At 39.0% G+C, this 72089-nt stretch overlaps 5 protein-coding genes across 5 annotated transcripts; 1 reads left to right on the top strand and 4 right to left on the bottom strand.

The window, feature by feature from the left end:
* Window positions 1-3131: 3131 nt before the first annotated feature.
* On the top strand, window positions 3132-6035 carry LOC125177232 (olfactory receptor 56A4-like). Its single transcript, XM_047879358.1, has 2 exons — window positions 3132-3438; window positions 5340-6035. The coding sequence occupies exons 1-2, from the start codon at window positions 3190-3192 to the stop codon at window positions 6033-6035; spliced, it is 945 nt and encodes a 314-aa protein (XP_047735314.1). The 5' UTR covers window positions 3132-3189.
* Window positions 6036-12239: 6204 nt separating this feature from the next.
* On the bottom strand, window positions 12240-13187 carry LOC125177233 (olfactory receptor 56A3). Its single transcript, XM_047879359.1, has one exon. It carries the CDS (start codon window positions 13179-13181, stop codon window positions 12240-12242), a length of 942 nt encoding a protein of 313 aa, XP_047735315.1. The 5' UTR covers window positions 13182-13187.
* A 28636-nt stretch (window positions 13188-41823) lies between these two features.
* Window positions 41824-42771, bottom strand: LOC125177229 (olfactory receptor 56A3-like). The gene has a single exon (XM_047879355.1). The coding sequence runs from the start codon at window positions 42769-42771 to the stop codon at window positions 41824-41826; it is 948 nt and encodes a 315-aa protein (XP_047735311.1).
* Window positions 42772-53519: 10748 nt separating this feature from the next.
* Window positions 53520-54479, bottom strand: LOC125177228 (olfactory receptor 56A3-like). Its single transcript, XM_047879354.1, has one exon. The coding sequence runs from the start codon at window positions 54477-54479 to the stop codon at window positions 53520-53522; it is 960 nt and encodes a 319-aa protein (XP_047735310.1).
* A 15487-nt stretch (window positions 54480-69966) lies between these two features.
* Window positions 69967-70914, bottom strand: LOC125177231 (olfactory receptor 56A3-like). Its single transcript, XM_047879357.1, has one exon. The coding sequence runs from the start codon at window positions 70912-70914 to the stop codon at window positions 69967-69969; it is 948 nt and encodes a 315-aa protein (XP_047735313.1).
* Window positions 70915-72089: the final 1175 nt, after the last annotated feature.

The following is a 72089-nucleotide window of genomic DNA, read 5'->3' as shown; positions in this document are numbered from 1 at the left end:
AGTCTACTTGGGATTCTCTCTCTCTCTCTCTCTCTCTCTCTCTTTCTCTCTCCCTCTCTCTCCCTCCCTCCCTCTCTCTGCTCCTATCCCACATGTGCTTTCTCTGTCTCCCTCAAAATAAATGAATAAACATTTAAAAAAGTAAAATGCATCTTTTGTAAGTATTATGGATATATTTAATCTGATAGTCTTAGTCTTGTACTTAGAATACGTGCTCTATCTACATAAATGCAATTGCTGATTGCTTTATAGCTACCATCTTATTATTTGTATATAACCTCAAATATATTAATTTCCTTCTACTTTCTTGTCTTATTTTGGATTAGTGAAATTTTATGCAATCTTTTTTAGTATTATTTTGGTGACGATCCCAGCATAAAATCAGTCAAGATGATATTCTTGACTTACTAGTCTATTTAAGTATGCTGTTTGAAGTACTCAGGATTCCATATAGTTGTTTTCCTTTCAGTGACATATTTTCCCTGTGTGAAAAACTTAATATAAATTAATGATAAAATAAATCATCATAAAGTACTCATTTTAAAAACAATTTTTTCTAGAGTGCAGCTAATATATAAGATGAAGTCATTTCATAAGTCTGATGTCATTTGTCTTTCTCAAGGGTCTTTTAGTTACATCCTCTGAGTCCCTGATTGATATTTCTTTCTATTACAAGTAATACATCTCAGTTCATGTAACTTGCAGATAACTCAAAAGAAACTATGAGCCAATCACTGCTCTTTCACTTCATCTGAGTATAAATTCAGAAATCTCTTTTTACATTAGAAATGTGTGTGTGCATCTGCACAGAGGCAGGAGCCCATGGGAGCAGGATGCCCAAACAAACTCTTCATGTTTCCAGTCACAGGAGAGTGGCTGTTATAGAGACATCTTTATAAAGTCGTCCAGGGGCCAAAGCCACAATACTTTGGTTTCTCTTCATATCACATAAATATCTCCTGTTTTACCAGAGTCATATGCAGTGGGCTAGTGAGAGGTTGAGAAGTCACACTTTGGCTGATAGCAGCTGGATGATCAAACTGCCATTTGGGGCAGACTTTCTCTGTAGGTATTTTGGAAACAGTATGTTGGAAAGCCAAGCATAAGTGACACTTTTGAGTTTGCACTTCAGTTTAATTCACTGATCATATAGAAGAATGTCATTGTATCCTCAGATGTTGGTATGTGAAGACCTGAAGATCAACCAATGTGTGAGCATGAACACATTAGGTTGTGGGTCAGCTGAGCTCACAGAAGGTCAGCTCAGCTTTGTCTCTGATTTGATTTTTTGAGGCATATTTTAAGTGTCTGGATTTGTGCCAACTGCCACAAAGAAAAATGATGCGTACCTTTTTCTTGACTTTAATGAGCTTTGGTCCTCCTAGGAAAGGTGCCTAAGAACTTTAGATCCAGGCAGAGGGATAAAACCATGAAACAGGAACCTATAGAATTCCCAGGGTGTCCCTGGGAGGAAGATAACTTTAAAATTGGGAGATCAGAGATTGGCCAGAATTGTGGTCAAATTTAAGTAAAGATAATGGGAGAAGCAGTCAATGTGATGTCTGAAGCTGAGTAGAGCTGAGGCTAGGGCTGGCTGAACTGAGGTGGCGGTCTTGGATTAGGGTTAACCTAAATCAGTGGTTAGGCCAGCTAATGACAGTTGGATGTAGCTTTATCATTCTCAAACTATTGTCCCTGGAAAAGCAGCATAGGCATTACCTGGGAACTTGTTAGAAAGGTGAATTCTTGGCTTTTCTCCCCAAACTACAAAATAGGTAACTCTGGAGATTGGTATCAGCAATCTGTGTTTCAACGAGCTCTCCAGGTGTTTCTCATACACACCCACATTTGACAACCACTGGTCTAGATAAAAGAAAAGCCTGATAAGAAGCCCGCACTATATATTGAAGAAAAAAAAAATGGAGAGCTCTAAATATCGATTTGGAGGGGTGTGTGTGTGTGTGTGTGTGTGTGTGTGTGTGTGTGTGTGTGTGTATTCAGGGGCACCCAAACAACATGCGCCAAAATTCATCTGTAAGGGATGGTGGGATGGTTTTTCCTCTGCCTCAGAGGAGAACAACAGCAGAACCTGGCAACTTCTTCCTATCAGGGTCCAGGATGGTTAAGAAGATCCTTGAAGAGAACTGAAGCTCCAGTTTGTGCAGCATCCTGTCCTTGGGCATGTTTATTCCTTTAGTTCTTGTTCTTGAAGCCTCATTTCCTTATTTTTTCTCCTTTACCCAGGAAATATAATGGTTTTTATTTTATTATTTTTAAGCAGCTACTTACCGAATACAGATGCAAATAAGATAATGCACAGGTAACTTTTGTATTTATTGTTTCCACCTCTAGGTTTCACCACTAATTGTTTTTTTTTTTCCTTTCCCATTCTGCTTTGTTCTGCTTTTTAGTGAGTATTAAGCAAGACTGCCAGTCGTTCACAGTACATCAAGATATGGAGATGCTAAATTAAAAGAGTCAAGGGTATTATGATGCTTTCAACAATCTGTCAGTTTCATATATCTGACTTGTACTTACTGAGTGCCTTTTATGTCAGCAGGTGCAGGGCGCTTTTCTCTGTGCTATTATAAAAAGATAAGATTTCATTGCTGACAAATGGAGCACAGACTTTTTGGCAGACAAATAGGACATACCATTTGTATAGGAGAGTGTTATTAATGCTTTAATAGCAGCATGCTCAGGAAGTTAAAGGATCATAGGGAAACAATGGAAAGGGGAGGCATCTAACCATGGATGCAGAAAGAGTAACAAGAAAAACCATTCCTAAGAGCTATAACTCTTGTTCCAGATAGAATGCAACAAGAAGAAGTTAGTTATTTGAGGGCAAGAGAGTTGATTCTACGAGAAGGAGATGACATGTAAAAACACAGAGTTGAGACAAAGAGCAAAGCATGTTCTGTCAGTGGCTGGGTTTATGTGTGGAGTTGGAATATACTCGTGAAGGGAGTTATTTTTTATTCATAAGGTTATGAATGCTAAGGACATTGTTTTAACAAAGAGTCACTTGTACAATTTAAATTGTAGACATATTTCATGTCAACAGAATTGTGGAGAAACATGACAGCCTAGAAAAAAAGCAGATACATCAATTAGGAGATTGTTAATGAAACAGTCAAACCCTGAATTCATGTCTTTCCTTTCAGCCAGTTGCAGGCCCACCTGCCAGTCATGGTACTATTTCTCAACAACACAGGCACCCAGGTGACTGAATTCCTGATGATTTGCTTCCCAGGAATGCAAGAAACACAGCACTGGCTATCTGTAGTCCTTGCTCCCCTCCTGGTTTTGGCTTTGGGGGCCAACTTTGTGTTATTACTCACCATTCGGCAAGAGACATCTCTGCACGAACCCATGTACTACCTGCTTGCCATCCTCTCCGTGCTGGATATCATCCTCTGCCTCACTGTCATCCCCAAGGTCAGACCCCTTCTGGATTGACTTCCAAGCATTCAGTTATTTTTCTTTAAATAGTAGTTTGTTTTGCTGCTATAAATCCTACTACCCCTGAAGGACAATCCTCAGTGAGTGGTCCATACCATCACACAGGGTCTGTCACAGCTCCCAGATATGTCCCCTCTCATTCTCAGTGTCCATTTTTTAAATTTTTTAATTATTTAAAAAAATATTTTATTGTCAAATTGGTTTCCAATAACACCCAGTGCGCATCCCAACAGGTGCCCTCCTCAATTCCCACCACCCACTTTCCCCTCCCTCCCACCCCCCATCAACCCTCAGTTTATTCTCAGTTTGCATCCTTCCCTCTCTGTAACTTTTTTCCCCCTTCCCCTCCCCCATGGTCTTCTGTTAAGTTTCTCAGGATCCACATAACAGTGAAAATATATGGTATCTGTCTTTCTCTGTATGACTTATTTCACTTAGCATAACACTCTCCAGTTCCATCCATGTTGCTACAAAAGGCCATATTTCATTCTTTCTCATTGCCAAGTAGTATTCAATTGTATATATAACCACAACTTCTTTATCCATTCATCAATTGATGCACATTTAGGCTCTTTCCATAATTTAGCTACTGTTGAAAGTGCTGCTATAAACATTGGGGTACAAGTGCCCCTATGCATCTGCACTCCTGTATCCCTTGGGTAATTTCTTAGCAGTGCTATTGCTGGGTCATAGGGTAGGTCTATTTTTAATTTTTTGGGAAATCTCCACACTGTTTTCCAGAGTTGCTTCACCAGTTTGCATTCCCACCAATAGTGCAAGAGGGTTCCCGTTTCTCCACATCCTCTCCAGCATCTATAGTCTCCTGATTTGTTCATTTTGGCCGCTCTGATTGGCATGAGGTGATATCTCAGTGTGGTTTTGATTTGTATTTCCCTGATGAGGAGCGACGTTGAGCATCTTTTCATGTGCCTGTTGGCCATCTGGATGTCTTCTTTAGAGAAGTGTCTATTCATGTTTTCTGCCCATTTCTTCACTGGGTTATTTGTTTTTCGGGTGTGGAGTTTGGTGAGTTCTGTATAGATTTTGGATACTAGCCCTTTGTCTGATATGTTATTTGCAAATATCTTTTCCCATTCCATCAGTTGCCTTTTAGTTTTGTTGATTGTTTCTTTTGCAGTGCAGAAGCTTTTTATCTTCATGAGGTCCCAATAGTTCATTTTTGCTTTTAATTCCCTTGCCTTTGGAGATATGTCAAGTAAGAAATTGCTGCAGCTGAGGTCAGAGAGGTTTGTTCCTGCTTTCTCCTCTAGGGTTCTGATGGTTTCCTGTAGTGTCCATTTTTTAAAGATTTAATTCTTTCCCAACTGACAGGCCCTCTCTCAATGTCTGAGTCAATGATATTCCAAGTTTTTACATTCTTTTTACTTCCAGGGAGATTTTCCTTGACTCAGGATGATCCCACCTTTACATCCAAGAGCTGTAGAATTTACTTTCTAAAGTGTAACTGGATGTATGTTTATGTCATATACTGAGATAGGAAGCAGAATTGAAAGAGATTTATTTTATGTCTAGAGAAGGTGGAGAGTATCCAAATGTAAATATTGAACTTACTGAGTTTGGTGTTCTTGTGATGCATTCAACTGGAGTTTGGGTAAGAACTCTGGGGATCAAGAGAAGACAGGCTAGAAGTAAACATTAAACAAGAGGCATGGTCTATAGATGGGGAGAAAAGGGTACAAATAAGGCTCTACCTGGGATGCACATAGAAGGTATTTGAAATTAAGATACTGTCCCAGCTGGGATTATAGGGCTGTGGTTTGGGGATACAGATGGTTGAAGCCATTGAAAGTTTCCCCCAAGGTTAGGTATCGTAGGGTGGGAATGAATGCAGTTTTTGAGAATAATGATTCTGGCAGGTCCTGCTCATCTTCTGGTTCAACATGAAGACCATCAGCCTTGCAGGCTGCTTTCTGCAGATGTTTATCATGAATACATTCCTTCCTATGGAGTCTTCCACCTTCCTGGTCATGGCCTATGACCGCTATGTGGCCATTTGCCATCCTCTGCACTACCCGTCCATTATCACTGAAAAATTTGTCATTTATGCAGCCATCTTCATTGTCTTCCGCAATTTTCTGGCCACACTACCCACACCAGTTCTGGCTGCCAGGCTCAACTACTGTGCCAGCAATGTGGTGGAGAACTGTATCTGTGCCAACATTTCTGTAGCAAAGCTCTCCTGTGGGGATATTCACCCAAATAAGCTCTACCAATTTGTGAGTGTTTGGTGTCTACTGGGTTCTGACCTAGTGCTCATCTTACTATCCTACTGCTTCATCCTGAGGGCTGTTAAACGTCTGCAGTCAGGAGGTGCAGCAACCAAAGCCTGGAGTACTTGTGGTTCCCATCTCATTCTTATACTTTTCTTCTATACATTGCTGCTTGTCTTCATCTTCACAAACAAGGAAGAAAAGAAGGTGCCCTCAGAGGTACCCATTCTTCTCAATGTCTTGCACCACCTCATTCCACCAGCCCTGAACCCCATCGTTTATGGAGTACGAACCCAGGAAATCAAGCAAGGGATTTTCAAACTATTCAAGTACCAGTTTTGAGAGATATGAGTCAAAGATCCAGGATTATGAAAGTCTGTTTTAGTGATAGATTCATCTAAATGCCCCGAGGAACACATATGACATCCATGCTGCTACCCTCATCTTGAACTTAAACCTTCTGCAGACACTGTCATAATATTTACCCTCATTATCGCCTCCTCAAATCCTCACTGAACACATGTTTAGGCAACAATTACCTTTTTATTCTAACCCGTTGCCATCATGATCCTTCAATACCCATTCATTAAATAATTATTTAATACCTTCCACATACTTCTTAGTCTTTACATTCTGAGTAACTGTCACATTTAATTCCTAGGGCAAGGATGAGACAGCACTTTAAATATAACATGGGGGATGTGGGTAGGAACAGGGGAACCAATGAAGACAATATTTTCTTAAAAGTTTTATTTATTTTTGAGAGAGAGTGTGTGTGAGCAAGGAAGGGGCAGAGAGAGAGGGAAAGAAGATCCAAAGCAGGCTCTACACTGAAAGCAGTGAGCCTGATGTGGGTCTCGAACTCATGAACCTGTGAGATTATGACCTGAGCCAAAGTCAGACACTCAATTTACTGAGCCACCCAGGCACCCCACTCAACCCACTGAGCCTCCCAGAGACCCCAAGACTTAATTTAAGTAATCCAGGTGAAATGTAATAATGGCTTGGATTAAGGTGATGAGTAAAAATTGAAGTTATGGGTCAAAGATTTGCTGAGAGTCCATAAGTAGGATATAAAAGATGGAGAGGAGTAAAGGATGACTCCAAGCCTTTTTTTCTTAAGTTTTTATGTAAATTCCAGGTAGTTAACATTCAGTGTAATATTAGTTTCAGGTGTACAATATAGTGATTCAACACTTCCATACAACACCCCAGTGCTCATCACAAGTGCACTCCTTAATCGCCATTACCTATTTCACCCATCTGCCCTCCCCCACCTCCCCTCTGGTAATCATCAGTTTGTTCTCTATAATGAAGAGTCTGCTTCTTCAAGGCTGTTTGCAAAACAGTTGGAAAGGCAGAATTGCCATTAACTGAGGAGCCAGTTTTATATGTGATATCAGAAATTTGGCTTTGGACATCTAACTCTATTTCCATACCAAACTCCTTCAAATGACTGTACTTTTAAAATGACTGTTAAATATCCAAATAGAGAAGTAAAAGTAAGCAACTGTACATATGGCACTATTCAGGGACCAGATTTAAGCTAGCGACAGAAGTTTGAGTCATCGGCGTATATAGGTAGGATTTAAATCCTATTTAGATGAGTGATATGAATTATGTTGATGAATTATCCACTTATTTCTATACCTTTCTTCAAGAAATTTATTGATGTGTTGGGTATCCTGGATCCATACTTGTTTGCCACTCCCAAAAGAATACAATCTCATTAAAATCAGAAGCTCTTTAATTCTTCTTTGTATCTGGCATTTTGTATGGCACATAGTAGGTGCTTTTTCAGTGAACAATTTTGACTGTCTCAAAACTTTTGATCACATTATGTGGCATCTGGATTATGGAATATTGATCTAAAAATAGTACTATTTTGGGTGCCTGGGTGGCTCAGTCAGTTGAACATCTGACTCCTGATTTTGGCTCAGGTCATGATTCCAGGGTTGTGGGATCAAGCCCATGCTCATCATACAGCCTGCTTAGGATTCTCTTTCTCTCTCTCTGTCTCTCTCTTCCTTATTCCCTTCTCCCCCACTCAGGCATGCTCTATCTCTCTCTCTATCTCAAATAAAAAAAAACCAAAAAGCACAACCCACCCCCCAAATAGTACTATTTGTTGATGAAATTTCATATGCTGGTTTCAGCAAACATTAAAAGTTATGTCATTTTTGTTAGAATAAAAGCATTCATTAACATAATTTAGCAGAGTAATGGACTTCTTATATTCAAAATAGAGGATACAACTTTGTATTTTATTTTTTAAATGTTTATTTTGAGAGAGAGACAGTGTGAGCAGGGGAGAGGGGCAGAGATGGAGAGAGAATCCCAAACAGGCTCTGCACTTATAGTGTGGAGCCCAATGTGGGGCTCAAGCTCATGAACCATGAGATCATGATCTGAGATGAAACCAAGAGTCACTTAACTGACTGAGCTACCCAGGCACCCCAGAGGATACAACTCTAACATTTAAAGAGTTGCAAAAACGTAAGCAGTAAGTTCCTTGACATCAGTCTTGGCAATGGTTTTTTGGATCTGATACCAAAAGCAAAGGCAACAAAAGCAAAAATAAACTATTGGGACTACATCAAACTAAAAAGCTTCTGCACAACAAAGGAAATCATTGACAAAATGAAAAGGCAACCTATTAAATAGGAGGAAATATTTGCAAATCATATATCTGATAAGGGGATTAATATTCAAAATATATAACAAACTCATACAACTCAAAAGCAAAACAAAACAAAACAAAGCAATAACATCTGATTAAATAATGGACAGAGGATCTAATAGACATTTTTCCAAAGAAGACATACAGATGGCCAACATGTACGTCAAATGGTGCTCAACATCACTAATTATCAAGGAAATGCAAATCGAAACCACAATGAGATACCACCTCACACCTGTTAGAATAAATATTGTCAAAAAGGTAAGATTTGTAAGTGATGAATCACTGGGTTCCATTCCTGAAACCGATGCTACACTGTATGTTAATTAATTTGAATTTAAATAAATAAATTTAAAATAAAAAAGATAAGAAATAACAAGTGTTAACAAGGATGTGGAGAAAAGGAACTCTTATGTACTGTTGGTGAGAATGCAAATTGGTGCAGCCACTGTGGAAAACAATATGGAGGTTCCTCAAAAACTTAAAAATAGAACTACCCATGGGGCACCCTGTTGGGTTAGTTGGTTAAGTATTGACTCCTGATTTTGGTTCAAGTCATGATCTCATGGTTCGTGAGTTTGAGCCCCATATTGGGCTCTGTGCTGGAAGTGTGGAACATGCTTGGGATTCTCTCTCTCCCTCTCTTTCTCTACCCTTCCCTCCCCCCAAATAAATAAATTAAAAAAAAATAGAACCACTCAATGATCCCTCGATTCCACTGCTGAGCATTTATCTGAGGAAAATGAAAACACTAACTGGAAAAGATACATGCACTGCCATGTTCATTGCAGAATTATTTATAATAGCCAAGAGATAGAAACAACCTAAATGCACATTGGCAGATAAATGGATAAAGAAAATGTGATACATATACACACACACAATGGAATATTATTCAGCCAAAAAAATGCAATCTTGCCACCTGTGACAACATGGATGGGCCTTGAGGGGATTATGCTAAGTGAGATATGTCGGATAGGGAAAGACAAATACCATATGATCTTACTTACATGTGAAATCTAAACAAACAGCAAACAACTCCTCCCCTTCCTGAGCTTATAGAAACAGAGAACAGATTGATAGTTGCCAGAGGTGGGGGGAATGGGTGAAATGGGTGAAAGGGGTCAAAAGGTACAAACTTTCAGTTATAAAGCAAGTAAGTCATGGGCATGTATGGTTAATAAAACTATATTGTATATTTGAAAGTTGCTGTGAGTGAAGATCTTAAAAGTTCTCATCATAAAAAAAAATGTAACTATGTATGGTGATAGATGTTAGGTAGACTTGCCATAGTGATCATTTCGCAATATATACAATATAAAATCATTATATTGTACACCTAAAATTAATATACTGTTATGTAAATTGTACGTCACTAAAAATATAAATTAAATAAAGACATTAATACAGCAAGATGTTATTAAATATGTAGTCAATAGAAAACTTGAAACCACTCGGTAGCCAGGCTGAATGTGCCGCTGTCCCTGCCACCCCATCTGAGATCCTAGAATACCTGGTAAGGTGTATGGGAAAAGGTAATTGTTTTAGGTCTCCTTTATTTACAGCTACCCTAGCCAGATTTAATAATGTTCTCTTCAGCTCAGATCTGCCTCCACTGGCATCCAGCTAGGAGTAATGAGGATGAAATTATGCAATCAATCAATATTAAAAGAAGATGCTTAATGTTGAGCACCATTCCAATTAAATTTTCCCAAGATATAATGTTCTATGTGCTGTAGCATTCCATCTATAGTACCATTATAATAATAGGTCCAGAATTTGAACTCCAGCCTCTTCTCCTGTATGTCTCTGGTTTGTAGGATTGTGTCCCTGCTGTGGTTCTGATGTGAGTTCCCATTTACTAGCTCTACATTGATCTCTAGTCCTTTGCCAGGTCTTGACTGATAGCCACCTGTTTTCTTTCTAAATTTTATTTTTTAACTGTTTAAAGTTTATTTATTTGTGTCTTTTGAGAGAGGGAGAGAGAGGGAGCAGCTGGGGGAGGGGCAGGGAGAGAAGCACCGGCAGTGCAGAACCCCAATGCGGGGCTTGAACACATGAACCACGAGATCGTAACCTGAGCGAGTGGAATTCTTAACTGACTGAGCCACCCAGGCATCCTGATAGTCACCTTTTAATAGCCATTTGTTCTTTGTCACAGACCCTGCTGCTTGCAGATCTCCCCTGTGGCCACTGCCCTGGGCTTCTGCCCCACCCTCTCTATGGCTGTATTCCACCTACCTGTTAGGGGAGGAGGCAAGGTGTCGGAAAAGCATGGAAGTTTCTTTGCATCTCTTGTCTCTGAAATGCAGCCAGATCAACACTAAACCATCTTGCACACCTAGAAAACTGATTTGATGATTAACCGAGCCAGGTACGCGGCTCAGAGAGGTGAACAGGGGAAGAGAGAAGCCGTGGAGGGCAGGGAGCTGTTTTTGCTTGTGGATAGAGGATGGAGACAGGTGGGTGTGGGGAGAGTATGGGAAAAGCACCCCTCCCCACCTCCCCATCCCCCCAAAAAGCAGCTGGAGAGACAGTGGAAAAGTGGAAACAGCCACAGGGACTTAACAAAAAAAGGGAGAAAGGAGAAAGGAGAGGGTTTGCCTATCTAAAGGCAAAACATGGTTTCATAGACTCTTAGAACAAGCAATACGTTTTAAAATAACTAGTTCACTGTCTTCATGTAACAGATGAAGATGCTGAAACTCAGTGAGGCTACTGATTTGTTTCCAGTCACAATCTTGTATGTGGTTGTGCAAGTACTAGAGTTCAGAACTTCTAACTCACCATCTCAGGAATTTTCTCTTTTGTAAGTTGCTTACTGTGCTTATTTATACCTCATTTCTTTCCACCTTCTTCTATGTAGAAGAAAATATTTCTTCAATTTTATAGGGCCTAGATTGCTTTATATTCTGTCTAAAAAATAGCATATGCATTCCTCAATGATTGCATATTTGTTCTGTGCATCTTTGTGCCCTCAAACTCTAACAAAGTTTCTATACCAGAGCAGTTGCCTAGGAAATCTTTGCTTAATTAATAGTAGGCCCTAATAGCTTAAAGTTTCATTGCTGGGACATCTTCTGATGCTGTGACATGTTAGTACACCAAAGCAGAAACCTATACGCACATTGCAGAGTGAGTCTTCGAATTCTGAAGATGAAGCTTCAAGCACAGACACTGGTGTGAGGACACCAAAGAAGAGGCTTTGTGTGATAACTTCTCTGAAACCCAGTAAATCTCATTTCTCCACATGTGAGCAATTCTTGCAAGAGCTCTAGCCCTCTGAGGGTTGCACCAGAAAAGGCACATTCTTTGCTTGGGCAAAGATGGGAAGAGAAGAAAATTACTGGCTTAGTTGGAGGTAATGGAAAGAGATTTACTTATGGACTCTAGCTATTATTCATCACTCAGAGCTGACATTTAAATACTGTGGTCTTTTTCAACTGCATTATGCAACTAGGTTAAAAACAGTAATAAATTAATAACAATGTTACAACCAAGGGCATTAATACCCACAGTTTTATATTTAAAAAATTACTTGTATAGAAATAGTAAATACAGTATTAACTGGGATTTATTTCTCAACTATAGAGTTCATCCTCCTGAGTTCTCATATTTCAGACAGAATAGAACTCCAAATATTGGGAAAAATTTTTAAAAAGTCACAGAAATGAGAGATTTTTCTTGGGGGAGCATTAGAATTTGAAGCAGAGGGACAGAGTCAAGAAATTGTTTCAGATTTAAATTTACTTCTTTCCTTGAACTTACTATCTCAATTTATTTGAGCTATGAGTTTCAACCCAATTTTCCATTAACTGATTTATAAGTCATCATGTATTAGAAATGCAGAGATCCTGTTGTCCTTATTACCACCCTTTATTCAGTAATCTCTGGATTCCTTGCTTGATCTCCTGGGTTCGCACTCCATAAACTATAGGGTTGAGGGCTGCAGGGATGACATGGTGGAGGACGTTGAGCAGGACTGGCACATTGGGTGAGACCTTCTTCTTCACCACATGAGTGAGCACGAAGACCAGAAGGATGGTGCTGAAGAAGAGGATAAGGATGAAGTGGGAGCCACATGTGCTCAGGGCCTTGGCCACAGCACCCTCTGCCTTGAGTCTCAGCACCGCTCGCAGTATGAGGGTATAGGAGAGGAAGATGAGGATGAGGTCGGATCCTAGCAGTGTCCAGCCTCCAGCAAACTGGAGGAGGCGATTGATGGTGACATCATCACAGGAGAGCCTGGAGACAGACATATTGGCACAGATGCAATTCTCAATGACATTTCTCCCACAGTAATGGAGCCGGGCAGAGAGGATGGGAATGGACACAGTAAGAAGTGCATTCCTGGCCAAAATAAAGACAGCAGCCTTGACTACAAATTGGTCAGTGATGATGGATGGGTACCTCAGTGGGTGGCAGATGGCTACATAGCGGTCATAGGCCATGACCATGAATGTGCAGGACTCCATGGCAAAGAAGCAATTCATGATGTACATCTGGAGGAAGCAGGCATAGAAACTGATGGACTTGAGGTCAAACCAGAAGATGGCCAGGACTTTGGGGATGACAGTGAGGCAGACAACAATGTCCAGCAGGGAGACAATACTGAGCAGGTAGTACATGGGCTGGTGTAGAGAGACCTCCAGCCGGATGGTGATTAGGAGAATAACGTTAGCCCCCATGGCCAGGAGGAATAGGAGGCTGAGGGGCAGGGACAGCCAGAGCTGCCAGCTGGGGGACCTGACAAAACAATTCAGGAGAAAGTCTGAAACGCTAGTGGAGTCATTTCCATGAGTTGTCATCTTGTGGATTCTGTTTCTACAGATTTTCTTTGATGATCTAAAAAATTAGGATCAAAATTAACCTCTGACTGTGGTTAAAATGAAAGAAAAAAATTCGACTTCATTGGATGTAACTTATGGCTCCAGCAGGTTATTTTGCCTTAACTGGGGATTTTGCATGTTACATACAGAAAAAGAAATTCATTTAAATCTTCAGCAAATTTTGTTTCTCCTCATTTCCTGAATATTTCTAATTTCTTAATGAAACAATCTTATAAAATCGAATTAGTAATTTCAGTTAGCTAGGAGCAGCATCTTTACTTTTGAACATTGTGATAAAATAGACCCCCTGATTTCAGCAATGTGAAGGTGGTGAGATTGGTCTTCAGTAATTCCCCTCTCAATTCCTCTACCCAGTTGCCTAAATAATGTCCCCAATTTCCACAGCAGGTACTGCTCAGTGTTGTCACTCCTTTCTTTCTGTGTGCTTTTTATTTACCCTTTATATACAGGAGACACAAAGATTATCTTTGTTCTCAAGGAAATGACAATACACTGGGGGTGATAAGGTTAGATAAATATAAAGACAATGATAAGAATCATGACAGAGCAGTATGCAGAATATTTTGGGAGGGGGTAGGTGAAGATGAACTTCATTCACATGAAAGTGAAGTGATCCCAGGACTCCTCTCCTGCTGACTTTTAAAAGCAAGTCCAAAGAAAGCCATGAAAAAGAGTTGCCTGTTGCAGTGAGAGATGCCTGCAACATGTTTGAGATCAGCATATCTGGAGTCTTAAAAATCATGCTGTGTAGGGTCCCTAGATGTGTCCACCTGGTACTGGTGTTCTGTTCAGATGTCATCCCATGTGTGGAAATTACTCTGGTTCCTCAGTATTTAAACTTAACTGTTTTGCATTTGTTTAGCTAGCAAGAAAATAAAAATGTCTGCAGTGTATTCAATGGATTTTCAATACTTACTAGGCACTGTGTTAATATATATTTGGAGCATTATCTCACTTGAGATTAAAACAACTATGTGAGGTATGTCTTTCCTGACTTTACAAATGAGGTGAAGAAAGGTTGAGAAAATCCCAAGATCACTTACAATAATACTCAGTCTAGATGCAAAGTTCTATTTCATTTAAAACCCAATTTTTAGCCATCTATACTGTACTACTTCTAATCAGCAAAGGAACATTGGTTAGATAGTCTGTCAGAATTCCTGAGCCGTATAATGCCATGATATTGTGTTTGGTTCTTCAATCTCTGTAAAAAGAAACCTATCCCCCTAGGGTAACAACAATTTTTGAAAGTTGATTACCATAGTAGAGAGGCATTTTTGGAATGGAGGCTGAGTTGATAAGAAAGGATTTTTAATAGAAGTATGAACCAAGAACTGAAACTAGTTTTCAATGATCAGAAGCCATTGGATGTAGCTGTTAAAATGACACATTTGTTTTCATCTGTGTATATCCTTGCTCCCACACTTCCCATCCTGATCACTTTGTTTTTTGTTAGACCTCAACCCTTCTTACCAATGGCCCTGAAAATTGCTGGGTCAGAGAAAGGTAGTAGGAATTACCCTCGGCTTCCCCAACTCCTCTTCATTCCTTTTGATGTTCTGCTTCAAAACTAAGGGAGTGCTGTCCTATTAGTGTCTGCCAGGAACTGTGTGTCTGTCTTGGGAAGCAAAAGTAATTTCAAAACAAGCTCCCACTCCTTTTCCTGTTTTTAAGGACAGCATATGTTAACAATGCCTTGGTAAATTTCAGAGTGGTTTGAAAGTTGTCTCATCTGTGTCAGTGAGACACTATATACAAGGCAGACTTGCTGTTATACCAGCTAATTTTATCCCAGCACATGCAAATTTCAGTGTCAAATTCTGACACTACTTCCTCCTGTCAGGATTTGTCTTTTGCACTTAATTTTTTGTTCCAGCTTCTCCTCTGCTTACATCTTATGTAGTAACATTATAGCACTATAATTCTTAGCTTGGCCTCAAATCTCACCGTAGTTAAACTGGATGTAGGATCCCTGCTTGATTTCTAGAGGATCCAGCCACATGGAAGCACCTCTGCTGCAGGAAAAGAGGATCCATAAGGAAACCTAGAAGAAGCAGATTTTTTTTTCCTGAGCAGTCTTGGAAAGCTTATTTCCAGCGCTAAGATAGAATTCCTGGAGAGCACAAAGGAATAATTTTCCATCTTATTTTTAAGTCTTTTTTTTTTCTATTTTTCTCCTTTCTCTTTTTTTTCAACCAATAATTTATTCAACAAGCAATGAGTATCTACTCAGCTCTAGGGCTAAAGTACTTGGATATACATATATATTTTTCTTTTCCTTTTTCAATCTTCCTCTGCAATGAGAGACTCTCTGTGGCAACAGTAAGACTGAGGCCCCAAAGCTAGTTACTTCTTGCTTCCATCAGGGAAGCCAGTTGAAGCTGGAGACCAGTGCAGGGAATTAACTCAGGCTCTTTCCCCAGTCTCCAGGATGGAACTATGTTATGACACCCTGGAAACACAGACTTGGAGTTTTGGAGGGGATGAAAAGGATTGCCTAGCCTCATGGTATTTGGATAAATTTGTGAAATATTCCCACCAGTCTATCTTTCAAATTTAGACTGGATCCAGAGACAGAAAGAAAAGCATCCCCCTGCTCCCCGCCCCGGAAGCTTTTTCTAGTATTAGCATTTCAGCTTTTAGAATATATTGAATTAAGTTATTCTCCCTCTCTTCACTCTTATATGCATCTTTGTTTTCTGATCTTTGTCATGACATAGGGTGAGTTTATTTCTCCTCCTGATGAATCAAGTATATATACACAGGTTTTCTCTTGTGTGGCCTCTAGATTTCCAGACTTCAGACTGAAAAATCAATTCATTTTTTGGGGTGCCTGGGTGGCTTATTCTGTTGACAGTCCGACTTCGGCCCAGGTCATGATCTCACAGCTTGTGAGTTCGAGCCCCATGTCGGGCTCTGTGCTGACAGCTCAGAGCCTGGAGCCTGCTTCTGCTTCTGTGTCTCCCTCTCTCTCTGCCCCTAACCCACTCTCATTCTGTCTCTGTCTCTCTCAAAAATAAATAAACATTAAAAAAATAAAAAAAAATCTATTCATTTTACAGCTATCCTAAGACATTGATTAATTTTCCATAGATAAGCGTCAGTTGAACTATATCCCTGGTACATGCAACCCCCAGATGTGGTGAAGGCAATTAAGAAGGATCCTTTTGTCACACAGGACACAGGCTCTACTACCTCTGTTTAGACCACTCAAGCACCCTTGACTCAGGAAACAACAGGGATACACATCTGGACTGAAGAAATAAGGCTCCTGCCTTCTGGCAAATCTTGGTGTCTTTGCCCTGCATGTCCCTCTCTGGGATTTCCCTCACAGACTCACTTTCAGAGGATGCTACAGCATGGGTTCTGGCTCCATTGGTATTGGAAATCTGAACAGTAAAGCTGAGACTCTTATAACCTCAGAGGCCTTAGGGATGCTGCCTTGGGGGAACCTGTCCATTCCTGTTCCCTTGAGAGGGAGATGGAAATCAAGAATATCAATCTCATGAGGCCCTTCTAGAACAGATAGGCATATAGTTAAGGAAGAGGATGGTTATCTCTACCTGAGAAAAAGAGCCTTTGGGAGCCCAGCCCTATGAGGCACTATATTGTTTATATGCCTGAGGTGGGTTATTTCTCTGCATGTCAAAGACTTACATATACACCTGTGCATTCATTCGTGTACATATATGCTATCATCTCCCTCCAAGGATGCACTAACTTTGTCTACACATTCTTGTGGATTCCAGGCACATGCTCAGTGAAGGACTGGTATTGCCTGTCCATGTTGTTGAATGGTTAGATAATCACTTATGGTGACTTTAGCCATGACATTATAATGATAAAAGCGAAATGAACAATAATTTTACCTATTGAGAAATGAAACGCATTTTCCAGAGAGGATACCCATGTGAAAGTATTTTTGTTACAATGAAACCTTACAAAATGTAATTTGATTTTAACTTAATAATTGTTGTGAAACATGAAGTCTTCCTTTATTTTCCTTTGGGGACTTTGGTGCCCTGAATTGAGATAGCCACACTTTTCACATTATTATATACTAATATCATGCCCTTCATATAGCTTTATGCTAATGCTTTTATTTATTAATATTAATAATAAAATCATGTATTATCAATGTGCTTGAACTTGTGAATTGTGAGATCATGACCTGCGCTGAAATCAAGAGTCGGATGATTAACTGACTGAGCCACCCAGGCTCCCTGCTTAGTGTTTTTTAAATAAAGTTTTTAGTCATTCTGGTTTTCCTTTCTCTGAATTATCTACTTATACTTTTTACTCATTTTTGCTCTTCTTTTTTCTTGATAATGTACATAATTTTATATTAAAAATTTTAAGTTTTAGAACATTTAATTCTTGTTTTAGACATTGCTAACATCCTCTCCTAATCTGTCACACATTTGTCTATTTTTGAACATGATGTACTTTTTTATTTCAATTTTTATTTAAGTTCTAGTTAGTTAATATATATGGTAAAATTGATTTTAGGTGTAGAATTTAGTGATTCATCACTTACATATAACACCCAGGGCTCATCACAACAAATGCCTTCCTTAATACCCATTGTCCATCTCCCATCCACCTTTGCCCATCAACCCCAATGTATAGAGAACATTGTCCTTTGTTTTCTGTAGTGAAGAGTTGCTTATGGTTTGCATCCTTCTTTTTCTCTTTTTTTTCCATTTCTCTATGTTCCTCTGCTTTGTTTCTTAAATTCCACACATGAGCAAAATCATATGTTTGTCTTTCTCTGACTTATTTCCTAGCTCCATCCATGTCATTGCAAATGGCAAGATTTCATTCTTATTTTTTATTTTAATATTTATTTATTTATTTTGAGAGAGAGAGGGAAAGAGAGTGGGGAGGGGTAAAGAGAGAGGGGCGGATAGAGAATCCCAAGCAGGCTCCATGCTTACAGCATGGAGCCCAATGTGGCGTTCAGTCTCATGAACCATGAGATCATGACCTGAACTAAAATCAAGAGCCATACACTTAACTGACTGAGCCACCCAGGTGCCCCAAGGTTTCATTCTTTTTTGATGGCTGAGTAATATTCCATTGTATATACCTATGTCTATATCATCTATATCGCCTATATCTATATCTGTATCTCTATAATCTCTATCTATCTATCTATCTATCTATCTATCTATCTATCGTCATCATCATCTATCGACATGTATCTATCTATACCACATATTTTTCCATTTATCAGTCAATGGACATTTGGGCTCTTTCTATAATTTGGCTGTTGCTGATAATGCTGCTGTAAACATCAAGGTGCATGTGCCCCTTCAAATCAGTATTTTTGTGTCATTTGAGTAAATACCTAGTAGTGCAATTGCTGGGTCATAGGGTAGTTCTATCTTTAACTTTCTGAGGAATCTTCACACTGTTTTTCAGAGTGGCTGCACCAGTTTGCATTCCCACCAATAGTGTAAGAGGGTTCCCCTTTCTCCACATCCTCACCAACATCTGTTGTTTCCTGTGATGTTAATTTTAGTCATTCTGACAAGTGTGAGGCAGTATCTCATCATGGTCTTGATTTGTATTTCCCTGATGATGAGTGATGTTGAGCATCTTTTTATATGTCTTTTGGCCATCTGTATGTCTTTGGAAAAATGTCTGTTCATATCTTCTGCTCATTTCTTAACTGGATTATTTGTTTTTTAGATGTTGAGTTTGATAAGTTCTTTCTTTTAATTTAAAAAAATGTTTATTTAAAAAAAATTTTAATGTTTATTTTTGAGAGAAAGAGACATGGTGTGAGCGAGAGAGGGGCAGAGAGAGAGGGAGACACAGAATCAGAAGCAGGCTCCAGGCTTTGAGCTGTCATCACAGAGCCCAACGAGGAGCTACAACTCATGAGTGGTGAAATCATGACCTCAGCTGAAGTCAGATGCCTAACTGACTGAGCCACCCAGACACCCCATTAAGCTCTTTGTAGATTTTGGATACTAACCCTTTTTCAGATATGTCATTTGTGAATATCTTCTCCCATTTTGTAGGTGGTCTTTTAGTTTTGTTGACTGTTTCCTTCACTGTGTGGAAGGCTTTTACCAAGAGTTCATTTTTGCTTTTGTTTCCCTTGCCTCTGAAGACATGTTTAGTAAGATGGTTCTACGGCTGAGGTAAAAGATGTCACTGCCTGTGTTTTTCTTTAGGATTTTGATGGTTTCCTGTCTCACATTTACATATTTCACCCATTTTGAGTTTATTTTTGGTATGGTATAAGAAAGTGGTCCAATTTCATTCTTCTGCATGTCGCTGTCCAGCGTTCACAACACCGTTTGTTGAAGAGATTTTTTTCCATTGGATATTCTTTCCTACTTTGTTGAAGGATTGTGGGTCTATTTTTGGGTTTTCTCTTCTGTTCCATTGTTCTATGTGTCTGTTTTTGTGCTAGTACCATACTGTTTTGATGACTGCCACTTTAATAGAAATCTTTAATTTTGCTATAGGCAACCCTGTCTAGATCTCTCCTGATACTTCCTACTGTTGACCTTGTTTAGGAACTCTTTCCCCATCTCAAGGTCCCAAAGTTGTTACTTTATATTTTCTATAAGCTCTTAAGTCTTATCTTTATTTTTATGTATTTATGGTTTGTGCTGTCTATCATGGGGCTGATATCAAGTTGTTTACTCTGGTATAGTCATTTTTGTCATTAACCCCACCCCTCCCATATGTTTCCCTTTTAGAATTACTTTCATTGTGTTCCAAAGTTTTGGGACATGTTTTTTGATTTTCATTTGTCTCTATGTATTTTTTTTATTTCTACTTGGATTTTTTTGTTAACCCATTCGTTTTTTAGTAGTATGTTTACCCTTCTTGTGTGTGTTTGTGTGTTTTCTTGTAATTGATTTCTAGTTTCATACCATTGTGGTTGGAAAAGATGCATGATATGATTTGAGTCTTCTTAAATTTACTGAGAATTTTGTGGCCTAACATGTGATCTATCCTGGAGCATGTTGTATGTGTGCTTGAGAAGAATGTGTATTCAGTTGTTTTTGGATGGAATGTTCTGCGTATATCTATTATGTCCATCCGATCTAATGTATCATTCAAAAACATTGTTTCCTTATTTATTTTCTGAGTGATCTATCCACTGATGTAACTGGTATATTAAAATCCTATTCTGGGGAGCCTGGGAGGCTCAGTTGGTTAAGTGTCTGACTCTTGATTTTGCTTCATGTCATGATCTCATGGTTCATGAGATTGAACCTCGTGTTGGGCTCTGTGCTGACAGTGCAAAGCCTGCTGAGGATTCTCTCTCTTCTCTCTCTCTGTGCCCCCTGCTCTCTCTCTTTATCTCTCAAAATAAATAAATAAACATTAAATAAATTCCATTCTATTATTGTATTACCATCAATTTCTCTCTGTATGTCCATAATATTTGCTTTATGTTTTTAGGTGCTTCAGTGTTTGGTACATAGATATTTACAATTGTTATATCTTCCTGGGTGGTTACCTTTATTATTATGTAATGCCCTTCTTTGTCTATTATTACAGTTTTTGCATTATTATTATTATTATTATTATTTTATTTGTTTTGAGGCACTTGGAAACTTGCTCACCCAAGAGCAATGTTCACCAACAATGGTAAGAAAGATAGGACAAGAATTAAATTAATATTCATAATTTTAAGCCTCTTCCACTGGCTTTTACTAGGATGAATTTTTCTTTTCTTTTCTTTTTATTATTTTTTCTAAATATAATTTATTGTCAAATTAGCTAAAATACAGTGTATACAGTATGTTCTTGGTTTCAGGAGTAGATTCCCATGATTCATTGCTTACATACAACATCAAGTGTTCATTCCAGGAAGTGCCCTCCTCAATGCCCATCACTCATTTTCCCCTCCCTCTCATCTCCTATTAACCCTCAGTTTGTTCTCTGTATTTAAGAGTATCTTATGGTTTTCCTCCCTCTCTGTTTGAAACTATTTTTCCCCCTTCCCTTCCCCCATGGTCTTCTGTTAAGTTTCTCAAATTCCACATATGATATCTGTCTTTCTCTGACTGACTTATTTCACTTAGCGTAATACCCTCCAGTTCTATCCACATTGTTGCAAATGGCAAGATTTCATTCTTTCTCATTGCCAAGTAGTATTCCATTGTGTATAGAAACCACATCTCCTTTATCCATTCATCAGTTGATGGACATTTAAGCCTTTTCCATAATTTAGCTATTGTTGATAGCACTGCTATAAACATTGGGGTACATGTGCTCCTATGAATCTGCACTCCTGTATCCTTTGGATAAATTCCTAGTAGTGCTATTGCTGGGTCATAGAATTAAAAATTCTATTTTTAACTTTTTGAGAAACCTACACACTGTTTTCCAGAGCAGCTGCCCCAGTTTGCATTCTCACCAACAGTGCAAGAGGGTTCCCATTTCTCCACATCCTTGGCAATATCTGTTGTTTCCTGAGTTGTTAATTTTAGCCACTCTGACTGGTGTGAGGTGGCATCTCAATGTGGTTTTGATCAGGTTTCCCTGATGGTGAGAGATGTTGAGCATCTTTTCATGTGTCTGTTGGCCATGTGGATGTCTTTTTTGGAAAAGTGTCTATTCCTGTCTTCTGCCCATTTCTTCACCAAATTAATTGTTTTTCAGGTGTTAAATTTGGTAAGTTCTTTATAGATTTTGAATAGTAACCTTTTATCAGATATGTCATGTGCAAATATCTTCTCCCATTCTGTCGGTTGCCTTTTAATTTTGTTGATTGTTTCCTTAGCTGTGCAGAAGCTTTTTATCTTGATGAGGTCCCAATAATTCATTTTTGTTTTTGTTTCCCCTGCCTTCAGAGATATGTGGAGTAAGAAGTTGCTGTAGCTGAGGTCAAAGAGGTGGTTGCCTGTTTTCTCCTCTAGGGTTTTGATGGTTTCCTGTCTCACATTTAGATCTTTCATTCATTTTGAGTTTATTTTTGTGTAAGGTGTAAGAAAGTCGTCTGGTTTCATTCTTCTGCATGTTGCTGTCTTATTCTCCCAGCACCATTTGCTAAAGAGACTGTCTTTTTTTTCCATTAGATACTCTTTACTGCTTTGTCAAAGATTAGTTGGCCATGCATTTGTGGGTCCATTTCTGGGTTCTCTATTCTATCCCATTGGTCTATATGTCTGTTTTTGTGCCAATACCATATTGTCTTGATGATTACAGGTTTGTAGTAGAGGTTAAAGTCTGGGATTGTGATGCCTCCAGCTGTGGTGTTCTTTTTCAACATTACTTTGGCTATTTGGGGTCTTTTGAGGTTCCATGGAAATTTTAGGATTGTTTGTTCTAGTTCTGAGAAGAATGCTGGTGCAATTTTGATTGGCATTGCATTGCATGTGTAGATTGCTTTGGGTAGTATAGACATTTTAACAATATTTGTTCTTCCAATCCATGAGCATGGAATTTTTTTTCCATTCTTTTGTGTCTTCTTTAATTTATTTCATAAGTTTTCTATAGTTTTTGGCATACAGATCCTTTATATCTTTGGTTAGGTTTATTCCTAAGTATTTTATGGTTCTTGGTGCAATTGTAAATGGGATCAATTTCTTGATTTCTCTTTCTGTTGCTTCATTATTGGTGTATAGAAATGCAACTGAATTCTGTACATTGATTTTACATCCTGCAACTTTGCTGAATTCATATATCTAGCAGCTTTTTGGTGGAGTCTTTCTAGTTTTTCACATAGGTATCATGTCATCTGTGAAAAGTGAAAGTTTGATATCTTGTTTGCCAGTTTGGATGCCTTTTGTTTCATTTTGTTGTCTGATTGCTGAGGCTTGGACTTCCAACTCTATGTTAAACAACAGTGTTGAGAGTGGATATCCTTGTCGTGTTCCTGATCTCAGGGGGAAAGCTCTCAGTTTTTCCCCATTGAAGATATTAGTTGTGGCCCTTTCATATATGGTGTTTATGATACTAAAGTGTGCCTTCTATCCTGACTTTCTTGAGAGTTTTTATTAAGAAATGATGCTGTATTTTGTCAAATGCTTTTTTTGCATATATTGACAATCTTTGTTTTAAAGCCTATTTCTATGATATAAGTATTGTTACCCTGGCTTTTTGTTGTTGTTGCTGTTCCATTTGTATAGTAAATGTTTTTCAAGCCCTTTACTTTCAGTCTATATGTGTCTTTAGGTCTGAAATGAGTCTCTTATTGGTGGCATATAGATAGGTCTTGTTTTTGTTTCTTTGTTTTAATTCTGTTCTTCCACCTTTTGTCTTTTGATTGGAGCATTTAGAACATTCACATTTAAAATAATTATTGATAAGTTTGTACTAATTGCCATTTTATTAATTTTTTTCTGGTTGTTTTTGTAGTTCTCTGTTTATTTTTCTCTTCTCTTGCTCTCTTCTTTTGTTACTGATGACTTTGTGTAGTGTTATGTTTAGCTTTCTTTCTCTTCATATTTTTGTGTATTTATTACAGGTTTTTAGTTTTGGGTTACCATGAGGTTTATATATAACATCCTAAGGATATATAAGTCTATATTAAGTTGATGGTCATTTAAGTTCAAACACACACATTCTAAAAAAAAGACCTTTTTCTTATTCTCTTCGCCAGTGTTTATGTATATGTTGTCATATTTTATATTTTATTTATAGTCTCATTACTTGTAATTATGGTCATTTCTTTTCCATTTAAAGACATCCTTTTAACATTTTTTTGTGAGGCTGATTTAGGGGTGGTAAACTCCTTTAACTTTTATTTGTGTCTCCTTCAATTCTGAATGATAACCTTGCTGATTAGAATATTCTTGGTTGCAAGTTTTTTCCTTTCAGCACATTAACTATATCATGCTACTTTCTGCAGATCTACAAAGCTTCTGCTGAAAAATCAGCTAGTAGCCTTGAGGGAGTTCCCCTGTATGTAATCTTGCTTCTCTCTTGCTGCTTTTAAAATTCTCTTTATCGGTTGCGGCAAGATGGCGGCTTAGGAGGACGCTGGGCTCACCGCACGTCCTACTGATCACTTAGATTCCATCTACACCTGCCTAAATAACCCAGAAAACCGCCAGGAGATTAGCAGAACAGAGTCGCCGGAGTCAAACGCAGACGAGAGGCCCACGGAAGAGGGTAGGAAGGGCGGCGAGGCGGTGCGCGCTCCACGGACTGGCGGGAGGGAGCCGGGGCGGAGGGGCAGCTCGCCGGCCAAGCAGAGCCCCCGAGTCTGGCTTGCAAAAGCGGAGGGGCCTGACGGACTGTGTTCCCACAACAAGCGCGACTTAGTGTTGGGGAGGTCATAAGTTAACAGCTCTGCTCGGAAAGCGGGAAGGCTGGAGGACAAAGGGAGGGAGAGCTGCTGAGCCCCCGGACAACAGAGCTCAGTTTGGTGGGGAACAAAGGCGCTCGCCAGCGCCATCTCCCCCGCCCATCCCCCAGCCGAAATCCCAAAGGGAACCGGTTCCTGCCAGGGAACTTGCTCGCTCCGCGCAAACACCCAACTCTGCGCTTCTGCGGAGCCAAACCTCCTGCAGCGGATCTGACTCCCTCCCGCTGCCACAGGGCCCCTCCTGAAGTGGATCACCTAAGGAGAAGCGATCTAAGCCTGCCCCTCCTGCCCCCGAGCACCTTGCCTACCCACCCCAGCTAATACACCAGATCCCCAGCATCACAAGCCTGGCAGTGTGCAAGTAGCCCAGATGAGCCACACCACCCCACAGTGAATCCCACCCCTAGGAGAGGGGAAGAGAAGGCACACACCAGTCTGACTGTGGCCCCAGCGGTGGGCTGGGGGCAGACATCAGGTCCGATTGCGGCCCCACCCACCAACTCCAGTTATACACCACAGCACAGGGGAAGTGCCCTGCAGGTCTTCACCACGCCAGGGACTATCCAAAATGACCAAGCGGAAGAATTCCCCTCAGAAGAATCTCCAGGAAATAACAACAGCTAATGAGCTGATCAAAAAGGACTTAAATAACATAACAGAAAGTGAATTTAGAATAATAGTCATACAATTAATCGCTGGGCTTGAAAACAGTATACAGGACAGCAGAGAATCTCTTGCTACAGAGATCAAGGGACTAAGGAACAGTCACGAGGAGCTGAAAAACGCTTTAAACGAAATGCATAAAAAAATGGAAACCACCACAGCTCGGCTTGAAGAGGCAGAGGAGAGAATAGGTGAACTAGAAGATAAAGTTATGGAAAAAGAGGAAGCTGAGAAAAAGAGAGATAAAAAAATCCAGGAGTATGAGGGGAAAATTAGAGAACTAAGTGATACACTAAAAAGAAATAATATACGCATAATTGGTATCCCAGAGGAGGAAGAGAGAGGGAAAGGGGCTGAAGGGGTACTTGAAGAAATAATAGCTGAGAACTTCCCTGAACTGGGGAAGGAAAAAGGCATTGAAATCCAAGAGGCACAGAGAACTCCCTTCAGACGTAACTTGAATCGATCTTCTGCACGACATATCATAGTGAAACTGGCAAAATACAAGGATAAAGAGAAAATTCTGAAAGCAGCAAGGGGTAAACGTGCCCTCACATATAAAGGGAGACCTATAAGACTCGTGACTGATCTCTCTTTTGAAACTTGGCAGGCCAGAAAGAATTGGCACGAGATTTTCAGGGTGCTAGACAGAAAAAATATGCAGCCAAGAATCCTTTATCCAGCAAGTCTGTCATTTAGAATAGAAGGAGAGATAAAGGTCTTCCCAAACAAACAAAAACTGAAGGAATTTGTCACCACTAAACCAGCCCTACAAGAGATCCTAAGGGGGACCCTGTGAGACAAAGTCCCAGAGACATCACTACAAGCATAAAACATACAGACATCACAATGACTCTAAACCCGTATCTTTCTATAATAACACTGAATGTAAATGGATTAAATGCGCCAACCAAAAGACATAGGGTATCAGAATGGATAAAAAAACAAGACCCATCTATTTGCTGTCTACAAGAGACTCATTTTAGACCTGAGGACACCTTTAGATTGAGAGTGAGGGGATGGAAAACTATTTATCATGCGACTGGAAGCCAAAAGAAAGCTGGAGTAGCCATACTTATATCAGACAAACTAGACTTTAAATTAAAGGCTGTAACAAGAGATGAAGAAGGACATTATATAATAGTTACAGGGTCTATCCATCAGGAAGAGCTAACAATTATAAATGTCTATGCACCGAATACCGGAGCCCCCAAATATACAAAACAATTACTCATAAACACAAGCAACCTTATTGATAAGAATGTGGTAATTGCAGGGGACTTTAATACACCACTTACAGAAATGGATAGATCATCTAGACACACGGTCAATAAAGAAACAAGGGCCCTGAATGAGACATTGGATCAGATGGACTTGACAGATATATTTAGAACTCTGCATCCCAAAGCAACAGAATATACTTTCTTCTCGAGTGCACATGGAACATTCTCCAAGATAGATCATATACTGGGTCACAAAACAGCCCTTCATAAGTTTACAAGAATTGAAATTATACCATGCTTACTTTCAGACCACAATGCTATGAAGCTTGAAATCAACCACAGAAAAAAGTCTGGAAAACCTCCAAAAGCATGGAGGTTAAAGAACACCCTACTAACGAATGAGTGGGTCAACCAGACAATTAGAGAAGAAATTAAAAAATATATGGAAACAAACGAAAATGAAAATACAACAATCCAAACGCTTTGGGACGCAGCAAAGGCAGTCCTGAGAGGAAAATACATTGCAATCCAGGCCTATCTCAAGAAACAAGAAAAATCCCAAATACAAAATCTAACAGCACACCTAAAGGAACTAGAAGCAGAACAGCAAAGGCAGCCTAAGCCCAGCAGAAGAAGAGAAATAATAAAGATCAGGGCAGAAATAAACAATATAGACACTAAAAAAACTGTAGAGCAGATCAACGAAACCAAGAGTTGGTTTTTTGAAAAAATAAACAAAATTGACAAACCTCTAGCCAGGCTTCTCAAAAAGAAAAGGGAGATGACCCAAATAGATAAAATCATGAATGAAAATGGAATCATTACAACCAATCCCTCAGAGATACAAACAATTATCAGGGAATACTATGAAAAATTATATGCCAACAAATTGGACAACCTGGAAGAAATGGACAAATTCCTGAACACCCACACTCTTCCAAAACTCAATCAGGAGGAAATAGAAAGCTTGAACAGACCCATAACCAGCGAAGAAATTGAATCGGTTATCAAAAATCTCCCAACAAATAAGAGTCCAGGACCAGATGGCTTCCCAGGGGAGTTCTACCAGACGTTTAAAGCAGAGATAATACCTATCCTTCTCAAGCTATTCCAAGAAATAGAAAGGGAAGGAAAACTGCCAGACTCATTCTATGAAGCCAGTATTACTTTGATTCCTAAACCAGACAGAGACCCAGTAAAAAAAGAGAACTACAGGCCAATATCCCTGATGAATATGGATGCAAAAATTCTCAATAAGATACTAGCAAATCGAATTCAACAGCATATAAAAAGAATTATTCACCATGATCAAGTGGGATTCATTCCTGGGATGCAGGGCTGGTTCAACATTCGCAAATCAATCAACGTGATACATCACATTAACAAAAAAAAAGAGAAGAACCATATGATCCTGTCAATCGATGCAGAAAAGGCCTTCGACAAAATCCAGCACCCTTTCTTAATAAAAACCCTTGAGAAAGTTGGGATAGTAGGAACATACTTAAAGATCATAAAAGCCATTTATGAAAAGCCCACAGCTAACATCATCCTCAACGGGGAAAAACTGAGAGCTTTTTCCCTGAGATCAGGAACACGACAAGGATGCCCACTCTCACCGCTGCTGTTTAACATAGTGCTGGAAGTTCTAGCATCAGCAATCAGACAACAAAAGGAAATCAAAGGCATCAAAATTGGCAAAGATGAAGTCAAGCTTTCGCTTTTTGCAGATGACATGATATTATACATGGAAAATCCGATAGACTCCACCAAAAGTCTGCTAGAACTGATACAGGAATTCAGCAAAGTTGCAGGATACAAAATCAATGTACAGAAATCAGTTGCATTCTTATACACTAACAATGAAGCAACAGAAAGACAAATAAAGAAACTGATCCCATTCACAATTGCACCAAGAAGCATAAAATACCTAGGAATAAATCTAACCAAAGATGTAAAGGATCTGTGTGCTGAAAACTATAGAAAGCTTATGAAGGAAATTGAAGAAGAGTTAAAGAAATGGAAAGACATTCCCTGCTCATGGATTGGAAAAATAAATATTGTCAAAATGTCAATACTACCCAAAGCTATCTACACATTCAATGCAATCCCAATCAAAATTGCACCAGCATTCTTCTCGAAACTAGAACAAGCAACCCTAAAATTCATATGGAACCACAAAAGGCCCCGAATAGCCAAAGGAATTTTGAAGAAGAAGACCAAAGCAGGAGGCATCACAATCCCAGACTTTAGCCTCTACTACAAAGCTGTCATCATCAAGACAGCATGGTATTGGCACCAAAACAGACACATAGACCAATGGAATAGAATAGAAACCCCAGAACTAGACCCACAAACGTATGGCCAACTCATCTTTGACAAAGCAGGAAAGAACATCCACTGGAAAAAAGACAGCCTCTTTAACAAATGGTGCTGGGAGAACTGGACAGCAACAAGCAGAAGGTTGAAACTAGACCACTTTCTCACACCATTCACAAAAATAAACTCAAAATGGATAAAGGACCTAAATGTGAGACAGGAAACCATCAAAACCTTAGAGGAGAAAGCAGGAAAAGACCTCTCTGACCTCAGCCGTAGCAGTCTCTTACTCGACACATCCCCAAAGGCAAGGGAATTAAAAGCAAAAGTGAATTACTGGGACCTTATGAAGATAAAAAGCTTCTGCACAGCAAAGGAAACAACCAACAAAACTAAAAGGCAACCAACGGAATGGGAAAAGATATTCGCAAATGACATATCGGACAAAGGGCTAGTATCCAAAATCTATAAAGAACTCACCAAACTCCACACCCGAAAAACAAATAACCCAGTGAAGAAATGGGCAGAAAACATGAATAGACACTTCTCTAAAGAAGACATCCGGATGGCCAACAGGCACATGAAAAGATGTTCAGCGTCGCTCCTTATCAGGGAAATAGAAATCAAAACCACACTCAGGTATCACCTCACGCCAGTCAGAGTGGCCAAAATGAACAAATCCGGAGACTATAGATGCTGGAGAGGATGTGGAGAAACGGGAACCCTCTTGCACTGTTGGTGGGAATGCAAATTGGTGCAGCCGCTCTGGAAAGCAGTGTGGAGGTTCCTCAAAAAATTAAAAATAGACCTACCCTATGACCCAGCAATAGCACTGCTAGGAATTTATCCAAGGGATACAGGAGCACTGATGCATAGGGCCACTTGTACCCCAATGTTCATAGCAGCACTCTCAACAATAGCCAAATTATGGAAAGAGCCTAAATGTCCATCAACTGATGAATGGATAAAGAAATTGTGGTTTATATACACAATGGAATATTACGTGGCAATGAGAAAAAATGAAATATGGCCTTTTGTAGCAACGTGGATGGAACTGGAGAGTGTGATGCTAAGTGAAATAAGCCATACAGAGAAAGACAGATACCATATGGTTTCACTCTTATGTGGATCCTGAGAAACTGAACAGGAACCCATGGGGGAGGGGAAGGAAAAAAAAAAAAAGAGGTTAGAATGGGAGAGAGCCAAAGCATAAGAGACTGTTAAAAACTGAGAACAAACTGAGGGTTGATGGGGGGTGGGAGGGAGGAGAGGGTGGGTGATGGGTATTGAGGAGGGCACCTTTTGGGATGAGCACTGGGTGTTGTATGGAAACCGATTTGTCAATAAATTTCATAAAAAAATAAAAAATAAATAAAGAGAAAAAAAAGAAAAAAAAATAAAATTCTCTTTATCTTTTTTTTTTTTAATTTTTTTTTCAACATTTATTTATTTTTGGGACAGAGAGAGACAGAGCATGAATGGGGGAGGGCAGAGAGAGAGGGAGACACAGAATCGGAAACAGGCTCCAGGCTCCGAGCCATCAGCCCAGAGCCTGACGCGGGGCTCGAACTTACGCACCGCGAGATCGTGACCTGGCTGAAGTCGGACGCTTAACCGACTGCGCCACCCAGGCGCCCCAAAATTCTCTTTATCTTTAAGCTTTGATATTTTAATTATTATGTATTATTATGTGGACCTACTTAGGTTCATCTTGTTTGGAACTCTGTTCTTCTGAACCTGGATATCTATTGTATTCCCTAGGTTAAGGAAGTTTTCAGTTATCTCTCCAAATAAGTTTCCTGCCCTTTCTCTCTTTTCCTTCTTATGGGACCCTTACAATGCAAATATGTGTTAACTTGATGCTGTCCAAGAGATCCTTAACCTATCCACATTTTTAAAAACTTCTTTTTCTTTTTGCTGTTCAGCTTGGGTGCTTTTCATTACCCCATCTTTCAGATTGCTGATCCTTTCTTCTGCATCCTTTGATCTACTGTTGATTCCTTCTTATGTGTTTTTCATATCAGCTATTGTATTCTTCAACTCTGATTTTTTTTTAATATTTTCTGTTTCTTTGTTGAAGTTCTCACTGAGTTCTTCCATTCTTCTCTCCAGGCCAGTGAGCATATTTATGATCATTACTTTATACTCTATCAAGCATATTGCTTAACTCTATTTCAATCAGTTCTTTTTCCGAGGTTTTATCTCGTTCTTTCTTTTGGGGCATTTTCTTCTGTCTCTCCATTATGTTTGACTTTCTATGTTTGTTCCTATGAATTAGATGGAATTGCTACTTCTCCTAAACATGAAGAAATGGTCTTGTGCGTGATCATTTTCTGTGTAGCCCAAGTGTGTTTGGTGATTTTCACTGACTGGCTGGAGCTGTTGCTGATGTGGGATAGAGTTAGGGGGCACTCTGTGCTGGGGCTGCACTGGTGGGATGGAAAGGGATGAAGGCCCCTGACAGGACAGATGAACTTGAAGTGGATGCAGGCTGGGGCGAGGGGGCAGTTTCCCTGGACTTTATGTGCAGAGGGTGCCCTGGCAGGATAGGTGAACCTGAAGTAGGTGGCAGGGGTTGGGGGGTCCTGGAGATCTATGCAGAGAGGACTCCTTGGTAGAATGGCTAAAGCTTAATTGGATATAAACTGGAGTTTTCCAGGACTTTCTGCTCAGAGGATATCCTGAACAGCGTGGCTGGAGCCAAGGCAGGTTGTGGGTTGGGTGGTCCTTGGGTTTTCTATTCATTGAGTGTACTGGCAGGACAGCTGTAGTTGAAGTGGGTATGGTCTTGTGTAGTCTTTGGCTTCTCTGTGCAAAGGGTGCCCTGGCAGGACAGGTGAGGGTGGAGTGAGTACAAACATGCGTGTCTTGGGGCTTTCAACTCTGAAGTCACTCTGGTAGGACGGTTGAAGCTGAAAGAGATTCAACCTGGGATATCCTGGGGTACTCAGCACATAGGTGCCCTTGTGAGGTGGCTGGCGCTGAGTCTGGTATGAGTGGGGGTGTCCCAGGGCAGTTCACATGAGAGTACCCTGGAAAGTGGCTGGAGACTAATCAGTTATCAGCTAGGAGGTCCCGGAGTGCTCTGCCATGGGGACGCCCTAGTAAGCCATCTGAAGCTGAAGCAGTGTGTACCTAAAGTGTTCCAGGGTACTTTAAGCACGTGTCACCTCGGCATGAAGGGTGTAGCTGTAGTGAGCACTGACCAGAGGTACCCTGGTGTTCACCACCCTGGGGCTATCTTGGTGGGATGGCTGCAGCTGGTGTGGGCTAGGGGCCCTGGGCTCACTGGGTAGGTTGGTTAGGATGGCTGGACCCTACTCCAATTCATGATGTCATCTTGGAGAGGGAGTATAAGCTGGGGCTCTTGCCAGCCCCTCCATCTTGGAGAGAGTTCCAGCAGTTGCCCCTGCCATTTGGAGGAATTTTAGGGCTGGCTTCTTTCTATGCTAGTTGCTCTTTTATTTTTTTATTTAAAAAAAAAAAATTTTTTTTCAATGTTTATTTATTTTGGGACAGAGAGAGACAGAGCATGAACGGGGGAGGGGCAGAGAGAGAGGGAGACACAGAATCAGAAGCAGGCTCCAGGCTCCGAGCCATCAGCCCAGAGCCTGACGCGGGGCTCGAACTCACGGACCGCGAGATCGTGACCTGGCTGAAGTCGGATGCTTAACCGACTGCGCCACCCAGGCGCCCCAGCTAGTTGCTCTTTTAAGTCGCAGCTTTTATTCTGTGTCCGTGTGTCTGGAGTTGGTGTGGGCTAGAAACCCAGTGGTTGTTGAGGGATAGCAGGCTGGCTATAGCTCCCAGACCCTGCCCTAGTCTTCCCTTTCAAGGTAGAGGGGGAGTGTAAACTGTAGTGCTTGCCAGTCCTTTCCACCATAGTGTGTTTCAGCAGCACTCATGCCATTTGACAGCTTTCTAGGGATGGATCTTTTATAAGTTGCTATTTTATACCTCAGGGTTCCCCCCCCCCCCCCGCCCGTGCCCCAGGGCAGATAAATCTGCTCCTAATCCCTCAGTAATGTCCATCTCAACTGCAATTCGCAGCGCTGGGAGTGGAGGTTCTCTTCATTACCATCGCCGTCTCTCCTGGAGTTCTCCATACCTTTTGTTGTGTATAAGCTGTTCAGTTAGCACTCAGTTCTTCTAGGAGGAATTGCTCTATAAATAGCTTTAGATTTGGTGTGTCCATGGAGGAGGTGAGTTTGGAGTCTTCCTGTGTTTCTAACTTGTACTGGAACTCTTCCTTTTTTTCTTGAGTTCCAGTACAAGATGGCAACAAAGAAGACACCAAACTCATCTTCTCTCTCTATACATATTTAAATGTTTATTTATTTTTGTGAGGGAGAGCACAAACAGGGGAGGGGCAGAGAGAGAGAGAGGGGTACACAGAATCTGAAGCAGGCTCCAGGCTCCAAGCTGTCAGCACAGAGCCCAAGGAAGGGCTCAAATTCATGAACTGTGAGATCATGACCTGAGCTAAAGTCAGATGCTCAATTGTTTGAGCCACCCAGGTGCCCCTTGCTTAGTCATATATTAATTTTATTTATCTTAATATCAGTTTCTGGTTTCATTAATTTTTTCTCTACTGTTGTAGAGTAAATAGTAAAATGGCTATTTCACTGATTTTCAGTCTTACCTCGGTTATGCTGGATATTGTGGATATCATGTTATGGAGGCTGTGGGGTCTGTTACAGTCTTCCAAAGAGGTTTGAAGCTTTTGTTTAAGCAGACAGTTAACTTGGTTTGATCCTGAAATAGAAACTTGTGTTGGAAAACAGCTCAAATATTACTTCAGCTCTTTTATCTTTGTCTGACCTGCTTTGTATTTGCTGTGTGCCTACATGTTTCAGGAATTAGAGACTTGGAAGAGTTCATACACAGAATTTAGGTTTTCCACACTCTCTCTCCTTTCCTTGATTCTTGTTTCCTATTCCAGTAGCTGTTGTTGCCTCAAACTTTCCTCTAGGTTTTTAGGAGAGATAAGAAGACTTCTGGTTTTAATTACTCCATGTTTTGTGCTTACCTTATTATTCATTCAAGCTAAAGTCAAAAGAAATGATGAATTGCCCACACCATTTCCTTCCCTCAGGCTCAGTTTCCATCCAGTGTCCTCATGTTTTCCTTCACCCTTCAGTGCCTTCAGCCCTGAGATATATAGAGGATATCTGCAAGATTAGCAGGCCTGCTAGGAATTTATCTGACCATATCAGAATTGGAAATTTGTCTGATGTTAGTATAACCATTCCAGCTTTCTTATGATCATTTGCTTTTGTGTATATTCTGCCCCCCCTTTTTAGTTTTTACTACTCTGATTTTTTAAAGTTAATATTTTTAAAGCAGTTTTAGGTTTACAACAAAATAAAGAGGGAGGTACAGAGATTTCCCATATAATCCCTGCTCCCCACATATGCACAGCCTTCCCCATTATTAACATCATACATTTTTACCAAGGGTGAACCTACATTGACACAACATAATCATCCATAGTTTACCTTAGGGTCCACTTTTTGTGTTGTATATTTTGTGGATCTGGACAGATGAATAATGGCATATGTCCATCATTATAATATCATACAGTATTATGTATTTTCACTGACCTAAATATTCTCTGTGCTTTGCCTGTTCATCTTTCCACCACTTTCCCTCCCTCACCCAGCAACCCATGCTCATTTTATTGTCTCCATAGTTTTGTCTTTTACAGAATGTCATATAGAAGAAATCATATACCATGTAGCCTTTTCACACTGTCTTTATTCATTTAGTATATGCATTTAAGATTATTCTGTGTCTTTTCATGGTTTGATAGCTGCATTTCCTTTTAGACCTGAGTAATATTCCATTGGATATACCACAGTTTATTTACCACTCACCTATTAAAGGACACCTTGGTTGCTTCCAAGTTTTGGCAATTGTGAACAAAGCTGCTATAAAATCCTTGTGCAGGTTTTTGTATAGACATAAGTTTTCAACTTCTTTGGGTAAAACCCAAGGAGTGCACTTGCTGGATCAAACAGTAAGAGTGTGTTTTGTTTTGTAAGAAACCACCCACTCATCTGCTTAGTATGGCTTGTAGCATTTTGCATTCCCACCAGCAATGAATGAGGATTCTTGTTCCTCCACAGCCTTGCCAGCATTTGTTGTCAATGTTCTGGATTTGGGCCATTCTAATAAGTGTATAATGGTATTAATTTGTATTTCCCTGATAACATGATGTGTAACATCTTTTTGTATGTTTATTTGCCATCTGTGTATCTTCTTTGGTGAGGTGTGTTCTCTTTGGAATTATTTCTCCAGGTGTATGGCTTGTCTTTTCATTTTCTGGACATTGATTTTCTCAGAGCAGAAGTATTTAATTTTAATGAGTCCAGATTATCAATTCTTCTTTCATGGATTGTGTCTTTGGTGTTGCACCTAAAAAGGCATCCCCATACCCAAGGTTATCTAGGTTTTTGACCTATGTTACTTTCTAGGACTTTTATAGTTTCTCATTTTACATTGAGGTCCATGATCCATTTTGAGTAAATTTTTGTGAAGGGTGGAAGGTCTTTGTCTCTATTTATCTCTATCTATCTATCTATCTATCTATCTATCTATCTATCTATCATTGTTCTATCATCTATCTACCTATTATCTATCTATGTATCAATCAGTCATCTAACTATCATGTATCTCTTTGCAAATGGATGTCCAGTTGGATGCATATAGATGAGACTTGCTTTTTTCCCCTTCCAAATCCCATATGTCTATTTCCGGCTTTTATTCGGATTATTTTGACCTGGGTTTCTCAAGTAGCATTGACATCTTGGTCAGACAATTCTTTGTTGTGTGTGTGAATCTGTCCTATATATTGTGAGATATTCAACAGCATTCCTGGCCTCTGCTCACTAGTTGTCAGCACATTTCCATCCTCACCTCTGCCTCCCATGGTTGTAATGAGCAAAATTGTTGAGACATTGGCAAATGTGTCCAGGGGGTCAAAATTGCCACCCCTTCCTGATCCATCGATTTAACCATATACATTTGCTATGTTAATGTGATTAATGTCCATTCATGGCTTCTTTTTTTAAACAATTTTTTAATGCTTATTTATTTTTGAGAGAGAGAGAGAGAGAGAGAGAGAGAGAGAGATATTGAGAGAGAGATAAAGCACCAGCAGGGGAGGGGTGGCGGAGACAGAGGGAGACACAAAGTCCAAAGCAGGCTCTGGGTTCTGAGCTGTTAGCACAGAGCCCAAGGCGGGGCTCAAACTCACAAACTGAACCAGGAGACCGTGACCTGAGCTGAAGCTTAACCTACTGAGCCACCCAGGCACCTCGATTCATGACTTCTTTTACTCTACTTGGCATGGTAGCTGTAACAGAGACTATACAGCCTTAAAAATCTGGGCTTTTAATTTAGTTTTTAAATGTTTATTTACTTTTATTTTTAAATTTTTTAAATTTTTTATTGTAGAGAGAGAGAGAGAAGCAGTGGGAAGAACAGAGAGGCAGGGAGAGAAAGAATCTTAAGCAGGCAGAATCAGTGCCAGGCTTGATCTCATGACTTGAGACTGCCAAAATCAAGAGCTGTATGCTTAACTGACTGAGTCACCCAAGAACCCCCAAATATTTGTTTTTGACAGAGAGAGAGAGAGAGAGAGAGAGAGAGAGAGAGAGAATGAGCATGGGAGGGGCAGATGGAGAGGGAAAGAGATTATCCCAAGCAGTTCCATGCCCAACCTGGGGCCTAAGTAAGGGCTCAATCACATGAACTGTGAGATCACGACCTGAGCCGAAATCAAGAGTCAGATGCTCAACCAACTCAGCCACTCAGGTACCCCCAAATCTGAACTTTTTGAAGAAAATTTCTGCTGTTGCAATTGTAGTATTTAAATATGCATTTTTCGGGGCGCCTGGGTGGCGCAGTTGGTTAAGCGTCCGACTTCAGCCAGGTCACGATCTCGCGGTCCATGAGTTCGAGCCCGCGTCAAGCTCTGGGCTGATGGCTCGGAGCCTGGAGCCTGTTTCCGATTCTGTGTCTCCCTCTCTCTCTGCCCCTCCCCCATTCATGCTCTGTCTCTCTCTGTCCCCAAAATAAATAAACGTTGAAAAAAAAATTAAATATGCATTTTTCTATTAACACAATCAACCTTCAAATAATATTATTCTACTTCACATATAAAATACAAATTCATAGAAGTTTACTTCCATTTCACCCCTTGTTATCCTTCTTCTATTTTTACTACATGTTTTATTTCTACTGATTTTATAAACTCGACTATATTGTCACCATGTTTTTCTCCCCTAATTCCTCTCTGTTTATACCTTCAATTACCAAGTTCATCAATACTTGATTGGTTAATATTATCTCATCTATTATCAGGTCACTCTATATTTTTTTCAGCATTATTTTTTTCTATGTTTTAATATAAGTAGCCTAAATTTCTATACCTGTATTTGTATTTTTTTCCTGCAGTGTCAAATCTGCTATCAAATCCCCTTTTATAGGGAGTACCAGATTTATAAGAATTGAAACACTCACTAAAATCATACAGTATCACAAGTAACCTCATCTTCATATATACAAAATAGACCTCACAACATTCAAGCAAGATTTAAATTAAACAAAAAGAAAATATAAACAAGTGTTTGTTAATTACAAGAAATTTGAAAACTCTCACTGACAAAGGACAATGTGTCCTGCGTCCTGGAATTAGATCACTATTCTTTTCTTAGGTTATAGTGTATGTAGTCAGGTCTGATTTTCTACGAATTGTCTCAATTTTTACCCTTGTGGCACCTAATCTAGGAATGCTGGAGTTATAATGTAATTATTTGAATAATATTTTGGAAGGGAGAGGTCTTTGTATTGAGTTATTTCTATTAGACTACACAGTGGTACATTTTCTCTGGATTGTGTTTGGTTCTGATGAAGGGCATCCTGTTTTTCAGCTCCAATTTCCTCTACATATCTTCAGTTTATAAGATTGTATTACTTACTTGGCTCAAACTCAAGTTCCTAAAGCAATATTCTACCTAGTCCTTCAAATCCTATTCTAGATTAGGGTTCTGACTTTCTGCTAAGTGGCCACTGCTTTAGACCTCTATCTTAGCCTTTCTTTGGCTGTGTCCTTCCTATATATTGACATTTCCCCTTGCTTCTTGGACTTCTTCCTCCAGGCATAGGCCCTTTGCACTTATTTTTTTTTTAAATTTTTTTTTTCTTCAACGTTTATTTATTTTTGGGACAGAGAGAGACAGAGCATGAACGGGGGAGGGGCAGAGAGAGAGGGAGACACAGAATCGGAAACAGGCTCCAGGCTCTGAGTCATCAGCCCAGAGCCTGACGCGGGGCTCGAACTCACGGGCCGCGAGATCGTGACCTGGCTGAAGTCGGACGCTCAACCGACTGCGCCACCCAGGCGCCCCTCAGGCCCTTTGCACTTACAAACATGGACCTTGCCTGCAACCCCAGCCCTGCAACAAGGGTTTGTCTATAATAGGTGTCAATGCACATTTTGCAGATAAAATGATGTTAACTGTGGGCCTGAAGGGCCATTACCTTTCTCTGTTGTGCTCTGCATTGTTCTCCTGGCCCAATATCCAGTGTCAGCTGGATCTGCCCCCAAATATCTGTCTCACTTTTTCTAGCCATTGAAAGAAGGGTCTAATTATGGTGATGTGTAAGAAAAGTGAAAAGTCTCACCAACAAAATCTGAACTTTAACATTTATGGATTGGGGTATTAAGTCTGGTTTCCTACTCACATGTTTTATTGAATAATTATGACACTTTTCACTATTAAAATTTTTATTTTAAATATATTTTATTAAAATAATAGGGCACGAAATAACGAATTAAAATACTAATATGGGGGCACCTGGGTGGCTTAGCCAGTTAAGCATCCTACTCTTGATCTCAGCTCAGGTCATGATCTCTCCATTCATGATTTGGAGCCATGTGTTGGACTCTGCCCTGATGGCGTGGAGTCTGTTTGGGTTTCTCGCTCTCCTTTTCTCTCTGCTCCTACCCCACTTTCTCTCTCTCTCTCAGAATAAATAAACTTAAAAAAATGTTCCTACATAAGTACATGTAAATACTGGTAATAAAAGTTTAAAGTCTTATAAAGTGTGATTATTATCATCTATCTTTTTATAAACCTTTGACACTAACATCTATTGCTTCCCCTAGCACTTAGATTCTTGCCTTATCATGAGTAAAGTCTTTATTTACATTTTTTCTTAGGTTCTGTTACTTCCAAGGCAAGCATAGCTCTATTTCAAATCTGTTGCTGCAGGATTCGAGGACTATGTGTTGTATAAAGCCAGTAGATTAGCCTTCTCTTATTTTACCCTCTCACACTGGTTTAGAAATGGTTTCTAAGCCATAAGCACTCATATAACGCAGCATCTTAGGACAAAGAAGTCATTATTCATCTTCTAAAACACTGGCTTCCTTTCCTCTGTGTGGAAAAACATAAAAAAGAGAAAAACACAGCCAAGAAGAAAGAATTTTGCTTAGCTCTTTCCCAAGAAGGATATGTTTTTCCTCAATTCATTTTTCTCATAGCCATTTTTCATTTGCTGTTTAAATCCATATGTCTTGTGCTACACTGATCCATATGGTATCTATTGGCACATGTAATGTGATAGTCCTGATTATCTACTAGCACCTGAAATGTGATAGTCTTGACTGAAATATGCTATAAATGTAAAGTACACACTCGATTTAGAAGATCTAGTGTACAAAAAAAAGAATGAGATATATTTATTATATTCTCATATTTATTAAGTTTTGAAATGATAGTATTTTAGACATATTGGATTCAACAAATAATTATTAAAATCCATTTAGCTTTTCTTTTTATATCTTAATGTGGCTTCTAAGATGTTTAAAATTAAGTATGTGTGTGTGGCTCACATTGGACAACATTGTTCTAGAAGAGATACTTATTAGTATCAATTATTTTAATGGGATAAAGCCATCGTTAATCTGTTCACCTTGTTTATCAAATGGATCTGTCAATACTGCTTTGATGTGAGCCATAAACCTGTAAAAGCTGTGTATAAACACAATAAAGCAAAGCTTTCAAAACATTTTTTTCTCAAGTTTTAATTTAAATTCCAGTTAGTTAACACACAGTGTGATATTAGTTTCAGATGTAGAATTTAGAGATTCATTACTTACATACAACACCCAGTACTTAACAAAAAAATATGTTTTAAATACAAAGATTTTATCAGTCTAATTTGGAGACGATGTAGCCCTTTTTATACATTCAGTGCTCAAAGTTTTTGAAAGCTGATAGGAGAGATATGGTTTTGTTATGCAATGTGATTCTGGTAGAGATTAGTCCTGAGAGTTTTTGGTCCCTTAATGAGCAGATGTTAATATATGATAGTGTTTAAACTAGTAGACTTGTAATATTTCCTAAGAGATAGTAGCTTCAATTTACCTTAACGTATTATTTCTTCATATTTGTAAGACCTTTCTGTTGGTTATGCACACTTTCAACAAAGTCATTTTTCTTATGTTGAAATGGGTGAGAGAATGAGATATTGGGGAATTCTTTTTCAAGTAACAAAGAAAAAAGTTATCTATGGTATGAACCTAATTGGATCTTGACATTCTTTTTTTACCTTTGATAAATATATTATTCCCAGTTAAAATGTTGATTGTATGCTTTTAACCATTGCTTCTTAATTATGTGAGTACATGTTTACTTTTCAAATAGTAGTTCATAGTGATAACCAGAACCAGAGGAATGAAATACCAACCTGTTATTCATCACTGTGAGGCAGAGAACTAAAATAAATGAACAGACTTATGCTGAGTGAAAGCTTAAGTGGTCAAGGATGAATCTAGGTGCTTTTTGTGAAGGCTGAAAGACCTAGATTTGGGGGACAATTTTGGCATTAGATGGTTTAGAGGTTTTCCTATCATGGTCTAAACAAGGAAACTTACTTATAGGTTTCTATTGAGGCACAAAAGCTTAAATTTAGAAAGGGTTTTCTAAAACAATTGTTCACTATTCTCAGGAGTAACTGATGAGTAACATGAAACACAATGAGACTGCCTCATTTGTTTCCAAGAACCCATCCTTTTTTGGTAGCTGTTCAAGGCTTGTAATTCAGACTTTTAACTCTCTATCCAGTGCTTTCTTAAGTTTCCAGGTACCCTACTACCAGTAGGTACATTACCCCATTCCCCATTCTTTCCCATTGAGAATATATTCCTGGAACTCATATTTTTATTCCTCCTAAGAAAAATTTGAATTCCCAAAAGCCACATTTTTCTATATATTTTTGAGTCTTAATAGCTAACAGAATTCCCAGGACACAAAGTGTTCTTAGAAATTGTTCAGTTAATATGAAAAAAGATTTTTTATATTTAAATTATTACTGGATCATATACACAATATTTGAAACCTTTAACTCATTAGTTAAACTATTTCTGCACACCCTAGATTGAACTAAACTGTGACACTCTGGATTGAAAAGATAAATGTGCAAAGCACAAATCCATTGCGGAGGAGAATTTAAGAGTCTCTTAACTATAATTGACCTCATTGATAATTGTTGCACAAATGAGAAATCCAGGACAAAAAAACCCTGTCCTCTTGCAATGCTCATTTAGAATGATCACCCAATTGCAGACCCAGTTAGAGAGAAGTAGCAACCTTCCATATTCAGGAGTGAAATTTCACTGCTATATCTTTTTCTCCAATATGATCCCTTCTGTAGAAATAAAAGTAAGAATCCATTACATGTTATACAACTCTACCCCCAAATAGCCACAGTTGTGTATTTAAGAATGTAAAGGCATGACATAATAACAGCTGTATATTCAGGAACATAAATTTCTCATTTTGGAACCTCCCCCAAGGAATCTCAGTATTTTGTCAATATAGGATAATATGTATGGGAAAAGGCAAAAGGGGCAAAAGATATTCCTAAAGGAGAAGTGAGAAAAGGGAAACTTAACACTGAAGCTTAAGTTTTTAAAGAAGACACAATATTCAAGTTACCCATTTTGAGATTGCAATTCATAGATATAATTAAGCCCACTCACCCATTATTGATTCAAAACTCATTTTATGTGAGGAATGCAGAGGTCCAATTCTCCTTATTACCACACTTTCTTCAGTAATCTCTGGATTCCTTGCTTGATCTCCTGGGTTCGCACCCCATACACAATGGGGTTGAGGGCTGAGAAAATGACATGGTGGAGGATGTTGAGCAAGACTGGCACATCAGGGGAGACTTTCTTCTTCACCACAAGAGTGAGCACGAAGACCAGAAGGATGGTGCTGAAGAAGAGGATAAGGATGAAGTGGGAACCACATGTGCTCAGGGCCTTGGCCACAGCACCCTCTGCCTTGAGTCTCAGCACAGCTCGCAGTATGAAGGTATAGGAGACAAAGATGAGGATGAGGTCAGATCCTAGCAGGGTCCATCCTACGACAAACTGGTAGAGGCGATTGATGGTGACATCATCACAGGAGAGCCTGGAGACAGACATATTGGCGCAGAGGCAGTTCTCAATGACATTTGTCCTACAATAATGGAGTCGGGATGATAGAATGGGGATAGGTACTGTTAAAATGCCATTCCTGGCCAAAATAAAGACAGCAGCCTTGACTACAAATTGGTCAGTGATGATGGATGGGTACCTCAGTGGGTGGCAGATGGCTACATAGCGGTCATAGGCCATGACCATGAACGTGCAGGACTCCATGGAAAGGAAGCAGTTCATGATGTACATCTGGAGGAAGCAGGCATAGAAGCTGATGGACTTGAGGTCAAACCAAAAGACGGCCAGCACCTTGGGGATGACGGTGAGGCAGACAATGATGTCCAACAGGGAGAGGAGGCTGAGCAGGTAGTACAATGGCTCATGCAGAGATGCCTCCAGCCGGATGGTGATCAGGAGAACACTATTGGCCCCCATGGCTAAAAGAAAGAGGAGGCTGAGGGGCAGGGACAACCAGAATTTCCAGCTAGGGGACCTGGCAAAACAATTCAGGAGGAAGTCTGAAATCTCAGAGGAGATGGTGCCATTTTGGTGCGCTGTCATATTTTGTCATGTATTTCTACAGATTTCTTTTAGTGATCTGTAAAATTAAGATAAAAATTGGATACTGACTCAAGACACCTGGATTTAGAAAAATTTGCTTCACCTAGGTGAAATGCACAAGCCTCGGGTTTATCCAGAACCATGTGAATTCATCTGTTTATCTTTTGTGCCTTGCTACTTGGATGATTTTACCAGTGAACAGTATAGAGAACTGAGGTAATATGGTTTACTTATACATGCTTGATTCTTTCAAGGATGATTATTAATAGAATTGTTGTATCTTTGCCAAAAGTAAAGAGAGGGACAAAATTACTTTAGAACCACTTTGTAACCAGTGAGTTGCTAAATTTGTTCTTACAAGTTTCTTCCTTTGGGTTTTGATTTTCTTTAATGGCCACATAGACTACTATATGATAATTTAACCATAACAATGTGTGCAGGTGAGTAGTTGAAACTGGCACAAATAGGGACTCAGGTGAATGTCCCTAGTTGTCCATGGCACCCCCATTCTGAGTTTTCAAATGGAGTTTAATTATATTTTAAAATGGTACCCTGAAAGTAACGTAGGATAATTTTCATTTTGTCTAAAAAGTGATTGTAATTAGGCCGGTATGGTCCTGCCAAATAACTGCTCCTCCCCTATACATGTTTATATTTGTAGGATTCTTAACTTTTGGAAGAAAGAGTCTTAAAAGGAGCCTAGGCGATAACACATAGGTATGAGAGAGTGATACCAGTCATGGAACAAGATGAAATTTGATTATTCTGATTACAATAGTGTGAAGGTGATAAAGTCTACCTTTAAAGTTCTTTTATCCCCTTTCTGTTTCTCTTTATATCTTCAATATAATAATCCATTTTTTCTTGTCTAGTAGTTCTATGCTTTGCCATGGTGGAGTGGCCACAAAGGCTGGGAGATACTGGAAGTGCAGGAGATTTCTGAAGATAAAAACCCATAGGAAAAAACACTGAGCCTTGAGTTTTGACCTAAGGTCCTTCTCCTGTCTTGAACGCTATGTTCATTGAACTCTGTCTTTCTGTCAAACTTCTCATAGGATTCATTCACATATAGGTTTGAGGCATAACTAATGGCACTAGCTCAGACCAGTCTTTGCCAAAGTGACCCACAGCATGTACAATATCAGGATGCTGAATTTAAAATATTACCCTAAACAGCATTTTCATCATTTAGGTTTAGTCATTTGATCTTTGCTTACTGTATTCTCTGATTCTACTCTCTACAGAATTGTTTCAACTAACCCTTGCAAGAGAGACACAAATCTTACCATCTCCAAGAAGTTTTCCTTCTTCAAGGGTGTCAGAGTATTCTTGGAACGAATTAGGGTTTCTTTGAATGCACAGAGGTAAAAGTCTTGAAATGGGCTTTGGAGAGTACAGCCACATGGAAGAAATGGCAATTCAGACATGAGTATCCATGGAGAAGTAAAGAGGAAGAAGTATGTTCTCTTTTTCTCCTGAAGTACTTTGGGATAATTGTGTCTAGCACCAGGATAGAATTTCTGAGGACAGCCTAGAAGGACTTTTTCTATCTGTTCTTTCTACTTACTGACTCTTTCTCCTCTTTTCTCTGGAATGTTCCTACATATTCTTCATTCTACAATTGATTCAACAAGCATTGACCTACCCTAGAAGTAAAGCATCTGAGACCATATATGTTTTTCTTCTCCTCTCTTTCAATCTTGGATTGCAATCAGAGCTAGCCAATGAAGCATGAGGGCTGAGGACCTACAGCTAATAACTACTGGTTCCAGGTAGAGACAGAATGAAGAAGCCAAGTGAGGTTGAAGGGCAATGACAAAAGCAGAGACCCTGCAGGGCAAACTTTTTCCCAGGCTGCTGGACAGGCCCCAGCATAGCACTATGGAAGCCCTGTTTGAAGAAGGGAAGGGTTTTTAGGGACCACCTAACTCCATAAACTCAGACAGAATTGTGAGACATCTCTCCCAAGTACTTTTTCAGACATCATTGATCTGAACAGTGACAGATACCTCTATGATCTGTGCATAATTTTCTGTTTGTGGCAGCAGATTTTAGAAACTCTTTAGATTGAGCTGAAATCTGGGGAACTATCTTCTGACTCTCACTAACGCTCCAACTATGTCTGTGTCCTCAGTCCTGTAGTTGTACAGATTAAATTTAGTTCCTATGTCATGATTCAAGCATTTATGGACAGATTCTTTGCCCATAACTCCTAAATTTTCATATTCACAGATGAAAACCCAAAAATTTCTAATCTGAGTTCCAAATGATATGCTTTCCTGACCCCTTCCACTCATTAATCTCCTATGAAGAAATTCCTACTCTCTGCATATCTGGCATCACCCAGGAAAAGATCCAAAGAAGCAAGAGGAGGGCAAAAGGAAAGGTCTCAGAGCACAGGTTATCACATGTACCTCCTGACCCGAGACTGGATGCAGTGTTTACTGCCCTATTTTCAGACTACTTCATCAATACTGACTCAGGAATGGAATGGAGCACAGATCTGGAATAAAGAGAAAGATCTCCTCTATGCTCTGGCTAATTTTGGTATAGCTGCATCTCAGACACCCTCTACTCAGACTCACTTACAGAGCATGGAGCAGGGGTCTGGCTCCACTGATATTGGAGTTTCAGTTAGTTCCTGAAGTATCTGTGGATAGTTATAACTCCAGAGCCTTAGGGACTTTGCCCTCTTGGAACTTTCCATCCCTAATTCCTTGTGCCTAGAATGTCCTCCTGGGACAGACAGGCAGGCAGGTAGAAGAAGCAAATGATTTTATTTCTCTCTAAAAGGAAGGAGCTCTGGTAATCCAGCCCAACATGGACTGTGTTCTGTACGCAGTTAGTCTCCTGGGGGTAGAGGTCTTACATCAATCCATCCATGTTCACAGTATTTGCATGTGCACACTCGGTGCCCTCCGTGGGTCCAATAAGCTCGCTCAGAAGTTCTCATGGGCTTCCAGAACACAATTTTTAGATAGGTACCCTCCAAACCATCCTAATGAATGTATTCATACTAACTTATCGTGACTTTTCTCATTGCATTATAATGATGAAAATGCAAGAGAAACCTGAAAACCATATTCCTGAGAAAATGCAGTATGTTTTTCAGAGAGAAAAGTCAATAGAAATGTTCCCTTTAGTGAGAAAAATTTAAGTAGGATGTATGTATAACCGTGTATTAGGAACCATGATTGTTCTTTTTTTTAACTTTCATTTTGAACTTCATGTGAATTTTTCATACTCTTCCATAATTGGAGCAAACATGATTGGTTTCTTTATTATATATTTATTTTCATTAGTTTTTTTATTTGAGTGTAGTTGACAGATAAATTTCCACTAGTTTCGGATGTGTAACAATGTGTTTCGACAAGCCTATCCATTATGCTATGGTCACCACAAGTGTAGCTACAATCTGTCACCATACAGAGCTTTTACAGTACCATTGACTATATTCCCTATGATTTGCCATTGTCATCTGTCTCTTGAAAGCCATTCTTTTGATTTATTTTTATTCTTTCTCCTGTGTATCTCAATATCGCTCTTATTTCTCTTTTCCCTCAGAAAGTAAAAACTCCGGGATTCTTAAAATACACCTAATTAATATTAAGTATGCTTATTTAGCTACTTGTATGCTTAGGGGAGAAAAGGTTGGATGTTGAATTTATATAAATGTTATTGGGTTATAGATCGGATGTAAACACTAAATCTTAAACATCTGTCCATGCTTTTCTGTGTACACCCACTGCATTCTTTCTGATTGCTGTTCTATTTCCAATATGTGCATTTTTCCTTTTTATGGAAGTAGTCAACACCCAAGTGAACTATAATTGTACTAAAAATAATGTTGTCAATTTCCTTGTACACCTTCTCTTATAGACCTAAAGTAGACAGATGTGGAGGATTTTTTCAGTTATAACATAAAAATATTTAATTTAACTAGGAATTACCAAATTTCTCTCCAAAGTATTTAAGTATCTCAATAGAAATCCTAAATTTTCTTTATTTTACACATTCCTTACACCATTTGATGCTATTATCTTTTCTTTAAAAAAACTAGATGGATGTAATTCGTATCTTATTATATTTAATTTATTTTTCATCTGATAAGTGAGCATTGTTCATATACTGTTCAGCCATTAGTGGCAGTGACTTATGTGTCCACATCCTTTACCTGGTTTTTCTATTAATTTTTGTTTTGCTTACATACTTATAAAACTCTGTGCGTATTTTATTTATTATTTTTATTCTTATTTATTTATTTTTATTTAAGTAATCTCTCTACCCAATGTGGGCTCAAACACATGACCCCAACATCAAGAGTCGCATGGACCGAGCCAGCTTGGTTCCCCTCTGCATATTTTAAATACTAGAGCCTCTTGATGGATAGATATTGCTAGTACCTTCTCTAGTCTGTTATAAAGCTTTCAATTTTAGCGTCTGCAGTCCATTACTCAATGGACATCTCTCAATTTGACCAAGGCAAAATCTCTATGTTTCTAGAAATAGAGTTTCTCCATGGATCTTATTTAGGGAACATTCTACAAGATCACAAAGATGCTTCTTTTATTTGGTTTTATTTATTTATTTTTTTAAAACTCAGTGCATTAGGTTTCATATTGATGTATTTAAGTCTGTGGTGTACATTGTGAAGAGTACGAGTGGTATTAGGTTATTACAAACTGATACATTCACAACAACTGTGAAAATATGAAATACTGTGTTGCCTGTTTTATAAATATTGTCTACTTTGAGTCCGCTAGTACCTCAGCACTACCCTGGCCACTCTTCTGGTGGCTCCTAGACTTCTCATGATCCCTGAAATGTGGGTTACTGCCAACAGGGTGGGGTCCATCAATGGCAGTTACAGTGCATGGTCTGAACACCCTCTGTTTTGTTGAGGGAGGTGCTGTACCAGTTCTGCTTATAGTGTTAACTAATAACTTAATTTTAATCTTTCTTATCTTTATCTCTTTATCTTGTGTATATTTTTAACTTTCTAACTCTATATAGAGATGAGTATTTGATTCCCCACTAATTTGAGAAGTCTGCTTTATTGTATACCACATTTCATGCACACATGGCTGTGTATATGATCCATCATTGAGTGTTTGTTTTCACTTACTACAGCAATCCACATTATTTGTATTACTATTGCTTTGTTGTATGTACTGTTCTATGGTTGGGTGAGTTCCCATTTGAATCTATCCAAACATTTTTAGGTTTTACAAAAATTTGGTAGATTATTATTTTCTACATGTGTTTTATAATTAGCATCACTTGTGCCTTATTCATTTGGTTACGAGTAAGTCACTGGAGCCAACGCTGATTGAGCAGGAGGGAAACTGGACTCAGCTTCTGTATGGGAGGAGTGTTAAAGAATTTGTGGCCATATTAAAACCTCCATATGTGATGCTAATTTTTCTTTTTAAAATCATTTTTTTGTTTTTTTTCTAAAATTGCTTTATTTCTGACTTACTTTTGTTTCTACTCCATCCTTTTCTTAAAAAAATTTTTTTAATGTTTTTTTATTTTTGAGATACAGAGACAAAACACAAGCAGGTGGGGGGGGGGGCAGAAGAGAGAGGGAGACACAGAATCCAAAGCAGGATCCATGCTCTGAGCTGTCAGCACAGAGCCAGATGTGGGGCTAGAACCCATAACTGTAAGATCATGACCTGAGCCAAAGTCGGCACTTAACCGACTGAGCCACCCAGGCACCCCAACCCATCCTTTTCTTTTCTTTTTTTTTTTTCAACGTTTATTTATTTTGGGGACAGAGAGAGACAGAGCATGAACGGGGGAGGGGCAGAGAGAGAGGGAGGCACAGAATCGGAAACAGGCTCCAGGCTCTGAGCCATCAGCCCAGAGCCTGACGCGGGGCTCGAACTCACGGACTGCGAGATCGTGACCTGGCTGAAGTCGGACGCTTAACCGACTGCGCCACCCAGGCGCCCCCATCCTTTTATTTTCAACTTCCAATCCCCAAAATACCACCAGCATACATCAGACTCTCAGTGTCCATTTAGGATGTCACCAAAGGTGGTATGTGACCTTCACTCAACCTTTAGAATGGACTGTTTTCCTCTGATACCATAATATATCCAGAAGGTTGTTTTTTTTTAACACCTGATTTGTTTCTTTACAATACTTTCAACTTCAGTCTTATATTTTAAAAAGTTTTGAGCAGTTATTCATGTCACTTTCTTTAAGTATGTTCCTGTTGTATTTATTTACCTCATCATGTGACTCTTATTAGACCAAATTATATTTTGACATGCTCTCATATCATCTCTCAGCCATTCTCTCCTCCTTCTTTCTGTGTCTTCTGAACTTTATGTAACAGGACTACAAATGTCCTTGGTCTGATCCAGCTCATTAACATGCACTCAGCTTTATTTATTCTGCTATTCAGCTCATCCCCTGACTGCTTTATAGCAACTGCTTTATTTTTTAAAACAATTAGTTTTTTTCTTATAACTGAATATCCAACTTCATATTTCCAGTATCTTTCATTAAGTCTCTGGGGACATTTTATCACTCCTCTCAAAGTAGGATATTTTGGTTTGATAACTTTTACTATTATATTCTTTTTTCTATTTCATTGATCCTGTTATATTGTTCATTTCTTTTCCTTATTTTGGGTTAAATTTATTCTTCTTTATGTTGTTGTTTTTAGTGGTTGAATTTGGTCATTGTTTGCAGGTGTAGTGTTTCAAAAATAAGAATTTCATGCTACATATGTGTGTCCAGTAGAATTGACTCATGAACAAATGGATTTGAAGTGTGGGGATGTCCTTTATGGGGATTTTTTTTTCAATAAATGAAATATAACACTATAAATGTATTTTCTCTCTTTTTTATTTTGTTAACATTTTCTTTTCTCTAGCTCAGTTTATTGTAAGAATAGAGTATATTATACATAACATACAAAATGTGAGTTGGTTGATTGATTAGGTTATTGGAAAATCTTCCAGTCACAATAGGCTATTAGTTGATAATATTAGTTGATATTAGTTAATATTAGTTGATAGGTTTTTGGAGAGTCAGAATTTATACCTGAATGTTTTACTGTGTGGAGGATGGACACCTCTAACCCTGACAGTGTTCAAGGGTCAGTGTTATTGCATTAGTGGCATTTTAAAAATTTCACACGTTGTAGTTTAATTATTTTTTAGTTCAAAATTATTTTGCCTCTTTATTTGGATTTCTTTCTCTCGTGGATTATTTAGAAGTGTCTTTTTAAGTTTTCAAATATTTTGGTCTTATTTTAGAGATCACTTCATATTGGTATCTAATTTCATTCCACTATAGTCAGAAAATATATGCTGCATGAATTCTTTTACGTGTACTGGAATTCGTATGATGGCCCAGAATATGACCTATTTTGGTAAATGTTCAGTGTGTTTGAAATATTGTATATTCTGCTGTTGTGTTTGGCTTTGAAACTCATCTTTTCTGGTATTACAATATTCATTCCAGTTTTCTTTCTTTTTTCAATTTTTAGTTTTAATTCCAGTATTGTTAACATACGGTGTTGTATTAGCGTCAGGTGTACATACAGTGATTCAGCAATTTTACACATTGCTCAGTGCTCATTTTGATAAGTGTACTCTTTAAATTTTAAAATCTTTATTTTATGTTTTTATTTTTTGTTTATTTATTTTGAGAGGGAGTGAGCGCGCGCGCGGGCGAGAGAGAGAGAGAGAGAGAGAGAGAGAGAGAGAGAGCGTGAAGTGCACAAGTGCATGAGTGGGGGAGGGGCAGAGAGAGAGGGACTGAAAGCAATCCTAAACAGGCTCCCATGGTCAGTGTGGAGCCCGATGTAGGGTCAGACTCAGGAATCCTGAGATCATGACCTGAGCCAAAATCAAGAGTGGGCTGCTTACATGACTGAGCCACCCAGGTACCTTGGGATAAATGTACTCTTAATCCCCATCACCTCTTTCACCCATCCCCCCCCCCCCCCCCCCCCCCGCCCCTGGTAACCATCAGTTTGTTTTCTATAGTTCAGAGTCTGTTTCTTGGTTTGTTTCTTTTTTCTTTTGATTGGTGGTGTTATTAGTGCTGTATATTTTCCCATCCTTTCACTTTTAACATGTTTGTTTTTGTATGAGGTGCATTTAATGTGAGCAGTGCTTAAATGAGTTGTTTTTTCTCCTTGGTCTGACTATTTCTGCCTTTTAATTGGGTATTTAGTTCATTTATGCTTATTTTGAATCATGGGTGTGGTTGGGTTCAAATGTATCGTTTTGGCTTTCTCTTTTTCTTTTCTTCTCTTTTTCCCTTTTTTTTGGATTATTCTTTAAAACATTTCATTCTATCTTCTTTTCTTATGAGTTTTAATTATTTTGGAGGCTTGCTTTAGAGACTTAGAGATTAGATTGATTTAGAGATTTAGAGATTATAGTTCACATCTCTAATTACAGTCTATCTTCAAGGGATAATTATTATTTTGTGTATCATGTAATAATTTAACAGTGATCTAATTCTTTCCTGGCTTATGCTATTATTTTCATACATTGTACTTTTTTGTATGTTATAAATTAAATACTTCATTGTTATTATTTTTGCAACAAGCAAGTAAAGGCATTTAAGTAATAAAATAACCTTACATAGTTACCCATGTAGTAACAAATTCTAATGCTTTTCATTCCTTTGTTTAGATCTATATTTACATCTGATAATATTTTCCTTCTGGATAAAGAAAATTTACAAATGTTGGTAGTGTGAGCCTGCTATAGAAAAATTATTCTGTTTTTTTTTTGTCTAAAAAAAAGCATTTATCTGTTTTAAGAGTATTACTGTGAGATACAGAATTCTAGCTTAACAAGATTTTTCTTTCAGTTTTAAGATATTGCTCTATTGTCTTCTTACTTGCATTGTTTCTGATAAGATCTGCTGTCATCCTAAATTTAGACAATTGTGATGTGTCTTTTTAAAAAATGTTTATCTGTTTTTGAGAGACAGAGAGAGAGAGAGAGAGAGAGAGAGAGAGAGCATGAGAGGGAGTGGGACAGGGGCAGAGAGAGAGGAAAACAGAGGATCTCAAGCAGGCTACGGGCTGATAGCAAAGAGCCAGATGCAGGGCTTTAACCCATGAATGGCAATAGAACTGAGCCCACGCTTAATCAACCAAGCCACCCAGACACCAATGTGATGTGTCTTTTGATCTGGATTTACATTTTTTTCCTTTATCATTTCTTCTGAGCAGTTTGATTATGATGTACCCCTAGTAAAGTTATATTCATTTTTCTTATTTTTGGGTTTCATTGAGCTTCTTGGAACTCTGGGTTTATAATTTTTATCAGATTTGGAAACTTGCAGCCATAATTTTTTCAAATATATTTTATGTCCTCTCTTTTGTTAAGATGGTGCCTTGAAACTACAAAAATATCTTTATGTATACTGACAGAACAATGATACATACGTAAGAATTATTTCTCTACCCGTGGTTCTAACTTTTCATTGATGAACCCTTACATTTTATAATGGGACCACTTGGGCCCATACATTTTGTAATGCATTTTACACACTAAGTTGTTTATATACACAGGGGCCCCATACTTCTACAGGTAACCTTGAATAAAGTTGACTGTAGCTTCTTAATTGATCACAATCTATTTTGAAGTGCTTTCTTCTGGGATTCTCTTGTATTTTCTTCTCATCCACTGACCACTACTTCATGTTTTCTCCATGTTAATCTCTTGATACCAGAAGGTAAGGATGATATGGGGTCTTTTTGGTGTGCTTTCTTATGTTCTTATTCTATATTCTTTCCTTTGGCCATTCCATCTACTCCCATGGCTTCAATGAGGATCTGTGGTCTATCCCAAGTGCACATCTTTATTTCTTCCAAGGGTACATCTTACTTGAGTATGAAACCTATAAGTCCAAGTATTTATTATACACTTCCACTTGAATATCCCATGTGTATTCAAATTCAAAGTTCCTAAAAATATACTTTTGCTCTTATGGCTAAGCCCCCACCTGCCCTATGGAGATGTTCCATACAATGCTCAGATCATGGAATGTGGCATGAAATAGGGTCTCCCTCACACATGATACCTAATACAAAAACTCATATAGAAAACAGACCATATCTGAATTATATTCCTAGGAACTAGCTTACATTCAATTATTTCTCCAACATTTATTAAACCATCAATTCACAAATATCATGGGTCTATACCATATGCCAAACACTGTTTGGGCTGGAGATACATCAGGCAAAAATTCTTGCCCTGGTGCTCCTTAAACATTAGTGAATGTAGGCTGACTAAACAAGCTGATGAACTTTTATGGTCATTAGATAGTGATAAATTCTGTGCAGAACAGGGAAACAGAGAAGATGTTGGGACATATTCTGTGCTTTAGGGGAATATTGTTAGGTATTAAACACTGTGGTCATAGAGACCCGTTGCACCTGAGGGAAGGAGCTATGTAGACAGAGGAACAATAAGCAAATAGTTCCAGAGACGGAACTGTGGTTCATGTTTTTGAGAAGCTGTTAGGGAGGCAGTTCTGACCAAAGGACTTGAGGACAAAGTCAGGTAGGGAAAGGAAGGCCATATCCTTAGTCTCTTCAGAAAACCATGGTGGGTAAGAAGTGTGATGTGACTGTGGGTAAAGGGAAACCATATAGTTTTTATCATCAGGCATGCCCCAATGAGAAGATTAGGACTATTTCTATCTCCCTGTCCCTGCCTTCTGATTGTAGTTTTGAGAAGAGCCAAGCAAGAGCATGATTACTTTCTGTTCTCTCTTGCCCTCCTCAGTAATTTCCTAATCCCCTCTTTAATCTCCTGAGTTCGTACCCCATAGACAATGGGGTTGAGAGCTGCAGGAATTACATGGTGTAACACATTAAGTAAGACAGGGATATCAGGGGAAATTTTTTTCTTGGCAATGTGGGTAAAAACAAAAACTAGCAGGATGGTGCTGAAAAAGAGGATGAGGATGAAGTGAGAGCCACAAGTGCTCAGAGCTTTGGCAGCTGCCCCTTTTGTCTTAAGTCTAAGAACGGCTCGTAGGATGATGGTATAGGAGAAGATGATAAGGGTCAGGTCAGAGCCCAGAAGAGTCCAGGCCACAGTTAACTGGAAAATTCTGTTAAGGGCAATATTATCACAGGAGAGCTTGGACACAGAGAGATTGGCACAGATACAATTATCAATTATATTTTTTCCACAATAATGGAGCCTGGCAGAGAGGATGGGAATGAATATAGTAAGAAGTGCATTTCTGGCCAAAGTAAAAATGGCAGCTTTGGCTACGAAATGGTCAGTGATGATGGATGGGTACCTCAGTGGGTGGCAGATGGCTACATAGCGGTCATAGGCCATGACCATGAATGTGCAGGACTCCATGCCAAGGAAGCAATTCATGATGTACATCTGGAGGAAGCAGGCATAGAAGCTGATGGACTTGAGGTCAAACCAGAAGATGGCCAGGACCTTGGGGATGACAGTGAGGCAGAGCACGATATCCAATAGTGACAGGAAACTGAGCAGGTAATACATGGGTTCATGCAGAGAGGCTTCCAGCCAGATGGTGATCAGGAGAACACTATTGGCTCCCATGGCCAGGAGAAAAAGGAGGCTGAGTGGCAGGGACAACCAGAGCTTCCAGCTGGGGGACCTGACAAAACAATTCAGGAGGAAGTCTGAAACCTGAACGGAGATGGTGCCATTTTGATGTGCTGTCATATTTTGTCATGTATTTCTATAGCTTTCTTTTAGTGACCTATAAAATTAGGATAGAAATTAGCTACTGACTTAAGACACATGAATTTAGAACAATTTGCTTCATCTAGGTGAAACTTGTGATTCCTAGAAGGTCATACAGATCCATTTGATATCATCTGTACATCCTTCATGGTATGCTACTCAGAAAATTCTAGCACTAAATAATAGATGACTGTGATAATATGGTTCATTTATACGTGTTTGATTTTTTCTTAAAAAAAATTTTTTTAATGTCTATTTTGGAGACAGAGAGAGCATGAGAAATGGAGAGGCAGAGAGAGAGGGAGACACAGTATCCAAAGCAGGCTCCAGGCTCTGAGCCATCAGCACAGACCACAATACAGGGCTCGAACCCAACCGACTGAGCCACCCAGGCACCCCTGATTTTCTTTTAAATAGAAAGTCATTTGTTTGCAGAAACATAAAGAAAGGGAAAATTGCTTAGGAACTCATTTCTTTTAGCTGAGTGTCTAAATTTGTACTTGTAAGTTTCTTCCTTATTTTTTTTTTGACCGCATAGACTATCATATGACATGTAAATACACAATATGCCCTGATTAAGTAGCAAAACCTGGGCCAAGTAAGGTCTCAGATACATGACTGTCTCTCATGCACCCCCATGCACATGTAATCCTTGGGCAGGTTTCCAGAAATCTGGAATATTTCTTTCTCTTGCACTTAGACTCTGACTCCTGCTTCCACTTCTCTGAGTATAATTTTCTTCTTAGTTTCTTTTCATGTTGTGTCTATTATTGTTGTTTTCTATATTATTATTATTAATTTTTATTGTAGGGACCACTGAACTCCAGTGACTCCCAGAGAACTTTAAACATCTCTCCTAAACATTGTTTAGGACATTATTGTGTGCATCCAGTGACAGATACCTCAGTGATCATCTGGGCATAATTCTCTGTTTTTACAGCATAGCTTTAGAGATTCTTTAGATTGAGCTTAAACTGAGGAACCACTTTCTTACTCCCACTGACCCCAGTTGTGGTCTCTGTCTTCAACCTCTAATGTTATTGAGATTAAATTTAATTCCTCCCCCACGATTCAAGCATTTGTGGGTAGATTGTTTGCCATAAAGCCACTACATTTTAGCGTGTACAGTTGAAAACTCCGAATCATCTAAAGTAAGCGCCAGATGATACACTCTCCAGGCTTCCTACCCCCATCCCCATTCATCTCCTATGGACAAATTCCTGCCCCTCTGCATCTCTGGCAGCACCCAGAAAAACACGTAAAAAGGCAAGAGAACAGCAAAAGGGAAGGTTCCAGAGTACAGTTTCTCACACGTGCCTCCTGATCTGAGACAGCATGCGGTCTCTCCTGTTTTCGCACTACTTTTACAGTAGTGACTCAGGAATGGAAAGGAGCACAGATCTGGACTAAAGAGAAATGTCTCCCCCCACCATGCCCAGTGTTCTGCCTACTCCTGGTATAGCTGCCCCTCAGGCACCCTCTATCCAGACTCACTTACAGAAGATGTGAGCAGGGGTCTGGCTCCACTGATATTGGAGTTCCGGCTAGTTCCTGAAATAGCTGGGTGTAGTTATAACTCCAGAGCATCAGGGACTTTGCCCTTAGGGAACTTCTCCATCCCCATTTCCCTGTGCTTAAAAGGCCCTCCTGGGAGACAAGCAGGCAGGTAGGAGAAGAAAATGTTTTTCTTTCTCTCTAAAAGGAAGGAGCTCTGGTAATCCAGCCCAACATTGACTGCGTCCTGTAGGCAATTAGTCTCCTGGGACTCGGGGTCTTATATCCATCCATTCATCCATCCATCCATCCATCCATCCATCCATCCATCCATCCATCCATGTTCACACTCGTTTGCACAGGCACACTGGGTGTCCTCCATGGGTCTAATAATCTCACTCAGAAGTTCCAATGGGCTTCCTGCAGCCCATTGTCAGATAAGTGCCTCCCAAACCATGCTATTAAATGGACTGATGTAAATTTATAATGACTTTCATCATGGCGTTATAATGATAAGAATGCAAGAGTAACTTGGAAAAAATATTCCTGAGAAAATGCAATGTGTTTTTAAAAGAGAGAGTCCTATCATGATTTTTGCTGTAATGGAAGATTTTTCAAATGGGATGTGTATACACCTGTATACTAGGAAACAGGAGTCATTTCTATTTCATTTTGAGCCTCATGTGAATTTTTCCCATCCTCAAATTATGGGAGCAAGCATCATCAGTTTGTTTTTTCTTTCTTACGTTTCAGTTTAAAAACTTGATTGTAGTTGACACACAACGTTGCGTTAGTTTCAGGTGTACAACATGGTGATTCGACAAGTGTATACAGTTAAGTTATACTGCACTCACCACAGGTATAGCTACCATCTGTCACCATATAACACAAGTACAGTAACATTGACCATGTTCCCTGGGCTGTGCTGTCAGCATCAGTTTCTTTAAAGGTCTTCTTTTACTCTATTTTTATTTCCCTGTCCCTGAATACCTCAACTTCACTCCTATTTCTTTTCTCTTTAGAAAAGTGAAAGCTCCAGTGTGTTTAAAATATGTCTTTCTAATTAATCTTAGGAATACTTAAATATGCTTATATGTTCACCTATGGAAAGATGAATGGATTGAATTTTATAAATATAGTGGATCATAAATCTGATGTTATTCTTTGTTTTCACTCAACAGTAAAGCATGAACAACTATCCCTGTTACTCTTGTAAGTCCATTTCATTCTTTTTGATTTTGGTTTAATTACAATTATGAACTTTTCTTTTTTTATGTAAATAATCTACACCCAAATCATCAATAATTAATTCTTTTTTTTTTTTAGTTGTGAGCATTATTTATTTTTCTTTTAATTTTTTAAAAATTTACATCCAAATTAGCATATAGCACGACAATGATTTCAGGAGTGGATTCCTTAGTGCCCATTACCCATTTAGCACATCCCGCCTCCCGCAACTTCTCTAGTAACTCTGTTTGTTCTCCATTTTTATGAGTCTCTTATGCTTTGTCCCCCTCCCTGTTTTTATATTATTTTTGTTTCCCTTCCCTTATGTTCATCTGTTTTGTCTCTTAAAGTCCTCATATGAGTGAAGTCATATGATATTTGTCTTTCTCTGACTAATTTCACTTAGCATAATACCCTCCAGTTCCATCCACGTAGTTGCAAATGGCAAGATTTCATTCTTTTTGATTGCCAAGGATTAATCCATTGTATATATATACCACATCTTCTTTATCCATTCATCCATCAGTGGACATTTGGGCTCTTTCCATACTTTGGCTATTGTTGATAGTGCTGCTATAAACATGGGGGTGCATGTGTCCCTTCGAAACAGCACACCTGTATCCTGTGGATAAATGCCTAGTAGTGCAATTGCTGAGTCGTAGGGTAGTTCTATTTTTAGTTTTTTGAGGAACCTCCATACTGTTTTCCAGAGTGGCTGCACCAACTTGCATACCCACCAACAATGCAAAAGAGATCCTCTTTCTCTGCATCCTCGCCAACATCTGTTGTTGCCTGAGTTGTTAATGTTCGCCATTCTGACAGGTGTGAGGTGGTATCTCATTGTGGTTTTGATTTGTATTTCCCTGATGATGAGTAATGTGGAGCATTTTTTCATGTGTCCGTTGGCCATATGGATGTCTTCCTTGGAGAAGTGTCTATTCATGTCTTTTGCCCATTTCTTCACTGGATGATTTGTTTTTTGGGTGTTGAGTTCGATAAGTTCTTTATAGATTTTGGATACTAACCCTTTATCTGATATGTCATTTGCAAACATCTTCTCCTATTCTGTCAGTTGCCTTTTAGTTTTTCTGATTGTTTCTTTCGCTGTGCAGAAGCCTTTTATTTTAATGAGGTCCCAGTAGTTCATTTTGGCTATGTTTCCCTTGCCTCCAGAGACGTGTTGAGTAAGAAGGTGCTGCGGCCAAGTCAAAACCCTCTTCAAGGGTTTTGATGGCTTCCTGTCTTACATTGAGATCTTTCATCCATTTTGAGTTTATTTTTGTGTTTGGTGTAAGAAAGTGGTCCAGGTTCATTCTTCTGCATGTCGCTGTCCAGTTTTCTCAGCACCAGTTGCTGAAAGACTGTCTTTATTCCATTGGATATTCTTTTCTGCTTTGTCAAAGATTAGTTGGCCATACGTTTGTGGGTCCATTTCTGGGTTCTCTATTCTGTTCCATTGATCTGAGTGTCTGTTCTTGTGCCAGTACCATACTCTCTGGATGATTACCTCTTTGTAGTAGTTTGAAGTCCTGGATTGTGATGCCTCCTGCTTTGGGGTTCTTTTTCAAGATTGCTTTGGCTATTCGGGGTCTTTTCTGGTTCCATACAAATTTTAGGATTATTTGTTCTAGCTCTGTGAAGAATGCTGGTGTTATTTTGATAGGGATTGCATTGAATGTGTAAATTGCTTTAGGTAGTATCGACATTTTCACAATATGTTTTTCCTATCCAGGAGCATGGAATCTTTTTCCATTTTTTGTGTCTTATCCAATCTCTTTCATAATCTTTCTATAGTTTTCAGTGTATAGATTTTTCACGTCCTTGGTTAGATTTATTTGTAGGTATTTTATGGGTGTTGGTGCAATTGGAACTGGGATCAATTCCTTGATTTCTCTGTCGCTTCATTGTTGGTGTATAGGAATGCAACCGATTTCTCTGCATTGATTTTATATCCTGCAACTTTGCTGAATTCATGAATCAGTTCTAGCAGTTTTTTTTTTTTTTGGAATCGTTAGGGTTTTCCATATAGAGTATCATGTCATCTGCGAAGAGTGAAAGTTTGACCTCCTCCTGGCCAATTTGGATGCCTTTTGTGTTTTCTGATTGTTGAGGCTAAGATTTCCAATGCTATATTGAATAAAATTGGCAAGAGTGGATATCCCTGTCTTGTTCCTGACCCTAGGGGGAAAGCTCTCAGTTTTTCCCCATTGAGGATGTTATTAGCATTGGGTCGTTCATATATGGCTTTTATGATCTTCAGATATGATCCCTGTATCCCTACTTTCTTGAGGGTTTTTATCAAGAAAGGATGCTGTATTTTGTCAAATGCTTTCTCTGCATCTATTGAGAAGATTATATGGTTCTTGTCCTTTCTTTTATTGATGTGATGAATCACGTTAATTGTTTTGTGGATATTGAACCAGTCCTGCATCCCAGGTATAAATCCCACTTGGTCATGGTAAATAATTTTTTAATGTATTGTTGGAGCCAGTTGGTTAATATCCTGTTGAGGATTTTTGCCTCTATGTTCATCAAGGAAATTGGTCTATAGTTCTTATTAGTGGGGACTCTGGTTTTGGAATCTAGTGAATGCTGGCTTCATAGAATGGGTTTGGAAGTTTTCATCCCATTTCTATTTTTTGGGAACAGCTTCAAGAGAATAGGTGTTAACTCTTCATTAAATGTTTCATAGAATTCCCATGGATAGCCATCTGGTCCTGGACTCTGGTTTTTTGGATTTGTGATTACTGCTTTGATTTCCTTACTGGTTATGGATCTGTTAAAATTTTCTATTTCTTTCTGTTTTAAATTTGGTAGTGTATATGTTTCTAGGAATTTGTCCATTTCTTCCAGATTGCCATTTTATTGGCATATAATTTCTCATATTGGTGCTCATATAATTGCTGCTATTATTGTTTATATTTCTCCTGTATTGGCTGTCATCTTTCCTCTTTCATTCTTGATTTTATTTATTTTGGTCCTTTCCTTTTTCTTTTTGATCAAAGTGGCTAGTGGTTTATCAACTTTGTTAATTCATTCAAAGAACCAGCTTCTGGTTTCATTGATGTGTTCTACTATTTTGTTTTGTTTTGTTTTGGTTTGGTTTGGTTTCAATAGCATCAATTTCTGCTCTCTTTTTTATTATTTCCTGTCTTCTGCTGGTTTGGGGTTTTATTTGCTGTTCTTTTTCCAGCTCTTTAAGGTCAGGTTATGTTTTGTGTCTGAGATCTTTCTTCCTTCTTTAGGAAGGCCTGGATTGCTATATAGTTTCCTCTTATGACCGCCTGTGCTGTATCCCAGAGGTTTTGGGTTGTGGTGTTATCATTTCCATTGGCTTGCATACACTTTTAAATTTCCTCTTTAGATTCTTGGTAGCCCATTTGTTCTTTAGTAGGATGTTCTTCAGTCTCCAAGTATTTGTTACCTTTCCAAATTTTTTCTTGTGGTTGATTTCGCGTTTATAGCATTGTGGTCTGAAAATATGCACGGTATGATCTTGGTCTTTTTGTATTTGCTGAGGCCTGATTTGTGTCCCAGTATATGGTCTATTTTGGAGAACGTTCCATGTGCACTGGAGAGTAATGTGTATTCCCCTGCTTTACGATGAAATGTTCTGAATATATCTTCTAAGTCCATCTGGTCCAGTGTGTCATTCACAGCCATTATTTGCTTGTTGATTTTTTTGATTAGATGACGTGTCCATTGCTGTGAGTGGTGTGTTGAAGTCTCTTACTATTGTGGTGTTACTATCGATGAGTTTCTTTATGTTTGTGATTAACTGATTAATATATTTGGGTGCTCCACATTTGGCGTATAAATATTTACAATTGTTAGGTCTTCTTGGTGGATAGCCCCTTGATTATGATATAATGCCCTTCTGCATCTCTTGATACAGTCTTTCTTTTAATGACTATATTGTCTGACATAAGTATGGCTACTCAGGCTTTCTTTTGTTGACGATTAGCATGATAGATGGTTCTCCATCCCCTTACATTCAATCTGAAGATGTCTTTAGGTCTAAAGTGGGTCTCTTGTAAACAGCATATAGATAGATCTTATTTTCTTAACCATTCTGTTACCTTATGTCTTTCGATTGGAACATTGAGTCCATTGACGTTTAGAGTGAATACGGAGAGTTACGAATTTTTGGCCATTATGTTGCCTGTAGAGTTGGAGTTTCTGATGGTGTTCTCTGGCCCTTTCTAAGCTTTGATGCTTTTGGTATGCATATCTTGGTATGTTGCAAGTTTCAAAATGGTGTGTCTTGGTGTTGACATGTTTTTGTTGACTTTTAGGGGAGTTCTCTGTGCCTCTTCAACTTGAATGCCTGTTTCTTTCTTCAGATTGGGGATGTTCTCAGCTCTAATTTTTTTCAAATAAAACTTTGGTCTCTTTTTCATGCTCTTCTGTAACTCCTATCTCACAGGTACTGTTGTGCTTAAGGAATCACTGAGTTTCCCAAGTCTATGTTTGTGATCTAATAGTTTTCTTTCCCTCTTCTTTTCAGCTTCAGTATTTTCCATAATTTTATCTTCTGTATCACCTATTTATTTCTCTGCTTCTTCAATCATCATTATGATTACATCCAGTCAGTTTTGCATCTCAGGTATAGAATTTTTTATTTTGGCCTGACTAGTTTTTAGGTCTTTTATCTCTGCAGCAGGGGCTTCTCTGGTGTCTTCTATGTATTTTTCAAGCCCAGCAAGGATTCTCACAACTGTTGTTCTAAATTCTTGTTCAGATTGCTTCTGAACTGTTTTGCTTCTACCTGTTTTGAGCCAATCCCTATTTGTGGTTTCTTCTTGATCTTTATTTTGGGGAGAATTCTTCCATCTTGTCATTTTGTCTAGGTTTCTCTTTTGCATGTTATGAAAGCTTGTTCATGTTTACGGCTCCTGAGAATAATGGTATATTAAGAGGCAGTCATAGAGTGTCCAGGGTCTAGCACTTCAGAAAGTATTTCTGGTGTTATCTGTGTACACTCTGCTATTGTGATTTGTTTGCTCTTTCCCCCGAATCAGTCCTCTGCAGAGTTCCTCCTTGCTTACATTGGGGGGTTTTGGGACCTTTAACTAGGTGTGGCTTGATTTGTTTGTTAAAATAATCCTGATTTGAAAAAAAAAGCCTGATCCAAAAAAATGGAAAAAGAACAAAAAACCTGAACAAACAAAAATCTATAAGCCTGATTTCAAAGAAAAACAAAGAAAGAAAGAAAAAAATAAGACTAATCCAAAAATCTGATAAAAGGACACCAAAAACCCCCAAACAAATGAACGAAAAACTATAAGCCTGATTAAAGAGAAAGAGAGAGAGAGAGAGAGAGAGAGAGAGAGGAGAAAAGAATAAATTAAAAAAAAAAAAAGCTTGCTCCTATTTCCTCCAGAGCTGAAGAACTGAAGCTGAGACTTTGGAGAACTCTATGATCAGTAGACTTCATGCATGTGGGGGTGCCTGTGTTGGTCCTGTGGGTGAGAGGCCCATTGCACTGGCTCATAGTCAGACCTGCCCTTGTAAAGATGTCCTGCAGGGCACATCGGGGCAGGGTTTGGTGTGACTTCAGCTTCCACTGGAGGTGCTGTGCTGCTCACTGAAGTCCAACCACACTGGTGGGGGTTGGGGGAGACGGTGTCACCCTGCTCTTTCTTCCCTGGGGTGGGGAGCTCATGCCTTCCACTGATCAGAGAGCCCTCACAGACAAGCAAACAATCTCCCCTCCTGTGTCTCAAACCTCCATTAGATCCTTGCCCTCAACCCATCTGTGCCTGGGCTGTTGACATGGCTGGCATGACAGCTCTCCTATGTTTTATCTCTGGTGCGTGTCTGGATTTTATAACTGCAAATCTTAAAGGACCTGGCAAGATACAGACCCAGTGCCCTCTTCCCAAGGTGAACCTCACAGTGCTGCACCTGGTGCTGTTCTATCCCAGAAAGGCAGTCGCACTGCTGCGCAGGTGCCTGGAGTTTATGGTGAAGCAGAGCATCTGCCTGTGCCTTTGTCACCTGCCATTGAGACTGCTCATAGGCTCCAGCTAGGTCTTTTGTCCTTGTAGAGTCAATATACCCTCTTCCAAATGCAGTCCAGGAAGGGGAACCTGCGACCCAGAGGATCCCTATCCCATGGTGTCAGCTATCTGCTCCCAGGCCTCAGGCTTCCTCTTCTGAAGCACTGTGACCCACCTGAATTGACTCCAGGGAATGGTAAGGACTTCCAAAACCTAGGAATTTGATCTCTACTTTTTCCAAGAACTTTCTGGAGTTCTTCCCAGTCCCCCAGACAGTGGTTTTGGGGGAGTGCTTTTCTTGCATTAACCTGATGAGATGCTGCCTCTCTCCCATCTCTCCTCATCTCAAAAAGAGCTCCCTACCCTCCATGGCACCATGGCTTTTCTCTCCCCCAATTCCTGTGTCCACACCTCATACCTGCCTGGTTCTCCCTCTCAAACTATGCAGACTGTTATCCCACTCCTCAAATTGATTTACTAGGTGTTCAAGATTTGAAGTTGATCTAGCTGTGTTCAAGGGATGAGCAAGCCCTGGGTCCCTCAACTACTCCAGCTTAACTCCTCCAATGTCTGGTACTTCTTCAACCACAGACATTTGCTATGTGGATGTGATTAGAACCCATTCATGGCTTCTTTTACTCTATATGGCAGAATAGCTGCAACAGAAACTACGTGGCCTTAAAAATCTGGGCTTTTGAAAGAAAATTTCTACTGTTCTCAGTGCTAGTGTTTAATATATGCATCTTTCTATTATCAGTCAGCCTTCAGATAATATTATTCTATTTCATATATAAGATATGAATTTATAAAGGTTTATTTCCATTTGACCCCTCCATATCATTCTTCTATTTTTACCACACATTTTATTTCTACATAGTTTATAAACTCTAATACATTGTCACTATGTTTTTCTCCCCTACTTCCTCTCTGTCTATGCTTTCAATGACCAAGTATATGAATACTAGACTGTTTAATATTATATCTGTCATCAGGTCACTCTACTATTTTTTTTCAGCATTATTTCTCTATGTTTTTTAGTTTAAATAGTTTACATTTCTACTCCTTTAAATTCTTTGTTTTTTTCCCCCTATACTGTCAAATCTGCTATCAAAGTCTGTGTACAGGCAGCACCAGTTTTAAGAATTGAAACATTAACTATATCATACATTGCAAGTACCCCCATATTCATATATACAAAATAGAGCTCACAAAATTCAAGCAAGATTTAAATTACACAAAAAGGAAAATATAAACAAGTACTTTTGTAATTACAAGACATTTGAAAACTCTCACTGACAAAGGACAATGTGTCCTGCATCCTGGAATTAGATAGCTACTTTATTCCTAGATTTTAGTGTGTGGAGTCAGATCTAATATTCTATGACTTGTCTCAGCTTTCCCCCATGTGGCATCTAATCTAAGCATGCTGGGTTCATAGTATAATTATTTGAATAATATTTTGGAAGGTAGAGGTCTTAGCATTGAGTTATCGTTTCTATTAGACTGTACTGTGATACATTTTCTCTGGATTGTGCCTGGTTCTGATGAAGGGAATCCTGTTTTTCAGCCCCAATTTCCTCTGTATAACTTTGGTTGCTTTTTTTTTCATTTTTTTCATTTTATTTATTTTTTTTGAAATTTATTGTCAAATCGGTTTCCATACAACACCCAGTGCTCATCCCAAAAGGTGCCCTCCTCAATACCCATCACCCTTCCTCCCCTCCCTCCCACCCGCCATCAACCCTCAGTTTGTTCTCAGTTTTTAAGAGTCTCTTATGTTTGGCTCTCTCCCACTCTAACCTCTTTTTTTTTCCTTCACCTTCCCCATGGGTTTCTGTTAAGTTTCTCAGGATCCACATAAGAGTGAAACCATATGGTATCTGTCTTTCTCTGTATGGCTTATTTCACTTAGCATAACACTCTCCAGTTCCATCCATGTTGCTACAAAGGGCCATATTTCATTCTTTCTTATTGACACATAGTACTCCATTGTGTATATAAACCACAATTTCTTTATCCATTCATCAGTTGATGAATATTTAGGCTCTTTCCATAATTTGGCTATTGTTGAGAGTGCTTGTATAGCTTCGGTTTATAGGATTGTGTTACTTCCTTGGCTCAAACTCAAGTTCCTAATGCAATATTCTGCCTAGTCCTTCAAATCCTATTCCGTATTTGGGTCCTGACTTTTTGCCAAGTGGCCACTGCCACTTAGACCTCTACCTTAGCTTCTCTTTGGCTATGTCTTTCCTACATATTGACATTTCCCTTTGCTTCTTGGACTTCTCCTTCCTCCAGGCACAGACCGTTTGCACTTATAAACATGGACCTTGACTGTCCTGCTCATTACTGCAACCCCAGCACCATAACAAAGATGTCTATATTAGGTATCAATGAATATTTTGCAGATAATATAATATGGACTGTTGGCCTAAAGGGCCATTACCTTTCTCTGTTGTGCTCTGCATTGTTCTTCTGGCACAATTTCTGGTGTCAGCTGTGTCTGCCCCCAAAGATTTGTCTCACTTTCTCTGCACGTTGAAGGAAGGGTCCAATTGTGGGTAATAAGTAAGTAAACTGAAAAGTCTCACGACAAAATCTGAGCTGTAACATTTTGTGGATATGGGTATTAGGTTTTAAGAGACTGTTTTTCCTACTGATATGTTTTACTGAGTAATTATACCATTTTCACTATTAAGCATTTCATATAAAATATACTTTATTAAAATAATAGAGTTGAAAATAACTAATTTAAAATACTCATACATATGTACCTGTAAATAGTGTTATGAGTAGTTTAAGTAATGACAGAGTATGATTATTAACATCTAACTTTTGATAAACCTTTGACACTATCATCTGTTGCTTCTCCTAGCACTAATATTCCTGTCTTATCATCAGTAAAGTCTTTATTTACATTTTTTTCTTAGCTTCTGTAACTTCCAAGGTTTACATATGACTTTCTTTTTTTCTTTATTTCTCTTTCTTTTTTCTTTCTTTCTTTCTTTCTTTCTTTTTGAGAAAGAGAGAGAGAGAGAGAGAGAGAGAGAGAGAGAGAATGGCAGAAGGAAAGGGAGAGAGAAAGTCGCAAGCAGGCTCTGCACTGTCAGCACAGTGTTTGATGCAGGGCTTGATGCCAGGAACTGTGAGATCATGACCTGAGCCAAAATCAAGAGGAGGACGCTTAACCAACTGAGCCACCCCGGTGGCCCTATATGGTTTGTATTTCAAATCTGTTGCTCCAGGATTTGAGGACTGTGTATTGTAAAAAGCAATATATGGGTTTTCTCTTACTTTACCCTTCTCACACTGGTCTTTAAGACATAAGCACTCATGTAATGCAAGATTTTAAGACAGGGAAATCATTATTCATCCTCTAAAACACTGGCTTCCTTTCCTCCATATGGAAAAACATTAAAAAAAAATAAAGTCACAGCCAAGAAGAAACAATATTGTTTTAATTCTTTTCCAAGAAGGATACATTTTTCCTCAGTTCAATTGCTCTCCTACCCATTTTTCATTTGCCTTTTGAAGCTGTATGTCTAGTGCTGAACTGATCCATATATTACCTACTAGTCACATGTGGCTGTTGAGCACCTGAAACTCAGTTGTCCTGACTGAAATATGCCATAAATGTAAAATACATACTGGATTTCAAAGACCTGGAATACCTAAAAAGAATATAAAATATGTTATTATTAAATTCTTTTATATTTATTATGTGTTGAAGTTATAATGTTTTAGATATATTGGTTTCAACAAAATACGTAAGATCATTTTTACTTTTTACAGTTTATTTTCTTTTTATAGATTAATGTGGCTACTAAAATGTTTAAAATTAAGTATGTGGCCCACATTGTTCTGGACAGCACTGTTTTAGTATCAATTATTTTAGTGGGATAAAGCCATTGTTAATCTGTTCAACTTATCAAATGGATCTGTCAGTACTTCTTTGATGTGAGCCATAAATGTGTATAAGTTGAATATAAACACAACAATGCAAAAATTTCAAAAATATAGGTTTTAAATATAAAGATTTTGCTAGTCTACTTTGGAAGACATGGCTTATGCCAAATTTTCTCAGTCTTGGGTGGTATATGCTTTAAATCCCCTGATGTAGCCTTTTTCATGCATTCAATGTTCAAGTTTTCTAACAGCTAATTGGAGAGCTCTGGGTTTGTTATACAATGTGACCCTAGTAGAGATTAGTCCTGAAAGTTATTAGTTCCTTGATGAGAAGATGTTAATATATGATAGTGTTTGAACTAGTAGATTTTCATTAGCTCCTTAGAGATAGTAGGATAAATTTACTTTAGCATATTATATCTTCATATTCATAAGACCTTCCTGTTGCTATCCAGTTATTCACATTTTAAACCATGTCATTTTATTAAAGTTTAAATGTGCAAGAGAATGGGATTTTGGGGAGTTCTTTTTCAAGTGACAAAGAAAGAGGTTATTTATGGTATGAACCTAATTGGATCTTGACTTTTTTTTTACTTTTGAGAAACATATTATTCCTAAATAGAATGTTGATTATGTACTTCTAAGTATTCTATTCTATTGTATTTATTTATTTATTTGTTGAGAATGAGAGAGAGAGAGAGAGAGAGAGAGAGAGAGAGAGAGAGAATATGAGCAGAGGAGGGACAGAGAAAAGGAAAGGGAGAATCCCAAGCAGATTTCTCAATGCAGAGCCATATGGGAGGCTCAGTCCCTCAAACCGTGAGTTCATGACCTGAACTTAAATCAAGAGTCAGATGCTTAGCCAACTGAACCACCCAGGCTTCTCTTAACTATTATTTCTTAATTATGTGTGTACAGGTTTATTTTTCAAATAGTAGCTCATAGCGATATCCAGAAGCAGAGGAATGAAACACCAATTTATTATTCTTCACTGTGAGATGGAGAAGATGAAGAAACAGACAGAGTTGTGCTGAGTGAAAGCTTAAGTAGTCTAAGGATGAATCCAGGTGCTCAGTTAAGGCTGAAAGACCCGGGTTTAGGGGAGAGTATTGATTTAGACTGTTAAGAGATTTTCCTTCCATGGTCTAAACAAGGAAACACACTGATAAGTTGTTATTGAGGCACAAAAGCTCATATTTAGAAAGGATATTCTGGGGTGCCTGGGTGGCTCAGTTGGTTAAGCATCCGACTTCAGCTCAGGTCATGATCTCACACTCCATGAGTTCAAGCCCTGCATCAGGCTCTGTGCTGACAGCTTGGTGCCTGGAGCCTGCTTCGGATTCTGTGTCTCCCTCTCTCTCTGCCCCTCCCCTGCTCATGCTCTGTCTCTCTCTGTCTCTAAAAAAAATTAAAAAGCAAGGATATTCTAAAACAAATTGTTCACTATTCTCAGGGGTAGCCAATGAGTATATACCATGAAACACAATGAGAACACCTAATTTGTTCCCAAAGACCCCTTTTTTTTTTTGGTAGTTGTGCAGGACTTACAATTCAAACCTTAAGTCTCTATCTAGTGCTTAGAAACTGTACAGTTAAGGGGCGCCTGGGTGGCGCAGTCGGTTAAGCGTCCGACTTCAGCCAGGTCACGATCTCGCGGTCCGGGAGTTCGAGCCCCACGTCAGGCTCTGGGCTGATGGCTCGGAGCCTGGAGCCAGTTTCCGATTCTGTGTCTCCCTCTCTCTCTGCCCCTCCCCCGTTCATGCTCTGTCTCTCTCTGTCCCAAAAATAAATAAACGTTGAAAAAAAAAAAAAATTAAAAAAAAAAAAAAAAAAAAAAAAAAAAAAAGAAACTGTACAGTTAATATGAAAACAATGTTCAGATATTATATTTTTCATATTTAAATTATTATTACAGGACGATACATAACAACACTTGCAAACTTTTTTTTTAGTTTTTATTTTATTTGAGAGAGAGAGCGTATGCAAGTGAGTGAGGGGCAGAGAGAGCGAGAGGGTAAGAGTGATAACCAGAACTCACCTGAAGTGGGGCTCAAGCTCACCTGATGTGGAATTGGAACTCATGAACCATGAGATCACTACCTGAGACTGAATCAGATGCTTAACTGACTGAGCCACCCAAGCGCCCAATTCTTGCAATCTTTAACTCATCAGAGGAACTGTATTTTGATACCATAAATTTTGACAGCCTGGATCCAAAAGATAAACGTCCAAAGCACAAACCCTTTGGGGAGGAAAATTTATGAGTATCTCAAATCTAATCAAATACATTGCTAATTGTTGCACAAGTGACAAATCCATCCAAAAACCCTGTCCTCTTACAAACCTCATTTTGAATCACCACCCAAATGGAGACCCAATTAGGATCAGCAGTAATGATCCATCATTCAGGACTGAAATTTCACGCCTATGTCTTTGTCTTTAATATGCTCCCTTCTGTGGAAATAAGAATAAGAATGCATTACATATTATACAACTGTAAGCCAAAATGTCCACAGTTGTATATTCAACTCCAAAGGCATGACATATTAACAGCTGTATACTCAGGAACATAAAATTTTCACTTCAGAACCTGTCCCCCAAGGATTCCCAGTATTTTGTCAAAATAGGATATTTTGGGGGAAAATCAAAAGGGGTCAACGATAGTCCTAAGGGAGAAGTGAGAAAAAAAAAGAAATTACAATGAAACTTAAGTTTTATTAAAGAAGACACGTTATCCAATTTACCCACTTTGAGATTGCAACTCGTGGATGTGAATATCAACCCCCTCACCCATTATTGATTCAAAACTCAGGAATGCAGAGATCCTGTTGTCCTTATTAGCACCCTTTCTTTAATAATCTCTGGATTCCTTGCTTGATCTCCTGGGTTCGCACCCCATACACAATGGGGTTGAGGGCTGAGAAGATAACATGGTGGAGGATGTTGAGCAAGACTGGCACATCAGGGGAGACTTTCTTCTTCACCACAAGAGTGAGCACGAAGACCAGAAGGATGGTGCTGAAGAAGAGGATAAGGATGAAGTGGGAGCCACATGTGCTCAGGGCCTTGGCCACAGCACCCTCTGCCTTGAGTCTCAGCACAGCTCGCAGTATGAGGGTGTAGGAGAGAAAGATGAGGATGAGGTCAGATCCTAGCACAGTCCATCCTATAGCAAACTGGTAAAGGCGATTGATGGTGACATCATCACAGGAGAGCCTGGAGACAGACATATTGGTGCAGATGCAGTTCTCAATGACCTTTCTCCCACAATAATGGAGTCGGGATGAGAGAATGGGGATAGGCATTGTAACAATACTACTCCTGGCCAAAATAAAGACAGCAGCCTTGACTACAAATTGGTCAGTGATGATGGATGGGTACCTCAGTGGGTGACAGATAGCCACATAACGGTCATAGGCCATGACCATGAATGTACAGGACTCCATGGCAAAGAAGCCATTCATGATGAACATCTGGAGGAAGCAGGCATAGAAACTGATGGACCTGAGGTCAAACCAGATGATAGCTAGGACCTTGGGAATGACAGTGAGACTGAGTATGATGTCCAGCAGGGAGAGGATGCTGAGTAGATAGTACATGGGCTCATGCAGAGAGGCTTCCAGCCATATGGTGATCAGGAGAACACTATTGGCCACCATGGCCAGGAAGAGGAGGAGACTGAGTGGCAGGGACAACCAGAGCTGCCAGGTGTGGGACCTGACAAAGCAATTCAGGAGGAAGTCTGAAACCTCAGAGGAGATAGTGCCATTTTGGTGTGATGTCATAGTTTGTCATATATTTCTACAGCTTTCTTGTAGTGGTCTGTAAAATTAGGATAAAAGTTAGCTAGTGACACATGACACATGGATTTAGAACAATTTGCTTCACCTAGGTGACATGCTTGAGTCCTAGCAAGTCATCCAGAGTCATGTGAATTCATCTGTTTGTCCTTTGTGCCATGCTACTGGGATAATCCTATCAATTTAAGCAGTATAGAGGACTGAGGATATATGGTTTGTTTAGACATGTTTGATTTGTTCAAACATGTTATTTCTTTGCAGAAACTAAAGAGAAGGAGAGAATTGCCTAGAAAACTACTTTTGGACTGGTGTGTCCCAAATTGTTCTTATAAGTTTCTTCCTTTTGTGTTTTATTCTTTAATTATCATATAGATATGATACCACATGATAACTGAAGTGTAATAATATACACAGACAAGTAGTACAGCCTGGCAAAATGGGATTCAGATAAGTGTCCCTAGCTCTCCCTGCCACTCCTGTTCTGAGTTTTCAGCTGTAGTTTGCATTAATTACAGATTTAAACAATGATGCCCTGCAGATAAAGTACTTAATCTTCATAATCTGTAAACAGTCATTTAATGAGGTAGGTGAGGATCTTGCCAAATAGTCAAATTTTTCCTCCTCTATACATCTTCACATTTGTAGGATTCTTAACTTTGGAAAGAAAGAAACTTAAGAGGAAAAGGATAAATTTCACATAGCTATGTGAGACCCATACCTGCTATCAGAAAAGGTGAAAATCTGTTCTGGTTGCAATAGTGTGATGAAGTCTTAACTTTAAAGATTTGCATCCCATTTTAATTTTATTTTTCCATCTTCAGTATAATGATCCAGGTACACATTTCTCTGTTTCCAAGCACAATTCAATGTTGCCATGTTCTCTTATCACTTAACATCCTCCCATGGCATTCTGTCAGGTGCTAGGATCACAACATTGAAAAAGACACTGTCCTTACTCTCAGGAGGTAAAAGGAAACCATTCATGGGGCAATGAGTAATAATGACAGTAAATGACAGGTCTTGACAAACTATTAGGAGAGTGAAGGAGAGGCTGAGTAACTCTGATATGGGACAAGGTACAAGGGACATTGGCTGGTGAAACAATGTAAATATAGTGAGGTGCTTCTCTCCTTTACATTAAGGGTGAAGGATTCCAATAT

Source organism: Prionailurus viverrinus, chromosome D1, assembly GCF_022837055.1.
Source record: "Prionailurus viverrinus isolate Anna chromosome D1, UM_Priviv_1.0, whole genome shotgun sequence".
In the NCBI taxonomy this organism is placed as follows: Eukaryota; Metazoa; Chordata; class Mammalia; order Carnivora; family Felidae; genus Prionailurus; species Prionailurus viverrinus.
This window is presented reverse-complemented; position numbering and strand designations above follow the sequence as displayed.

What these genes read in the sequence shown, in the direction of transcription:
- LOC125177232 (XM_047879358.1), top strand. Translation starts at nt 3,190, where the DNA reads ATGGTACTATTTCTCAACAACACAGGCACCCAGGTGACTGAATTCCTG. An exon ending in GCCTCACTGTCATCCCCAAG is followed by an intron (nt 3,439 to 5,339) that starts GTCAGACCCCTT and finishes TGATTCTGGCAG; the next exon opens with GTCCTGCTCATCTTCTGGTT.
- LOC125177233 (XM_047879359.1), bottom strand. Translation starts at nt 13,181, where the DNA reads ATGACAACTCATGGAAATGACTCCACTAGCGTTTCAGACTTTCTCCTG.
- LOC125177229 (XM_047879355.1), bottom strand. Translation starts at nt 42,771, where the DNA reads ATGACAGCGCACCAAAATGGCACCATCTCCTCTGAGATTTCAGACTTC.
- LOC125177228 (XM_047879354.1), bottom strand. Translation starts at nt 54,479, where the DNA reads ATGACAGCACATCAAAATGGCACCATCTCCGTTCAGGTTTCAGACTTC.
- LOC125177231 (XM_047879357.1), bottom strand. Translation starts at nt 70,914, where the DNA reads ATGACATCACACCAAAATGGCACTATCTCCTCTGAGGTTTCAGACTTC.